General features: G+C 42.5%; 1 protein-coding gene across 2 annotated transcripts; it reads right to left on the reverse strand.

Annotated features, from left to right (window-relative positions):
• Positions 1 to 15,061: 15,061 nt before the first annotated feature.
• Positions 15,062 to 31,035, reverse strand: LOC147629996 (hydroxymethylglutaryl-CoA synthase-like). Of its 2 annotated transcripts, none has more exons than XM_086811573.1 (12): positions 30,756 to 31,035; positions 29,778 to 29,884; positions 19,326 to 19,458; positions 19,103 to 19,246; positions 18,834 to 18,992; positions 17,112 to 17,185; positions 16,898 to 16,973; positions 16,585 to 16,640; positions 16,279 to 16,366; positions 16,046 to 16,186; positions 15,816 to 15,965; positions 15,062 to 15,684 (listed from the first exon to the last, which is right to left on the reverse strand). In XM_086811573.1, exons 1-12 carry the CDS (start codon positions 30,825 to 30,827, stop codon positions 15,493 to 15,495), a joined length of 1,392 nt encoding a protein of 463 aa, XP_086667699.1. In that variant the 5' UTR covers positions 30,828 to 31,035; the 3' UTR covers positions 15,062 to 15,492. The 2 variants fall into 2 exon arrangements, with proteins under 2 accessions (XP_086667699.1, XP_086667698.1); XM_086811572.1 differs by having other exon boundaries at positions 15,220 to 15,684; positions 19,103 to 19,243; positions 30,756 to 30,943.
• Between the last annotated feature and the right edge of the window lie 41,054 nt (positions 31,036 to 72,089).

Below are 72,089 nucleotides of genomic sequence, written 5' to 3' on the forward strand. Positions count from 1 at the left end.
TAGCTGCTCTTTGCATGTCCATTGGCTCTTGGGTACCTCCTCTAGGATGAGGATAATGAGATGGAAGCACTGGCATGTGACGATGATAGAAGAATTAGGGACCTTGATGTATTATAAGTCATTAAAGTTTTTCATTTGGAGCCACATCTCTGTGGTGGTAAGTGTGGGGTCATCAATGTAGGGGAAGTTTTAAGCTGGCCCTTTTCCTTCCATGCATAGGAACTTGCACCAAGACCACCTCCTTTTGATTGGCATGAACTTGGTGTTAGTACAGATTTCTTTTGGAGAGGCCATGTATTCCTTCCACATTTGGTGATCATCATCGAGGAGGTAGGGTATATACCACTTAGGTTGAAGTCTTATGTGACGTGTGGGGCGACTAAGTAATCCCTAGGATCAACAAATTGTCAGTTTCCCTCTAATGTACCAAGTGGTCAATCTTCTACTAGACAAATAAGGAATCCATGTGTTGGTTCACCAAATGGATTTTGACCATGTCAAAGAATCTAGGTGACGATGAAATTTGCCTTGGTATTTGAGATCATGCATGATTGGCAGCGGGTATGCCTTAGAATGTGAGATCATTCATAGTTGGCAAGAATGTGTACACCCCTAGGTCCTTTCAGTCGTCTTCACTAGGTTCTTCTTAAGTAGTTTGTGGTGGTTCCTCATTGATATCCTACCCCTCATGGAATGATTCAAGGATGGGGGGGTCATGGATATGGTTAATGAGGGGTTTAGTTGCTTGAGAAGGTCAAGGATTTAGGGTTAAGTGATGGATGAGGCAAGGAAGATGTGGATAGCTTGATAGGAGCGTTATGGGTGGGGGGTTAGAGTTCGGCCTAATGGAGAGTTGGATGGGTTTTTCTTTAGGGGATTGGTTGTGTTGTCCAAACTATCCACACTGATGAGGGGCTTGATTGGCTTTTGGGGCTTCTTCTCTAGAAGACTGGCATGCTCGCCTTGGTTTCCATTTGAGAACTCCTTAAGGTTATCCTCCTCATCTTTAGGCTTATGCCTTTTAAAAATGTAAAGGCCTCATGTGCCTCATCCAGGGTGATGTCCTACTATGAGTAAGCCACATGGCTAGTCTAAATGGTGGCTTTGTCAGTGGTGAGGGCTTGTTCAAGGAGATAAGAGTAGACAATATGATATAGTCGAAGGATGCCTAATAGGTGATACATATTATTGGGCATGTTACAAAGCTGGTGGAATGTAGACTTCACTATTTGGCAAACACAAGTTTTTATGGTGATCATGGCCAAGTGAAGTGAGTATGCATGGATAGGGAAGTTGAGACCATGCTGCCGTGAGGTCAAGGAAATGATCTTCTTTGGTAAAGAATGTGGAATTCACGAATAGATGACACTAAGTGGCCAGGTTGGGACACAAGCACATGGGATTCAATGGAGTATAGTAATGTAGTGTCCATGAATGAGATGGCTTAGTCAAAGAAGAACAGGTTGGTGAGAGTGGGTTGCTAATCGGTGTTGGTGTAGGCAAGGATGGTGTGGAAGGTGGGGGTGGAAATATGGTTCGACAAAAGGATATTGAATTGAAGCAAATAAAGGGCCAGGGTGTGGTTGACGAGGGTAAGGGTATCCATGAGAGATATTGGCTCATGGTTCACAAAGTGTCAAGGTTGGTAGCCCATGAGAGAAACATGTCTAGCTTCCTTCAAGCTCACCCTTCTAATGGGGTATCATCCAAGGCAAGGGTCTCCATTTTATGAATTTCGGCATATGCCTTGATGAGTGATCAAGGTTTCTTTATGGAGGACGAGGTCTTGGCAGGAAATCATGTGTATCCACTTTGCTAACTACATGGTTGTAGTGAGAGCTTTGGTGCCTCATGTGTTATAGTGAGCGTAGTGTCACACTCCTTGGCAAATTGGTTAGCCCCATGATGGGCTGCTTGGGCCTCTTTGGCTTTAGCTTCATACATCTAGGAAGAGGTCCGGAAGCTTAGCCATTCCCAACAACCGCTTCAAGCCACCCATGAGAAGAATGTCAAAGCAAAGCTCAAGAGAGCCACGCATGAAATCCATCGGCTTTAAAATAGACTTGTGGTGGTAGCCTGAATCCATCGAGGAGGAGCTGGCATGCACACTCAAAAGTAGGATAGTCACTTGGTGACTCTCTTGATGGGCATCTTCAACTAAGGCTCCACGCACCTCTTCGGGTGCAAATAATTCCTCAGGCTCAAACATATCACTGGTGGAGCCAAGAGGAGCTTCTCCTAAAGTGGACTGGGGAATCTGGATGGTGGCGGTGGTGGCAAGAGGTTGAGGTCATGGTTGGGTTGAAGCTAACGGTGAGACTAGCTAGAAGGTTCCTCAATTGTGGGCCTTGGGGAAGAAACAATTGGATTACAAGATGACTCCCCGTTTGTGTTTCTTTGAAAGAGATTGGGTCTTGGGGTGTTGTTGGAAGAACAACACAGCACCACAAGGTGTGAACGGGTTTGGCGAGGCACAAGGGTGGGAAGCTCTTTATCAATGGCATGACAAATGATCTTTGTGAGAATGTGTATGTAATGTAACTTACTGCTTGGTTCTTATTGGCAAGAGCTTTGGGTCTCAGCGAGATAGCGGATGAAGGCTTTGGATGGTCAGGAACACATTGTGAGGCGATTTGGATGCATAGATCAGGAGATGTAGGGCTCTATGCACGAGATCCTTGGTGAGAGTGGGATCCAATGAAGCAAGAGATGTAGGGCTCCATGCACGAGATCCTTGGTGAGTGTGATCCAATGAAGTGACCCATTTGGCATCTCAACACCTCTTGAATTTTCCATATTGTGTGTAATGTAGGGTAAGAGGGAGATCCAAGCCCTATGGGGATTATGGGGATTGAGGTTGTGGGGTTGACCTTGTTGAGGAGGTAAGGGGCTACTTTGGGTAACCCAAACATGGCATGGCATTCTATTAACACATAAGTGACCCTAAAGAGGTTGGTGGAGAGATGGGGGTCTTGGGCATGGAGTAGGCAACCTCCAATGTTGCAAGAGCATTTCAGGGTTAAGGGAGAAGGATTCTTCTCAAATGGTGAGGGACATTTTGGCAAATGGAACTAAAAAATACAGAGGCTACTTTCTAGGCTTCCTACATAGGGGTGACGATGTGGATGTGGCATCGTCCAACTATGATGTATGTGTGAAGGTTCCTTGTGCAATAGTAGATTAAGATCTTAGTTTTTAGTAAGTGTACGATCATTATATGGGTAGTGCCAAGTCTGTGTAATATGGCATGGTGACTTGGCATGTTCGAAAAAGGTTTTAGACTATTTAAGTGGTGAGTTGGTGTGTTAGTGCCAAGTCTATGTGACATTGCATGGTGATTTGGCATGTTAGTGCCAAGTCTATGTGACTATTCAAGTGGTGAGCTGGCATGTTAGTGCTAGGTCTATGTGATTATTCAAGTGGTGAGTTGGCGTGTTAGTGCCAAGTCTACATGACATGGCATGGTGAGTTAGCATGTTAGTGCCAAGTCTATGTGACATGGCATGGTGAGTTGTGGCACGTTTAAAAAGCCTTGTCTTGTAGATTGTCTACCACACAGGTCTATTGCCTCGTGGGACACTCATCAAAGATGTCTCCCCTATCTCTTGGTTTGGTTTGACAACTTCTACATCCTTGTCTTGTAGCTTGTCCTTGCACTGCAGAACTCATCATCAAAGATGTAGAGCCTAGACTTTTAGAGATAATTGTGAAACCTCGTGCTCTTAAGATAGATCATGAATCGATCAATGAGCAATAATCATCCAATCGTTTGTTGTGGGGTGCTACATCTTCTATGGAGATTCTTGGTTCTAAAAATGTAATCCCTTGTCGTCTCTCCCTCCTCCTACTTAAGGTTATATATATGTTCAATGGGGATTTATCTAACTCTAATAGGAAAGAATCCCACAATGAAAGTGTGTCTCAAGACCTCATAGCTTGCCTTATCAGGCTGGTTTAGAGATCTAAACCTCAAGGCAAATTCTGAATAAATAGATCTTGGTGGGATCATCAGTTCATCCCATGGCCTCACAAATTTGACAAAGTTTTATAGGTACCAAATAGGATCTCTAGCTCCATTAAAGTTGGCCTCACAAATTTGATCAAAATTTTCTAGGTACTAAATAGGATCTCTAGCTCCATCAAATTTGGTTAGCATCCTTGAGATGTGGATTAGCATGGTTTTGCCCAACACCTCAAGGTTCTATGTTGGTTGCAACTCCTTTTCCCATTTCAAATGCCATCCTCAACATATCTGTGCATATTTACGTGGCAAGGGAATGTAAGGAGGTGGTTGCACGAAACCCTCTATTTCAAGGTATGGGACCTCTTAGCCTATAAGATTGGGTTGTGTTGTTTTTCCAATGGCATTTATTCTCCTCCACCAACCTTTGGCTTTGAGGTTGTAGGCTCATTATGGATGAGGATACGTTATGAGAATACTCATGTGGATCCCTTTGTGTTAAGGTAGTCCCTGACACTCTTTACCCTTCCCCATGTTTCATGTTCCCCCTTCCCTATGTTCTATGTTCTCATAGAGAAGAAGTGGAACTTGGTTCCGTGGTAAAGACACTTCTAACGAGCTTATGTGGATAGCAATACTCGGTGCATTATGTGTGCACTTGTTGTTTGGTGTATTGAGGGATATTTATCCCGATTACTGTGTAAAGTATTGTTGTTGAGCTACTTTTTGGTCATGATCAGCTTGGGATAAACCCATCTCATGATTGACACCAAATGTTTAAAATAGTGGCATGCTGACATGGTTTTTCCTGTGGGAGTGAACCTTGAGGTTCCTGGTCCTGCTCTCACTCTTTCACTAGACCTTTGCCCAAAGATAGGGTGATTAAATACCTTTTTCATAAAATTTAGGGCAATGTTTATAGAGCGACTTGGTGATTCCGGAGCTTGAAGGACCATGATGTCTCTTATTTCCAAGTGTTTCATTATTCCTCCACTCATGTTTGTGTCTTGTTGGCTCATTTCTTCCCAAAGCTACTCTCTAGTATTCTTAATAGAGGGGAGAATTCTGCTACGTGTGGGTCATTTGTTGCTAGGATCAAAGGCTTGGTGAATTCGAGGAAGTGTGGTTTTCCAACAACTATTCTAGATTGGGTTCGCATCAAAGGTCCCTGGTGCTTCTAGATTAGGTTTAAAAATGGTTTCAAACACGTTTTTTTATTATTACTAGGCTTACATCTATAAGTTTACGTCTATAGGTTTATGTTTATAGGCTCACATGTCCAAGTTTACGTCTATAGGTTTATGTTTATTGGCTCACATGTCCAACGTCATGCCTCTAGAATCACATCTGCTTGTTGGCTTATGTTTGTAGGCTCACATATCTAGGTTCATATCTATAGGTTCATGTGTCTAAGTTCACATCTCTAGACTCAAGTCTCTAGGCTCACGTTTGTAGGTTCATGTCTGCAAGCTCATGCCTTTTTAGTATAAACTCAGCTCACATACTTTGCTTTTATGGAATAATCCTACCTCGAGCATGGAAATCTAGGAACTAGGCCTATGACATGGTTATTATTGGGTAATAATTGTACTTTAATTTCCCACAATGGAAATCTAGGAATTGGGTGTTAGGTAATAATGGATAAGAATTTTCCTTAGAATTTATAGCTAGTATAGATTGTATGATAGGAAAATCTTTTAAGAACACGAGAAGGTATATCCGTACGAGTCTTTTATAACAATAATAATTGGTATGTATAATGTAAAGTATACCTACCTCTAGACTCACCTCTCGTAGATCATGTTTGTAGGCTCATATGTCCAAATTCAGGAGGGCTCAGGAATCCAGGCTCATGTCTATAGGCTCACGTATCGAGACTCTTATCTACTATACAAGGTTAAGTAGTATTGAGGCTCGCATTTTTACGCAGGATTATGGGCTCACATCCCCAACTCGAGAGCTAGTTTGGCCTAGTTTTTTATGGTTTTTAAGATTTTTTTAACTTAATGGGGTGTGATTAATGGTCCTAATCTTAGTGAATGGTTGTTATACAAGTAATTAAATGTTTTTTTGATGGATTCGCATGCTTCTAAGCTACCAATTCAACAATGCATGAAAAATATAAAAATTTATAAAATGTATGAATGAAAATTGACTATCCCCCTCTAATACACCTCAATGTTCATGTTTTTGGAGTGGATTCCACTCCTAATCACAATCCCAAGCATAAGTCGTTGGGTTTTTTTTTTGGTCCAAGAATTAGCACAACTAAAGGAGGTTAATGAGAGGATTAGAGGAAATACACGAGTTTGAAAAGAATATTTGCATTATGATAATTGGTCCTTAGGAGAGACCCCCCTTTACAAAGGTAAAGCATATGCTGCCACCACATATGTCATTTGCCAAACATAATGACAAGTGTCCCTAATAGGTATCACTATTAATATTTAATAGTCTCGCCTTAGAGGTAGAACTTAGAGCTGTAAACTGTAACTTACCTATGTGGATGTGCTAGCTCTTCCGTCTCACGTCCTCACTCCGTTATCACACTAGAATGCTCCTTTGCCAGATAGAGGCAAAAAGAGATAGCCTTTTTTGTGATGGTTCTCTTTCACAAATGATGGGGAATAAATGGGAAGCTAATATAAGAAGACAACCTATAATCAAACCTATCTAGCATGCATCCATTAAGCAAGCAAGATTCAATGTCATATACAAGTAAGCAAGAAAAGGGAAGATGAGAGCTCACAAGTAAACTATTGCAAGGGAGTGACTGTGTACTTCTTATTGCCAAAAATGACTTATGTACACATGACTAGTTTTCACACTAGGTCGGCCAAAGTAAAAAATGGCGCGGCCTCTATTACTAGTCGTATGCAACTATGTGAATGAAGTCCATATACTTTCCCTATTTGAAATTAAGCACAAGGTAAGGCCACTTTATATGTTCCAACACTGTCTTACAAAAATTGTGTGCCCATTCGAATGGGTGTGACGGCAAAGCACCTTACAACAATTGGTGTGTGGGTGAAACCATGTGAACCTATGGAGCATGTTAACAACCATGTGCATTTAGGATCAAATTACAATCCACTTAACCAAGCGCCACGGGCATTCAATAATCAAATAAAGATAGATGAGAACATAGACTCAAAGATATTGGAGGTGTGAATAATTTGGAAGGCTCTCATTAAGTTCATTAAGTTCTTCTTAGAATGGCATATAGCTAGTAATCTAGAAGAAAAAAGAGGAGGCTACAAAAATCCCTCATCTGCACACTGTAATACATGTGGATTTATCCAGCTTTCTTGCCCATTCAAAATCATTGGAGTTGGAAAGATTTTGAGAAACTTAGAGAGAAGGAGCTAAGTGTGGTCTTCAATTGGTTATAGATACTGAGGAAGAAGGGATGCTTGAGGGGATGGTGAAGGTCAATGCCGACCACCCACAGGCTTGTCCCAAATTCTTTAAGCTAATTTTGCATCCTTCTCAAGGTGGTATTGGATAACCTTGTCAAGGACCTATTACCAAATTGTCTCATGTGTTTGACCTCAACAAGGGCCCTCATATGGCACAAGTCTAGGCTTACAAGATTGGCCAGGCATCACCTCATTACGTACAAGCTTAGCCAGGCATCACCTCATTACCTTCGAGAGGATATCAAGACACATTTTTGCAAGCCCATAGTCTACTTTAAAAACAAACCATACAACCTTCTATGTCGGAGAACCCTTTGTTTTAACTTTTTCAAAAAAGGTTGCTAATCAATTCTGAGGACAGATTAAGGAAGGGGGGTATTTTAAGTGCTATGGGACACATGACCATGACTTTGGCATCATGGCATGCCATATTTTTTTAAGTGTAATAGCACATCATATTTATATAATCCTTTACTCTAAATGGTTAATGTCTAAGAGATAATGGAGACCATGCCAAATCTAGAATCCAAAAAACATTCTATATAAAGAGTTTTGAACCACGGGCACCCTAGACACGTAGCTTTGGGTGACAACGTGCAAAAAGGTAGTCATGTATATAAGATAATTTTGTTATTGAGAAAGAGTAAAATTCCATTATCTAAACTTGCGTGTACTCTCTTTCCCTCTTTTATGTGTGATTCTCTTATGTGCACTAGGTTTCGTGTGCATGCTAGAGAGAGGGATTGCTTGCTTAGTAATGTGGTGGTTTCGTGCATGCTAGAGAGAGGGATTGCTTGCTTAGTAATGTGGTGGACTCAATCTTTTTTATATTGTGAGAGTGTATGATGTTAGCATGTTGTAGAGTAAGACATGTCTACATAGCTCTCTATCTAACAACATTGTCCCATACTTGACAGATCAAGGACCACTAAACAAATTGACAACAATAGAGTGGAGTGCAAATCATGTGTAGCTTCTACCACTAGGAGATTAGGTGTTTGGCATAATGGAAAGTACCTTAATGACCCTAGCCATTTATATGGTATTGATGTGTGGATGTAGGATAATAATGGGATGGGGCATGTTTTCCCTCTTTAGGAGGTTTTTCCCTTGAGCGTAGTCATTTCTTCACTCATTCTCATCAATCTACTTTGAGTGTTATGCTTTTGTATATCTCTCTTTGCTTGCTACATCTATGTGTATGTTGCTACCTTTGTCTATACTCCAACCATTAGTATTAGAGCATGTTCTCTTTGCTCTCACCCCCTTGTCATCTTCTCCTTGAGGGCTTTTTTGATTGTCTTAAATTGAGCTATCCTCTTATGTGGGGAAGATATACCCTATAGTGTGTTGTTATCTATAAGGTATTCTCTTAGGTGGAGAAGGTATACCCTATAGTATATTGTTATCTATAAGGAATTTTAGGCATTTTGAGGCTTACTCACATGTAAGATTTTCACCCAACATCCCGAGGGAGTGTTAGTTCAATTTTTGGGTTTTCTGCATTGCAGCAACATTTGGTGTGCAAACAAGGCCATCACATTTTTGAGCTCATCAATAGATCATTAACATTATCATTGATTTTTGCATTCCTACTAACATTTCCACACTCTACACTATGTTATTTTTCATACACTTTGGAAGTTTCCTTTGTCATCAACGATTTACTAGCAACCATCTCGGTTCCTTTGTCATCACAACGATTTACTAGCAACCATCTCGGTTGCATTTAATAGTACCTGCAGGGTAGTTGGGATATCTATATTTTTTGTCACAGATTAGTTATTTATAGGTTATAGTGATAGGTAATGATAGGTTAAAGAGATTAGTTATTACTTTCCGCTAAGGATAAGCTTGATAGGACCAACTATCCATTTATGATGGGCCATATATTGGCTTGTCAAAGGCTTTGGAATGTTATCATTGACATTGAGGCATACCCTATCTCACTAGCACACAAGATAGTACGAGTACTTTAGATGGTGACACTAGTTTAAATGTAACTATGGCATCTGCCGCCTCCACACCTCCCACAATGAAATAAGCCAGATGGGATGACAAGGATGCACATGCACATGCATTGGTGGAACTCCCTATGAAGAGGAGAATTATTTCTCATATCCACTCATGTAAAACTTTCAAGCATTCTTGGGATGCTTACTGCACTTTACTAGGTGTGTAACGAGGCACAAGTGGCCTACTTACATAAGCAGTTAGAGTCCAAGCATATGAATGAGGGAGATTTAATGGATGAGTTCCTCATAAGAATTAAAGATCTCAGCAATGTACACCTTGCATATATTGAGAGGCCTATTCCGACAGTTCATTAGTGTCTACTATTAGTCTCATAGCTTTACCGGATTCATACTAGGGTTTTATATCCACACTTCGGCTCATGATGAAGTGTAACCCCAATGCCCTTACATTTGATGAGTTCCTTGCAAGAGGAGCAATGTCGACAAAACCGGCTAGTATATTTGTGGGAGACCATGAATTTATTTCCAGTTAAAAAGATAGGCAAAGATTTTTCTCAAGGTGGCTATAAGCCAATGGCAAAATCAACCCAGTCTTCTAGAGAGAATTCCGAGAAGGGGAGTGATAAGGCGAAGAAGAAACAAAAATGCAACTACTATCAGAAGCTAGGCCATTATATCAAAAGGCTAGAGAAGGAGAAGAAGAAATGGTTGTGGCACCAAGTGCTAAAAAAGAAGGAGTCATCAAACTATGCACAGGATGATTGGGCATTCATTATGCATTGTAGTTGTGATCCTTCTATCCCCATGACGTATGCATGTCACTGTAGATCATAGTCACATGTGCAAACAACTCCTCGTATCTAGTGAAAGGAGTTGATAAGGTTGTTCTCACTATTGATGGTGGGACAAACACTCTCTCAGAAGTATTGTTTGTGCCATGCATTAAAAAGTAAGCATTGGCAAGGCTTCCAAGCAAGTATTTATATGCTTATAGGGCACTTAGCCCCTTCACTAGAATAAACTTTTCTTCTTCCTTGTTCCACTGGTGATGCCACATGAATAATAGCTAATAAAGCTACTTAAAATAATATTCTTGACAACTGAGATAAAAATTTACAGTCATCACTCTATCACTGCGTCATTGGTAGGATGCTCAAAAGAAACTCGAATCGCTCATCCTTCCAAAGAGAAAGACAAGTTCTGGGCCATACTTCATTTTAATTTTACACAACATTACTCACAACAAGAGATAAGATTCAAACAGAAAACAAAGCTATATATATTCTATTCCAAAAACTTTTATTTTGAGTACATCAAAAAAAGGTCATCAATGACTAAGCCTAGCTTTCATGCACCGATGACACATGCAAATAGATATGACATAATGTACTCGATCAGAGGCTTACCTAGCAATCAAGATTCTGTGTCGAGGAATATAGTGCCTAAGAGTCCTATACATTAGTCTATGAACCCTAAGATCTCGACCTCGAAAAGTGAAAAAAGAACTATGCCTCTCACAACATCTAGTCGAATAAGGATCATTACAAGGGTAATGTTCTCTGACAATTGCTCATCCTAGTTATAGGTAGCCATGATTCACTGTCCTGAGAACCATGTGTACCTCCAATCAGTAGGGGTACGAAAGTAGGCAAGGGCAACTCGATCTATGCAATGAGCTAAAGAGAGGAGACGCTCGAATGTGAAAGCTATCATGTCATCCTCGAGGACTCTATATAGATAGGTCTAATCAATGTGACTCGATCTATGCAATCAGTAGGCGCCTCCAATCAGCAGGGGTCCAAAAGCAAAGGCTCTCAAAATGTTGGTATAGGGATACTCGATCTTCTACGCAATGAGCTAAAGACGAGATGCTCAAATGCAAAGGCTATCACGTCATTCTCTCGGTTGATAGCTCGAGGACACCATATAGATAGGGTTTGTCTATAAATTTATACTTGAATGAGGTACTCTCAATCTCTTGATTTAAGGATTAACCAAGCTTTCTCTCTCTAAAATATGCTTTCCCTTGGGAGGGATTGATTAACCATAATTGATATAACTTGGTTTTTTAGAGTCAATTCTAGGGTTTTGGCCTAAACTGATCTTTAATCCTACTTGCTTAGAAGGTCACTTCTCTCTCTCTCTCTCTCTCTCTCTCTCTCTCTAGGATTCTCCTACTTACTTACTTGGAAGGTCACTTATTTCTCTCTCTAGGATCTCTTATTATCTCTCTAGAATTCTCCTTCTAAAGCTTTCTCTCTTAAAAAATCCTACCCTAATTAGGTGTACACATATACATTTGTGTGCATACTTGATGTGTACATTTATGTACATATTTAACCCTAAATAATATCTAAAATTTTACTTATTCTACCTAAGGTTCAACCTCCTAAATTTAGATACACAAATATCAAAATATAATGGTTTATCTCTTAGTATAAATTTTATCGTAAGGTCATATTATTATGGTTTATCTCTTAGTATAAATTTTATCGTAAGGTCATATTATTAGATTAACCTTAGTAACCTAAGGTTAATCTAGTTACATTAATCTATGATTAGAGTAATAATATGAATTTACACAATAATTATCATCAAAAAAAATTTATATTCTAATTATAATTAAATTTACTAAACTATCCACAAGCATATTCTTATTAATTTTTCTTAGGCCAAGGTGATTTCTATAACCAATTAATTCTCTGTGCAGAGAATATTTCCTATTCACAAATTCATTCAATTCTTCAATCTAAATCAATTTTATGTCCTAATATTAATATAATGTTCAATTTAGATAATTTAATTAATTATATACATACAACCTTATGAAAATTAATTGCCTAAGGTGAAATTCACATATGCTAAGGTATTAAACCGTTTTATAAAAAATAATTTATTCATAATAATCAATTTCAAATCAATCAAAAGCAAGAGAATCCAAGAAAATATTCAAAATTGAGATATAAATGCAAACAATATCTCTTGGTCTAGCTTTAAAGCTTGGTGTAGATGTTGTTAGGGATAATGAATTCTTGCACAACTCCCTAGAATCCCACGAGTTTGTCTTACACCCTCTTAGGTAGCTACAGTACTCCAATTGGCAAGAACGAGGTTTGGAAGAGTTAAATATGCTAAAAAGTGATTGTACTTGGCTACGATATGTACGAGGCACTCAAAACTATGAAATGGACTCACCACTCTCAAAAAGAAAAATTCATGGATTTCATAAGGAGAGGAGGGGTATTTATAAATGAATAGGATTGTTGGGAGCCTCTACATACACATAATCTACTTGAGTTAATGTCAAGCCATACCTGCCATGCAAACCATATAATTTGTAGGCTAAACTAAATTTTAAAGTCACATGCATGCATTTTATCTAAAATGAACTAATGGGTGAATGCACTACTCTTGTTTTGCATATTAAACCACATACCACACACACCACTAATAAAATATCATGGCTAATCTAACTATCACCTATACCAACCCTAATCTACCTAGTTTTGATCAAACCATGGTTTTATGGGCCTTAGGTAAATTAACCTATTTTTCACTAAATTAAATTAATGTGCACACACACATAGTTGTACCTACGAATGAACTTTTCGATATAGGAACCCTCATAATTTGGCCTTAATATTTTTAATTAAATAATGGCACTTGAAATAATAATTTATATTTTTTTCCAAATAAATTTATCATTTTTTCTTTTTTAACCTATATTAAATGCAAGTGTGCATACTCATGTGTGCACATGTGCACACATGGATTTTCTCATTAATTTATGCACATGAACCTTGCTAATTTTACGTAAGAATGCTTTTTTTTAAAATGAGGCCTTGCACTTTTTTTTTAATGTTTGTCAATGTGAACACAATATTTTCACACTCAAATAAACTTACTACTTAGTAAGAAGGATCTTGCATGGAGGCAAATGGAAATGATCTTCCACGAGATGGTTCTCTCACAAAAGACGGGGGAAGAAGAGGAAGATATTCAAAAAACCCACAACCAATCCTATCTAGCAAGTATCAATCCAACATGCAAGATTGAATAGAGAGTAAGCAAGAAGAAGGGGGGCTCACAAGTATTCAATTGCATGGGAATAATTGTGTATTGCTTATTGTCAAAAATGACTTATATACAAGTGACTAGTTTTGGCCGACCAAACTTAAAAATGACTAGTTTTTGCCGACCAAACTTATATACAAGTGAATAGAGCACAAGCAAAAAGGGGAGCTCACAAGTATTGTGGATTGTTTATTGTCAAGAATGACGTATACACAAGTGACTAGTTTTGGCCGACCAAACTTAAAAATGGTATGATCTCTATTACTAATCTTAAGCATGTATGTACACGAAATCCTTTGACTTTTCTTATTTGACATTAAGCATAAGGTAAAGGCTACTTCATACATTCCAATGTTGTATTGCAAGAGAAGTGCATGTTCGAGCAAATAAGATGACAAAGCGCCTTACGATAGTCGGGCAAGTGAAACCGTGTTAACCTAGGTTGGAATAAATTTGATGGCGCCTCTTTATGGGTTCCATATCCAAGGATATAGAACAAGCTATGAATAGATTTCTGCATAACTTGCCACTTGGGCAAGTTACTTTCTTGTGAATTACACTTTTTATAAGTCTCCTAATAGACCACATATTTTGTAACAATTATATCTTTGTATCTAGTATTTTTTAAGTTTTTTAATGTGTTATCATTAAAAATCAATGGTTTTCTCACAACACTAATCAAAAGAGGCATGTGGAAATGCAACATCAATTATCTGTCGTTGAACCTTTCTTGTTCCTCACAGAGATGCCTAATATGTACTATACACTCTTAAATCATTCGCCCTTTTTTTACTTGATTGCATACAAAGTTGCATTGTTCGAATTTAACAATTTAACTATTTACAAATAATTCTCGAACAAATCATTTGGCCCTTCCACCTATTTTTCACCCAAATTTTATACCACAGCCTCTCCTCTCGTTGCAATTATTATCTTCCTTCTTGAAGCTCACCTCTTTCTAATCCTCCTCTTTAAAATTTTCCTATATTTCCTCTATAGTATCCAAATCAATTATTATAATTTTTGCATATATTATGTGGCAATTATATCTTCGATTTCTAGTGATTTTTAAAAGCTTTAATGTATAAATTATAATTGTAAAAATATTCAATCCTTCAAAGCTCTCAAATTTTCTCTCAAGGAAAGAAACAAGACCTCAAAATGTTAAAATTTTTCAAATCAAAGGGATGTCTCTGTAAGCTTCCCAACTTTAACCCAATGCAAAGATTTCACAGCACCCAAATTGCAAGTTTGAGACTAGTTATTTAATTAGTCTTCCTTTGTCAAGCATAATCTTGTACCCTTCCTTTGGTTTTGAGATGAAAATCTCATCTTACAATTGATGCAATCATCAAAATGATCAAAATTTAAATAGGTGTGCTTCAAGTAGAATAAGTTGGTGAAAGATCACACTAAGGGACAAAGTGAATGTCATTAACAAATTTTATTGATGTAATTAGCTAAGTGTGTACAGACTAGAGAGGACTAGAGATCAATGAAAGTTTTCATTCATTATAAAACACTGACCATGTCTTGATTTCCTCACCATTTAATATTGTGGAAAAGGCCAAAGCTACACATGAAGAGAGATGTTGCAACGATTTGGGGAGATTCATAGTAAACATGTTGGGTGAAGTAAATGAGCTCAATATCCATCTTTGTATCATGGCTGGAGCCTTGAAAATTGATATCCCACAGAGCACAACAAAAACATCATTGTACCATAGGTATTGTGTCAAGGATGGGTACACTAATGTCAAAGGTAACCTTGATATTCAGTTGATGATTATTGCAAAATGTGGCCCAATGCTCTGGGAATCAAATTAGACTCTAGCCATCAATCTCATATTAAGAATGAATATGGCTCTAGTGAAGTGGACATGCAATGTCCAAGAAAAAATATCAGACTCCAAATGAATTGGAGACCTTTAGCATCAACTATAAGCAAATTCAAGACTGACAAGTGACTGGACATGCCACCACTCCATCCCACAAGAATCACAAAATGGAAAAATACCTACCTCTACCAAATCATGAACAACTATAATGCCAGCCACTGGCATCAGTGAAGAACACCATTGCTGTCTACTTTTGATGGTTTCAGTTCATAATTGCGTCGGTATAGCGAGTCAACTTCAGTCAAGAAGTAAGTTCCCGGTCTCAAGTTACTCTCTTTTGAGATAGGTCTAAAACCACTCGCTCCATAGCGTGTTTCCATTAGCTGCATATTTTTGTCAAATTCTTCAGGTGAAACCTGCATCCAATAGCTATGTCAGTCTCTCAAGTCCTAACCATTCTCACACAAATACAGTCATGCATCGCCAAGGTAGAAGACTACCAATATACATGAATTAAGCTTGTAGGCCCCAAGGTAGAGAAGAGTACCAATATACACGAATTAAGCTTGTTTGTAACATCAAGGACGGACACGATGTTTGCTAGGGAGAACCACCCTTCACCCTCTCTGAACTTGAGGGAGAACAAGGTTGAAGCCAGCCCACTTCCATAAGAGAACATAAGGGCTCTTTTTCCTGCCTGCCAATATTCAAAAAATGATATCAGAGCCTACAATGGATCCGCTAAACTGGAACAAGATGTAACTCATCAAGACATACCAAGACAGCCGACTTCTCATGGACAAGAGATGCTAGTCCACCATAAAGGGATGCACAGTACATATTGCCCACTTGTTTTGGCAGCAATGTACCTGGCCGTACCTTGGATTCATAGAGAGGCTTTGCCACCTGCTGTGAGACCTGAGACATTGGAGTGCTAAGGTGATGACTACAGCTCAAATTATTTAATTTGTTACATGGCATGTAATATACTGCAGAACAGAGCTTCTTACCTTTTCTAAATCACGATTGCTATAGCTTTCCTCTTCAGATAATGTCCTAAAGGGTTCAAGGTTTTCTCTCATCTCTTTGCCTATAGAACTGAGGCAAACCAGCACAAGACGTGTTTATTTCTTGAAGCCAGTTGAAAACAATGAGATTGTTATATTGCAACATTCAAACTTGGTAAAAGTGTCAGATAAGACATGCATGCACCCATGTGCACAGGCCACACCTGCATCCATATGCATGCGCACTGCCCATGCCAGTACATGTGCATGCCCACGTCCACACGCGCGCGCACACATTTAAAAACTAACCTTGCTTGTCTTAGAAAGTCATTGTATACAAGACGCCCAAAGCTTTTCTGCACAAGCTGCATACATTGCATAGATATACAGTCACAGAAGGCAGAAAATTTGTATGTTGCTGAAAGAGAAAACAATGAATAGCCTCACACCATAAGCAGTAGAAAGATATAAGCACCCTCCCCAACCCTCAAATCAATAGGGCCCCATCTTAAGTGCCCACCATCAGGGTTGGATGGGGCAATCTTGTCTGTCTGACTGCCAGCCCATCCCATGGGCGGGTACTGTTCTGCACCCAGCCTAACAATGCCTTGCAAAAGAGTACCTTATTATAAGGGGAATGACAAACTATGAAGTCTGCATCCATCAAAGAAAAGGATCTGCCTTCTATCTTCTCAAACCTGAGCATCAAATAATTTCAAAATAAAAAATTTATCTTTAAAAAAACTACTTCCAAAAGATAAATATAAAACTTCAAGGGGTATTTTGATAACAGAGATGCGAGTAAGGGCGTGGCTGGTTTAAGAAATGGAACTTACTTTTCACATAGACGCCTGTAGCATAAATCCAATGCCATGAGGTAGCAAGTCTGTGATAATTTTCCATCCACAACCTGCAGAAATAACATGATTTTATTCACTGCATCGCAGTTTTATCACTCCATGGAAATCCTCCAAAAAGGACCTTTTCCAAGAAAACGAGAATGTTCACATGAACATCCAAGCACGTACAGAAGGTGCACATAGAGGGTGAGGGGATCAGGGAGGGGAGGGGAGGGGAGGGGCTGGCTTTTGTTACTTTGTCTTCCACTAGCATAACAATCAAATAAAAGGCTGCCATTCAACATGTACAGAATCACTCTTGTAGCATTTTGTTTTACTTTTGCAAAAAAAAAAAAAAAGAGGGTTTGGGATTTCAAAAAACACATTGAGAGGCCAGGAAACTGCTACCAATACAAAGAGAGAGAGAGAGAGAGAGAGAGAGAGAGAGAGAGAGAGAGTGTTAATAAAGGCTAAGAATATACCCCTGTGAGACACTGGCAGTCCATAAATACCCACCAAAATTGACAACTACATACTAGATAGGAGCTAGACAAAATTGTAAGGCAAACTATATGAATCGAATTTCTGGATGAAACGAATGAAAACATCGTTGCGTACGCCCATAGCACCACTAGAGACCTAGAGTGCGTAAATGACTGAGGGTTACTTCCTCTAATCATCAGAGGAAGTTGTTTCAGATCAAGAAGGATACAAAGTGGGACAGTAGCAAGTCATTTACCATGTCAACTCTCAATCACCACTCTGCCATTGCCTGATGGTAGGCCGGCACCTGGTTTTGAGCATGGAGCATCTCTCACCCGGCTGGCATCGTCTACCCTTACCCCAATAGATAGCCTTGGAGCTACTGACAAAACAACTCTCTAATGGGTGCAATGGGCAAGGAGTCCTACATCTGGACCCTGATTGTGACGTGCACAAACTCTGGGTTCTTCTTTCATCCCTAAGCACTGCATAGGAACACCTGATGCAAGAACAATCAGTGTAGACACACACACACACACACACAGAGAGAGAGAGATGGCTGTATTTTCAGTATATTCATTAAGTACCAAAAAGGTACAATGTGTGGCCTTTGGCCTTCCCAAAAAGAGTAACAAAAGCCTATTCTATGACCTACTCCATAGGTGAGTGAGATGATCAAATGATTGCTTGGCTTAGCCTTTTATAGGCCCTATCAAGCCCCATGACCTGGCCAACCAGCAGTCGGCCAGCAGAGGACAAGGCATAAATGCAATAAATGCTGCCGACTTCATCTGTGCACTGCAATAAAGCTGGCCGACTGGATCCTTGCCCACTTGGATGCCTTTCATGCCCTAACCTAGATGTTTATCTGCTGCCTATCAGGAATTAGCTTGGGATTAAGCATGTTCACGTGCATGCACATGACACTGATTTTTGTGTGTGTGTGTGTGTGTGTGTGTGTGTGTGTGTGTGAGAGAGAGAGAGAGAGAGAGAGGTTTATTAACATCTTCTGGGGACCAATAGGGCCATAAGACCAATGATGATACAATTTGGATGAGTCTTGCAGAGCGGCAGATAAACCCAACGAAAGCATAATGATATAGATGGAACTGTGCAGTATGCCAAGAAGACCTTAGAGGATGAAAGCATGACATGTGAAAGCCTGATAGACAGAGGAGAGAGAAAGAGAGAGATGCAAGTTGATGTAATGGCAGAAAGGTGTGATGAAGGACATACCGGATACTCACTGGCCAAGTTGGGCTTGTAGAAATCATAATAATGGGCCATGTGTGTTCCCGTATACTTCCGCTCCATCACAATTGGTGCATTAGGTCCAATCAGCATTGCAACTGCCCCGGCCCCACCAGTTGGGCGTGCAGGTCCTTCTGCATAAACCTGCATAAAAAGGATGTTGATGAATTCTATGTGAAGGCTAAAAGATGCTCTTGCAACTTGTTTTTGGCTAGTCTTTATGGTTCCAATCGAGGAGGTGAAAGAGTACTTACTGCACTGTCTGCAGCAACCACAAGACCAAAACGTCCATCCCAAGCACTGCTTTCGATCCAATTGACACAATTGAGCAATGCAGCTGTCCCCCCATAGCATGCGTTTGTGGAATCCACACCTTCGATGTCCGTGTTCCCAGACTTCTGCATCAAGAGACAGCAGGTCATGCCATGACCCTCCTCATACTCTCCTATTGTTCTTACGAGTTATTTTGAAATATACCTGGAAAAGCTGCATAATCCATGTCTTTATTGATTTACTTTTGTCCACTACAGTCTCACTCCCAACTTCGATTCTTCCAATTGCCTCAGGTGCAACTCCATAATTTTTGAGAAGAGAATCTACCACTGTCAAGCTGCAAAAAAGAACGCCAAAAAATGTAACTCTTCATAGGCAACAAGGAAGACTCCTCGAAAGTATATTCACTACTGGCAGGAATAGGGAAGACTCATCAACAGCACATTCACAACAGAGCCAGGAAACCAGAGTGGCAATTCGCAAACCATTCCAACAGTGCACAGAGAGAGAGAGAGAGAGAGAGAGAGTTATATTAACGTATACAAAAGAGCAAAGGTTCTACAAGACCAAAAGTTGTACGATGAATGCATGAAGTGAACTGTATCATGGAAAAAAAAGATAAACAAACTAGCTACCTAGATAAAACCATTGTATGAGAGACCATGATACATGGACATGGCTGAGACACTATGCTAAGCACAGTTTGGCAGCAGATGTAGGACCTAGATGTGTGAAAACAGATTTTTTCCCAGCCCTAGAAAGGGAAATTTCTGGACATTTATGGTTTTACTTAGTATTATTGTGTCTTTTCTATTGGCCGACAGCCTTTAGGCTGGCCGACCAGCAGTCCCACTGTCAGGACTATGGTCCTACGGAAGTCGAACCCTAGCATAAGTTAATAGCTTTCGGAGTCTCGAGAGTATTATTAGTGCTAGCGGGGTTCAGGGGTTAATGGGTGTTAGGGTTTGGTCGATGTGTGTACACATCTAAGTTAGCACGGCTCTTAAGTAAGATGGGCGGCCGGGCTAGGAGGTGTAGACACAGGCCAGGGTTTTGGTATAAAACCCAACGAGAAACCCTAACTCGTCATTATATGGTTGGGAGGTGAACCGACTTCCACCCATATAATGACGAGTTAGGGTTTCTCGTTGGGTTTTATACCAAAACCCTGGCCTGTGTCCACACCTCCTAGCCCGGCCGCCCATCTTACTTGAGAGCCGTGCTAACTTAGATGTGTACACACATCGACCAAACCCTAACGCCCATTAACCCCTGAACCCCGCTAGCACTAATAATACTCTCGAGACTCCGAAAGCTATTAACTTATGCTAGGGTTCGACTTCCGTAGGACCATAGTCCTGACATTGAAACCCTAACTCGTCATTAACCCCTGAACCCCGCTAGCACTAATAATACTCTCGAGACTCCGAAAGCTATTAACTTATGCTAGGGTTCGACTTCCGTAGGACCATAGTCCTGACACCCACACAGTATATATAGCTTTGCCTCTTCATTCACCAGAGTGTACCACATCATTGCACATATCCGGTACCATCTGCTGCTGCTGCTGCTGCTGCTTCTGCCAGGCTCTACACCACATTGCTTCATCATCATCGCCTGACAGGACAGCGCTTCAGCGTTTTATCATCTGGCCACATCTTGGGACAGCAGCCCACTCTCTGCTACAGGCCACACCGTGGGACAGTAGCCCTCTCTGCTACATTCAGTACATCAGCACTTACATCAGCATATCATCAACGCTTATATCAGCATATCATCAGCATTTACATCAGCACTTACATCAGCATTTTACCACAGCTTATGGGACAGCAGCCCTCTCTGCTACATAGAGCACTTCAGCGTTTTTCCTCAGCTCTCACCATCAGGACAGCAGCCCACTCTCTGCTACATCAGACCATCGGGATGGCAGCCCACTCTCTACTTATCGTCACCATCGACACCCTTCAGGTACGCACCACCCTTGTCACCAGAGCTTGCACCACTCAAGATAGCAGCCCTCTCTGCTCCTCAGCACCCTTGTCACCAGAGCCTGCACCCTTCAGGTCTTGCAACACCCTTGTCATCAGAGCTTGCACCACTACACCACTCAGGCCTTAGGTACCGCAGCACCCTTGTCACCAGAGCCTACATCACCTCATCTTCCACTGCCACTACCACCTCGGGGTGCTTCTGCATCCACCGACGCAAGCCTTTGACACAAAGGGCTCTTGTACATATGTTCACTCACCATTATATATAGACTCACTCACATATTTCATGCTGTGTTGTTTTGCTCTGATCTCTCGCACATTTGGTCCTTTCGTCCTTTTGCCCTCACACTAGAATAGCTCAGCAAGGCACAAGAGAGGATTGGACAAAAGTTGGCAGGCATCCAGGCGGCCACTTGTGTGAAAGCACCTGATTTATCAGTCCTGGTAATTGTTCAAACTGACCGACAAGATATTCAGCAGGCCGACCAGCATGTTTGGAGGCTATATAAGGCTGAGCAGTGTTGTGTGTTATTTATCTCACTCCTATTTGGGGGTTAGATCATGGATAACTTTCCTGATTTACAAGAACTCTCATCCACGAGGAGATGAATATTGGGGGAGGTTCATTTGAAAATTCACAAGATCTTGTACAGTTTGTGTACTAAATAATATACTGAAAATACAGCTCTCTCTCTCTCCTCTCTGTCTTTGATGATGATTTGTATCAAGGTTCCTATTCGGTTACATAGGGCTGAAAGAAGACACACAGAGCTTCAATGCATGTGACATTGCTATCAAAGCATCAGGCTCAGCAAGGCTAAGTGCTGAAGGTGTCCTTCGAAAGTGCACAGGTCCAAGGAGAGTAACACAACCAAGGTAGAGATCCCATGGGGCTGGTCAGTGTCAGCAAAACCCAAGGGAATGGCATCCCTGAGAATCAGATGCTATATGGGGCATTCCAAAGAAGGCTTTCGGGAAAACGGTTCCAAGGGGGTGGAGCAATCAACCTTGGGAAGGAGACCATTGAAGTGTTTAGGGATAGGGCATGAAGGCAAGGGGCCAAAGTGGAATAGAGGCACAGATCTACACAAGACTTTGGAGTGGAATCAGAGTATGGCAAGGTTTTCAGTGAGAAGGTTGCCATGAAGGAAGGATGACAGTGGGAGTCCATGAGGAGACAAAGGGATGATAACAGTCATCCAAGGTCAAAAGTTGGAAGCCCGTCATCAAGTTTACAAGAGGGGATGTCATGTGCATGCCACATGGACATGGCTGAGACACCAGGCTAAGCACAGTTTGGCAGCAGATGTAGGACCTAGAATAGCTCAGCAAGACACAAGAGAGGGCTGGACAGCAGTTGGTAGGCATCCATGCAGCCACATAGCCGACAGGATATTCAACAGGCCAACCAGCATGTTTGGAGGGTATATAAGGCTGAGTAGTGTTTTGTGTTATTTACCTCACTCCTATTTGGGGGTTAGGTTATAGATAGACTAGGTAGGTCAAGAGTGACCTTTTTGGTAGGAGGTCTTGTACAGTTTGTGTACTATAAAATACAGCTCTCTCTCTCTCTCTCTCTCTTTTTGTTGGTGATTAACATTGTCAAATCCCCAAGGATCTCCTCATAGAACGCTTCCGGTTCGAGACTCGAAACCTGCAAATAAACAAACAAACAAGAAGGGGGTGCAGGCCTGACTCACCTCCCAACCATGACAGCCGTGAGCAAGCCCACAGTCTTGGCTGTCCCCACTGAGCCACGAGCTGAGCTAACTAGGTTGACGTACCGACCAGCCTCTACCTTGTGTCGTCCCATACCGCCACGAAGCTACCCTCGCGGGCCTCAAGACTGCTGCCGGCCTCGGCTGCGTAAAGCAGATGCACGTCTGCACTAGATCCAGGCTCCAAACCATAGAGCTCTCACAAACTCGCAAGACTCTCTATATCACTAATGACTAACCTTGGCCACCCTTTTATAGGCTCTTGGCCGGTCATCGAGCGTCCACACTTGGGCGCCCGCCCGTGCATACTTGGGTGCCCGCCCGTTAGTCTATCCCTAACTTAGCTCGCCAATCAGCCTGCCTAGCTCCAAGCTTCCCCAAACCTCGAAGCTAGTCTTGCGTGCGTGTAGCACACGGTAGATACACACTGTGCACATGACATACTCCCCTTCCTCTAAGAGCTCACTCTTGAGCTCGCTAAAAAGCCAGGGTAATCTCTCTGAAGAGTAGTTAATGTCTCCCATGTAGCGTCCTCCTCAACACGATCCTTCCACTTGATCTTGTATTCCGTGATAAGCGTATTACGCAATCTTCTTTCACAAAATCCAAGAATCTTTTCAGGTTCGTGCAGAACAAATGTCATGTCCTCGACATCTATAATTTCTTGAGGAGTAACTAACTGATCTGTTCCACCCAGTACTTCCTTAAGTCTACTGACATGAAATACAAGATGAACTTTCACATGAGAAGGCAAATCCAATTCATATGCAACTGAACTAATCCTTCGTGTAATATGAAATGGTCCACAGTATCTAGGGGATAATTTCGGAGATCGACCTGTCCGTAAAGTCTCGGAATCTTTCGAAACTCGCAAATACACCATCGTTCCTTCAGAAAACTCTCGGGGTGAACGATGTCTATTAGAATAAAATCTGTCTCGGTCTTGAGCACTTCTAATAGATTCCTTCGCAACTTGTAACATTTCCTGCATATCTTGCAAAAAATTACGTGCTGCATCATGTTGAAGTCCTGAGAATCCTACTGTAACAGGTGATCTAGGTTGAAAACCATACATAAGCATGAAAGGACTAGAACCTGTACTCGTATGCTTAGTACCATTATATGCAAATTCTAACATAGGAAGATAATCCTCCCATGAACTCTGTCTTTTGGATACATATGCTAGAAGCATATCCTCTATGATTCACTCTTTCAGTCTGGCCATCAGATTGAGGATGATCAGAGAAACTCAAATTCAAAGTTGTTTCCAACTTCTCAAAAACAAGTTTCCAAAAATCACTCGTAAACTTAGTCCCTATCACTGACTATGTCTTGCGGTAACCCATACAGTCTAAACAATTGCTTGATAAACTGCCGTGCTAATTGCGTAGCTATAATAGTCTTCCGGGTCGATAAAAATCTAGCCATTTTTGTCAAGCGATCTACCACAACCCAAATAGAATCGTGGCCTTGATATGTTCTTGGCAATCCGGTAATAAAATCCATGGAAATACTTTCCCATTTATTATCTGGGATTTGCAAAGGATGCAACAAAGTGTTCAGCTTTATTTGCCTGACAAATTTGACACTTGAGAATATAATCTTCTACATACCCTTTCATCTTTGGCCAATAAAAAGTGTGTTTCACTAACGATAGTGTCCTGTGTACCCCAAGGTGTCCAACAGAAAGGGCGTCGTGACACTCCTTAAGAATCTTGGACCTAATGTTCGGGATCTGTGGTACACAAATTTTGTCATTACGGAATAGTAAACCATTCCAAATCATCCACTGGCCTCCTGCAGCATGAATGGTAGACTGCTCAATCATTGAGTCTTGGTCAATCAATGAGCTCCCGTCCTGGATCTTCTGCCAAAATGGACCAAAATAACTATCAATCCTGCAAAGCCCTCTCAATGACTGAAATAAGTCAGTAGAAATCTCAGTGAATGACAAAGTATTCACCTCTCTAATTCAACTAAGCGCATCTGCAACATTATTCATGGACCCTTTCCGATAACGAATCTCAAAATCAAAATCTTGCATTAACTCAGTCCAACGAGCTTTCCTTCCTCTCAAATCATCCGCATCACACACATACTTGATTGACTGATGATCAGTCAATACCACAAACTTGGAGCCATATAAATAATGTCTCCAAACCTTGAGAGCTTGAATCACAGCATAAAGCTCTTTCTCAAAACGAGATTGAGTGTCGTCTAGCTTTTTACTTTCAAAAGCAACCGGTCTACCATCTTGAAATAGAGCAGCCCCGATAGCATAGTCACTGGCATCAGTTTCAAGAACATAAGGCCGACTAGGAACAGGTAATGCTAAGATAGGTGCTTCCTTGACTTTATCTTTCAAAAGTCTGAAGGCCATATCCAAATCGTTATTCCAAGTGATAGGCTGATTTGACTTACGTCCACGACCTTTCAACAAGTCGGTCATCGGTAGTGTGAGCTGAGAGTACTCTCGTACAGATTTCCGAAGAAAAACAACAAAACCGAGAAAAGAACGAAGTTGTTTCACTGTACGCGGTATAGGCTAGTCCAGAATCTTCTGAACTCGATCATAGTCAATGCTCAATCCATCTCGAGTGATCTTGTGTCCCAAGTAAATGATGTCGGTCATAAAGAACTCACATTTACTTAATTTAGCATATAGTCGATTCTGTCTTAAAATAGATAAGACAATCGTGAGATGTCTAACATGATTCTCAAGAGTACGACTATATATCAAAATATCATCCAGGAACACCACCACAAATTTTCCCAAATGTTCACGAAAAAGATCGTTCATCATTTGATGGAAAGTGGCTATGTGCATGTGAACTTGCCACATGCAAGTTCTAGTTCTACTTCTATGTCTGGGCCAACAGAGTCAGAGAGTAGCACTTTACGTCCATGGTCAGGACGCTTGAGGCATGAGAGTGTGAGCACTGGGAGTAGTGCTGTGGATAAAGGAAAGAAGAAAGTTGAAGAAATTGGAATTACAGGCCATGAGTCGTCAAGTTCAGAGAGTTTGGATGAGGGGCTTGGCATACTTGTTTCACGCACACCTGGTGCTAGGCAGGATAGATATGTGCCACCACATGCTAGAGTGACAGGTGTTCAGAGTGATCCGCATGCATTGCGGAGATCCCAAAGGGTCAGATATCTAGTTGACAGGTTGACATATCGTGATTTTGCTATGCATTATGTATATATGACCTCTTTGGTGAAGCATGTGGAACCTACATGCTATACAGAAGCTATTGGAAAGCATGTATGGGAGAAGGCAATGGATGTTGAGATGGACGCATTGGTTCATAATGATACATGGGATTTGGTTGCATTACCAAAGGACAAAAATATTATTGGTTGTAAATGGGTGTACAAGGTGAAATGCAAGTCAGATGGTTCCATTGAGCGACATAAAGCAAGATTGGTAGCTAAGGATTATGCACAAACCCAAGGCTTGGACTATGATGAAACATTTAGTGACAAAGATGGGAACAGTGAGAGCAGTCATTGCTATGGCTGCAGCAAATGGTTGGGAAATGCAGCAAATGGATGTGAAAAATGCATTTCTAAATGGTGATCTACAAGAAGAAGTATATATGGCACAGGCAGAAGGGTATGTACACCCAAAGTATCCCACTCATATATGCAGATTGAAGAAAGCTTTATATGGTTTGAAGCAAGCACCTCGTGCTTGGAGTGATAAGATGAGCAGATATCTTATCTCCCTTGGATTCCAGGTTTCTACAGCAGATTCTTCACTCTATGTGAAGAAAACAGATCATGGGATTGTTTTACTTGTCATCTATGTGGATGACTTGATTATCACAGGTGATCATGGTACAGATGTGATGCATGTCAAGAAAGCATTGAGTGGGCAGTTTGACATGAAAGACTTGGGTGAACTGAGATACTTTCTTGGAATTGAAGTGATCAAAGACCATGCAGGTGCATGGTTAGTGCAACGCCAATATGCATTGGATATGTTGGCAAAATATGGGATGACAGGGTGTAAGCCAATGAGTACACCTTTGGAACAGAATGTGAAGTTGCGGACTGATTTTGGTGAGGTGTTGGATGATCCATCTATGTACAGAAAGATGGTTGGTAGTCTCATTACATGACTATCACACGCCCGGATTTGAGTTATGCTGTGGAGCTAGTAAGCCAATTTATGCAGAGCCCCAGAAAACCTCATTTGGATGCAGTGAGGCGCATCATGCGATATGTAAAGACCACTGCACATTATGGTCTTCTTCTTTATGAGAGTGATAAAGGCTTGGATATACATGACTACACAGATGCTGATTGGGCAGGTAGCTCATATGACAGGAGGTCTACTAGTGGTTATGCCTTTACACTTGGAAGTGCCGTGGTAAGTTGGAGTAGCAAGAAGCAATCTACTGTTGCTTTATCCAGTACAGAGGCTGAATACAGGGGTGCAGCCATTGCTACTTGTGAAGGAGTATGGTTAAAGAGTCTCTTGGCAGATTTGGGTGAGCCTATTGATGGCAAGGTTGTCATTCATTGTGACAACATGAGCAGTATACAGTTGTCCAAGAATCCAGTGTTTCATGCGCGGACCAAACATATAGAGGTCCATTATCACTTTGTCAAAGAGAAGGTGCTGGATGGTACAGTCGATCTACAGTATGTGAAGACTGAAGAGCAGATGGTTGACATCTTTACAAAGCCACTTAGCAGGGAGAAAATGAGTACTTCCGTACTATGTTGCGAGTACGTGGGATGAGCTTGAGGGGGAGTGTTGAGAGCTTTGATATCCCAAGCTCATCTACATCTTCATCTATGGCAGTACATCATGAGCTTGAGAGGGGCTGTTGAGATTCAAGCTCGATGTCAGTGTGTGCCAGCTATGCTATGTGCTGGCATGTTAGGTAGCAGCATGTGTGAGACATAAATGACCGCGTCCAGCTGGTCATAGTGTGTGGACATTAGCTAGGGTTAGATATGTGTGGACACAACTCATAGTGTGTCTTGTGTATTATGGATTATGGCTTTATGCATTGTGTGAGAAGGGAGATGGCTTCCCTCTATGGTTAGGGTTTGCAATATACATTAGGGTTTGCTCCTGTGTGTGTGTCTCCTCTCCCTCTATCTGTTTTTTCAACAAATTTCACATGGGTTTTGTAATAGTCCCATAGAAAGCACCCTCTATGTCAAAAAGACGAAAGAGAATTTGCTGGTCATCGTCTTGTACGTCGATGGCATGATAGTCACGATGACATGCTACTCGCAGGCTCAAATGTTGATCAGATTCCGAATTGTTGGCTTCTTTTCAAATGTTAGATTTAGGCCTATTGCATTATTAATTAGGGATTTGATTCTTACAACATGATGATGGAGATGCAATCAAAGTACATACAAAGATTGCTTGAAAGGTTTAATCTTGAGGATTATAAACCTGTGTCTACACCAATTGAGACAGGTGTACTCAGGATTCTGGAGAGCCTTTTGATCAAACACTATATCAGCAGGTTGTTGGATGCTTGATCTATCTATGCGATACAAGGCCACACATTCACTACGTGATCTCACAATTGAGTAGATTTATGCATTGCCTGGATATCAGGCATCGACAGGCTGTCAAGCAAGTTTTTTGCTACTTAGAATTCCTTGGATTGTTCTATCTCAAGGCTCTAAATCACAATTGCATGCCTTTAGTGATTCAAACTCGACAAGATGTTACGACACCAGAGTGTCCACTAGCGGATTTTGTTTCTTTCTAGTGGTTCATGCATATCATGGCTCAACAAGAAACAGTCCACAGTGGCCACATCTAGCTATGAGGCTGAGTACAAGGTAGAATTTACAGCTACCATTGGGTGTGTATGGCTCATACGCCTTTTGGCGGATCTTAGTGTTGGACAGCAGTCCTCCAGTCCTATCTACACTGACTCTCAGAGCGCATTGGCAGTTGCAAGGAACCCAGTGTTTCATGCTCACACGAAGCACATCTATCATTATGTTAGGGAAAGGTCCACGTCGGAGAGATCAACTTGGTTTATATCTCTATACATGACAATGTGGCAAATCTATTCATGACCGCAAAGCTCTAAGCTTATTGCCTTTTGGAAATTGATCTTCCAGAATGTACATGTTCACAACATCACTCTAGGGGGATTTGTAGACATTTATGTCATGGTCAATGGTGTGTGAACACTCTAGGACTAGCCAAGATACTTTTTTCCTCTTTAGGAGGTTTTTTCCCCGTGCATGCGAACACCCTCTAACACTTATCATTTGGGGTGTATTTATCCTTTGTACCTTGTACCACTCATCCTACTTGGTAATCATCATCAAGTTGTGTGCCTCTCACTCTCTCTGTTTGAGCTCTATCGTAAGTGCCTTGACTCTTGATGCTGCTAACCCTAACCTGCAAGTTCCACCATTTCATCTCACAGGTCCTTTGATCTACCACACATGCTTCTCTCTCTCTCTCTCTCTCTCTCTCTCTCTCTCTCTCTCATGAGGCTAGAGAATAATTGATTCTGGGAGCATGTGGTTCCCCATACCCTTTGAGGGCCTTACAATTGGATGTTCACCCAAGACACAAAAATTTACCAATGTCTATGGCTGGCCAAAATGTGTGTGTGTGTGTGTGTGTGTGTGTGTGAGAGAGAGAGAGAGAGAGAGAGAGATGAGATGAGATGAGATGAGATGAGTTTTTTGACAGCATAATTACGCCAGCAGAACACATATGATCCATATGATGGCTGCTGGCACCAATGTGCAGGGGATGGGACTTGAACCCTGGATCTTTTGGTTAGGAGCCCAACTTCACACCTTCCCCCCCACACACAGAAGCACCTTCATTTATGCACCTCAAAGATCATGTTTCTTTAACCTCATCGAAAGCACATCTTCAAGAACAAAGAGACTTCATTCAGACACAATTCAAAATCCATCTCTTGCTCTCTCTCTCTTACCTCATCGAGATGACATCTTCAAGATCTGTGCAGAATGCCATTCGATCTTGTCCTAGTCCAATTGTGTATTTCCCTTTGCTGGCCCCATCAAAAACTTCGAGTGCATCCTGTTTTTGGATACAAAACACTAAGTCAAATTCATGTGGCGAATACGGATCTTTTTTAAACACAAACACAAGTATCTTTTTTACAATATTATATGTCCTCTATTACCATCTGTTTGTGTTTTAGAGCGCACGGCATCCAACTCAGACATTGGAAAGGTGACCTAATGGCTCCTGATGGCTTTCTGTTAAGGTTTGGCGCACTGCCGATAGATGCCATTCAAATTTAAAGAGTGCTTTCTAGGACATATCAATCGGTGTATTCTCATCAAGAAATGGGAGGAAAGCTTCTTAAGACACATTGTCCTCGGGTTGTAGGACCCATTCCACGTTCCACAAGGGTCAAAATGGGGGACTTACATGACTTGGGTTTTTAGTCATAGATGGGGGTGTAGACCAGCTTAGGCTGGCTTCACAACCACCCCCCAATGAGCTCCTCCAGACAAATAGGGCACCTTTGAAGTGCAGAGGTTGTGTCCAGGTTGAGAGCGGCATCAATCACCCACCCGATGCAATGGTGGGCGATGCTCTTTGTGAAGCCACTCTCTAGCCAATCACATGAAGGTCTACCCCTTTGACCGCATCCATCATCAAATCATTCATCAATCTCCTCACTTTGGGAGAGCAGTATCCAACCTCTGTGAAATCTTTCAATTCACAGTGAATAAATTTTACTGATCTTAATCCTTGCAAACAAGAGGTCATATATATGTGCACGTGTTGAAATAATTTCAAGGAGATCAATGGTTAAAAGCCCTTAGCGCGATAAGGGTTTTCAATGACAGACCAAAAGTTTCTCTAAAAGAAGATCAAGATGCTGATTATCTGTGTTTTAATGGTCATGCGAGAAATCGTTGCAGATCTGAGAGCATACCTGCAAAACAGAAGTGGCAGGAAAATAGACTTCCATAGCCAGGATGCCAACATCTTGAGGCCAGCCAGCCATATCTCTCTCTCTCTCTCTCTCTCTCTCTCTCTCTCTCTCTCTGGTGTCTCTGTCTCTCTCTCTCTCGCTTCTTCCTGTTAAGACTCTTGCTTTGTTTCACAATTGAAGAGTGGCGCTCTCTATAGGTGCTCTCGGCATGCAAATTTGTAGCCGGCTTTTTAGAGTTGTTGTCCAAAGGCCAGAGGCTTTTGCTTGAAAGTCCAATATCGTGTTCGGGTAGAACTAGACAACCTCCCTTATTCTCCAAGAATCACGTGTGCACTTTCATCATACACGTGCCTCCTCTCCTCTTAGAGCTTGGAGAACATGGGTCGGTGTGTGCAAGCAATTGTATGGCATAGCTTGGACATCCAAGTCACATGGGTCGGTGTGCAAGCAATTGTATCGCAATGAATAAAATACGGGGGCAAGGCCATGGCCCGCACTTAGGGTTCAATAGAAATCCCAGTTAAGAGACTCTAAAGAAATAAATGTCCCAGTTAAGAGACTCTAAGGACATCGTCGTATGTAACCTTCAAGTCATCAATGCTAAAATGAGCATTGCCCTGATACATCACTCGTCATCCCATGTCACACAATTCTAAAGACATCGTTGTCTGACTAGAACTCTCACGGGCTAAATTTATATAAAAAAATTCTAAGGTTTAATAAACCTTACCTTTTGTACAAGGCTTTTCATATACGGGCAAATGAGTTCTACATCAACATGTGCTTTCAAATCCACACCAATGGGCATCGATGCCGTGTTTAACGGTTGGATCATCATTGACAGAACTCTTCAAAATCAGGATCGGTTGTAGAAGAGCAAGAGTGTCTAATAATCACACTACAAATAATGCAGTCACCCCATGTTCTCCTCTCTACATGTGTGGTTGCTGACACGTTGTGTGTGGGGAATCCTTAGCCCCTCCTAAACCTAGTGTATATATGGATGTAAGGTATATACGAAGGTGTGAAGTCAATCCAAGCTGGCAAATGCGACGTGGCATCCCGATATATAGGTGTAGGTGTGACGAATCAAAAAGACAAAAGTATTGCGAACCCAAAGAGACAGGTGACGCAGGTTTCTTGAACAAACAAAGGCAGTGAGACAGGCCTAAAGGGGGAAATTGAGTTCTTTTTGATACGAGGTGTGGTTGATAGCAGTGAGGCTAAAGAGACCACCAGTGAGAGACTGTAGTTGAGTGGGCTCCTATAGATTTCCTACATATATTTCCAAGTTTACAGAGAAGAGTCAGATGCAGTGTGGGAGAACTATTTGGGTCAGCGGGGGGCAGGGGAAGAGTTGAAGACCAGAATTAGCTAGGATGTGTGTTCCCTAGATTCTCTGTGTAGCGCCTCCGTTAGATACTTGACCCGATCTAGTTTTTGATCAACTATAGCTATAAAGTGTTAGTAGCTGAGTGCTGGTTTGTGGTGAAAGAACATGTTGCTGGTGAAGAGCTCTCGCTAAGGTCTATCACTGGAAGACCCTGAGTGTTTCTTGTGTTCTTTTCTTTTTCCTTGAAATCCCAAGTCTCAGGGGTGTTGAGACAGTGTGCTTTTGTTTTAGTGAAGAATAAAGTGTGTGGACCTTGAGATCTATGAGATTTGATGCGTTTTTGTGCCATGGTGCTTCATTTTTATTTTTTTGATTGAGTTTATGGAGGAGGAACCCTTGTGAGGAAAAATCTATTATCTACTATGTTAGAACTAATTTTGAGTCAAAGTCAAAAGAGAAAGTATTATATAGAGTCAATTCTGTGTTGTCAACTGAATGTCAGAGATGTCAACTGAAGTTGGAGAGGCTTGTAGATGAAAGATTAGAGCTTCTGGAGGTGAGGGCTTACCTGAGAGGACAACTGGAGGAGGCAGCTGGGCCAGACAGGGAGGTTGGGAGGGTTTTGAAGTGTCCCATTGAGTCAGCTGGAGGGCTAGGGACGGTTGCTGTGTTGGTTGGTACCCTTGGAACTAGGATTTTAGTGTTTGTCCCAATTGTGATCCTGGAGTGTTTTCTTCTTGTGTGCCTGTTGGTGGTGTATAGAGGCCATCACCCAGTTGTTTTGGTGCCCCCACTGAGGATCAGAAGGTTCTTGTTAAGAGCTTTAGTTAGCAATTTGGTGTCCATCTGTTGATTAGCTCAGGACCAATGGCTGTATGTGGATATGAAGTGTTTAGAGGTGAGAAGGGAGAGGATGTCTCTTTGTTTCTGAGGGGAATTGAGATGGTAGCTTTGAGGAGCAACAAAGAGGATGATGCTTTCAAACTGAAGTTGTTGGGTTTATTGTTGGAGGATGCAACCATGGATTGGTTTGAGTATGAGGAAACTAATGCTGATAAAGAAAGCTGGAGAAAATTGAGAGAAGTTCTTATGAGAAAGTATGGAAAAGCTGACAGTCCAGACGACATGTGGAGGAAGCTGATCAAGTTGAGTAAGGAAGAGGATAAAGAGGTGTCAGATTTTGCTGACAAGTTTAAAGCTGCATGGAGGAGGATACTAGAAACCTTGGGAGGGAATCAGACTCCTCTTGACTTTCTAAAGAAGGACATGTTTGTTGAAGGGTTGCTTCGAAGGATCAGAGAAAGGTGGAACTAAAGGATCCACATACTTTTGCAGAGGATGTGAAGATCGCTATGTATCAAGAAAGGAAGATCAGACGAAGAGCTGGAATGTGTGTGCTACCCACGAGGTCAAGTAGAATTGCTACACCTAATATGTGTGATGTGTGTCATGCTTGGCGCAGCATGCAAGATAAGGAATACTATGGGAGAGGTGTGTCTGACGATGCCAAGGCTATGGATCAGCTAATTTGTGAAGTTGCAGAGAGTGCAGGTTGTGGAGATTGTAGATGCTAGCAGAGTGATGAAGGATTGTGTAATGGATGGAGAGTCTATCATGGAGGGGCAGATGGTCCCAAGTGTGCTGGAAGTGTTACGGGAGCCTGAATTAAAAATTTCCTTATCAGTGAATTTCCAATGTGGAGTCCAAGGGTTTGTTTGATGAAATGATGGAGTGTGGAGAAGAGAATGTGTCAGAGTTGCCATTCTTTGGTGACACAAGTGATGAATATGCTAACATGGTTCAGCAGATATATGTGCCTAAGTAGTGTGAGGACAATAGTGTGGATAAGGATGATGATGCTTTGTCAGATGATGCCTTGGAGGGTGTCTATGCTATGTTTGAAGAATCCATGGATGTAAATGATGTTGAGCCAGTGAATGCTAGAGTGTGTGATAGGGATGATGAAGTTTTTGATATTGTGAGCACATTGTGCAATGAGGAAGCCGTGGATGATGACCAAAAAGTGCAACAGGTTATTTTTTTGGGCTCTTTGCTAGAGGGTGTTGAAAGTGATCCGGTTGAGGATCGTGGGTGAAGATGTATTGGGGGAATGCAATGGAGGCTTAGTAGAGGTACAGAGAGTTGTAAAATGTGCAAAGTTGGATGGAAAGCTCAGGGTTGTCAAGGATGAAGTCGGAGAAGAGGTTGGATGGAAAGAATATGTGGATGAGGAAACCATATGATAGGAGCAGGACTTTGATGGTGTTTGAAGATAGTGTGCACGTTTTTGACTCTAGTGGTTGGTTCAGTGCTGCGGGGGATGGTTGTGGAGAATGGTTTTGTATCCCTTTGATCCAGGCGGGGATATAAAAGCTGGATGGTGCTGTTGATACTGTAAATAGAACTCTATAGAGTGGTTTGAGGAAGAGAGGAGTTTAAAGTTCAAAGTATGTAGTGAAACACATTCATTTCACCTAGGGGGTGGGCTAAATGTGTGGGAAATCCCTAGCCCTTCCTAAACCTAGTGTATAGATGGATTTAAGGTACATATGAAGGTTTGAAGGCAATCCAAAGGTGGTAAAAGCAACATGACATCTAGATATATAGGCACATGTGTGAGATTTAAAAAAAAAGTATGGCAATCCCAAGGAGATGGGCGGCGCAGGTTTCTGGAACAAACAAAGGTGGTGATGACAGGCATAAAGGGGGGCAATTGAGTTCTTTTGATAGGAGGTGTGGTTGATAGCAGAGTGAGGCTGGAGAGACCACCAATGAGAGACTGTAGTTGAGTGGGCTCTTGCAGATCTATTTGTTGCAGGATAGAGTTCCTCCATATATTTCCAAGTTTACAGAGAAGAGTTAGGTGTAGTGTGGGAGAACTGTTTGGGTCAGATGAGCGGGAGAAGAGCTGAAGACCAAAATTAGCTAGGAAGTGTGTTCCCTAGATTCTCTATGCAACGCCTCCGTTAGATACTTGACTCAATCTAGTTTCTGCTCAACTGTAGCTATAAAGTATCACAGCTGAGTGCTGGTTTGTGGTGAAAGAAGATGTTCCTATAAAGAGCTCTCGCTAAGGTCTATCAGTGGAAGACCTTGAGTGTTTCCTATGTTCTTTTCTTTTTCCTTGAAATCCCAAGTCTCAGGGGTGTTGAGACATTGTGTTTTTGTTTTAGTGAAAGAATAAAGTGTCTGAAGCATGAGATATGTGAGATTTGATGAGTTTTTGTGCCATGGTGCTTCATTTTTGTTGTTTTGATTGAGTTTATGGAGGAGGAACCCCTGTGAGGGAAAATCTATTGTCTACTATGTTAGAACTGATTTTGAGTCAGAATCAGAAGAGAAAGTATTATACAGAGTCAGTTCTATGTCAATTAAATGTCAAAGATGTCAGCTGAAGGTGGAGAGGCTTGTAGATGAAAGATTAGTGCTTTTGGAGGTGAGGGTTGACCTGAGAGGACAGGTGGAGGAGGCAGCTGGGCCAGACATGGAGGTTGGGAGGGTTGAAGTGTCCCATTGAGTCAGCTGTGCTGGAGGGCTGGGGACAATTGTTGAGTTGGTTAGTGCCCTTGGAACTAGGATTCTAGTGTTCCCTAGTTCTAATCCTGCAGTGTTTTCTTCTTGTGTGCTTGTTGGTGGTGTATAGAGATTTGATGAGTTTTTGTGCCATGGTACTTTGTTTTTGTTGTTTTGATTTACTTTATCAAGGAGGAACCCTTGTGAGGGAAAATCTATTGTCTACTGTGTCAAAATTGATTTTGAGTCATAATCAGAAGAGAAAGTATACAGAGTCGGTTCAATGTCGACTAAACGTCAGATATGTCAATTGAAGGTGGAGAGGTTTGTAGATGAAAGATTAGAGCTTCTTGAGGTGAGGGCTGACCTGAGAGGACAGTTGGAGGAGGCAACTGGGCCAGACAGGGAGGTTGGGAGGGTTTTTAAGTTGTTATGGTTCACCCTAACCCTCTTTGAAACACATACAAAAAGAGATTACCTGGTGAACCGCAACTGTCGGTGAGGATCTTTCCAATGGCCGAGCTCGTAACCCTTGAGGTCTCCAAGCTTTACAACTCCTTAAGAAGCAATTCCACCGCGTCTCCCCCGCGAGCATTGTGTCACACCGTCGCTTTGCACTACGGGTCCTCGTCCCTCCTCTCACGTCACTTCACTCACACACACTCACTAGCATGCATTAGGGAGAGAGATTAGCAAGAGCAAGAATCAATTGCACAATGGGAGAGTATCTTGTATTATGAGAGAAATTCACTTATATACATGGCCATAAGTGTTCACACTCACTTAAAGTGTGGCCGGCTGGGCTCTTTAGGCTCATAAGAGGCCTAATGCTATTACAATGACTATTCTCATAATATATCCATGAAGTACATCACGTAGGACTCCTAACTTGCTACCACACGCTCTTGAAGCGGGAATCACCATAAATACTATGTCACACCATTACGGGCGCCCTTCCAAGTTGTAGCTTTGGACACTATTGCTTCATATCATGAATGTATGACCCTTTGGTGTATCTATCGTGACTCCTTGATGTAAGATAATGGCGGTATCTCTTGTTAATCCTAGAATTGGATTGACATTCCCCCCTTCTTGATGACGATTGCGTCCTCGTGATCGTGTTAAAGACCTTTGTGTGGGGAGAATGAACAAGCTTTATCGATGGCTTTGATGTTGAATGACGTTCAATGGTTATGCGCTCTTTTCGCACGTGTCGGAGCTAGGGACTTGCTAAGCATCGTGTGCGAGCCACGAATGGCACATAACCAGGAAACCAGCAAGCTCAAAACAGGGAGCAATGGTGTGTCACTCACCACTCAGACCGCCGTCATCGTCGTCGTGAAGGATTCTCACGTTGTGATGAAGAAGGAGCCGTTGCCGTCGCTCTACTGCCTTGTCGCCGACCGTGCCGCCACACGCAATGCTCGATCGCTACACACACACTCTCTCTCTCTCTCTCTCACACACACACGCTAGAGAAGGAGATGGAGAAGATGAAGCAAGAGCACTCCTTCTATTCAACACTCAGAGAATTAGAGGTTTTAGGTTACATTTGACTTTTATATGTGACCTGGCCATTCACACATGGCGCCCACACATGGCCGACCGATCTTAACCCTTATCGTGAGATGAAATTCGAGGTGCGTCTCTCATCGGCGATCACCTAATCCCCTTACCCTTTACATGTGGTGCCGACAAGCCCGGCCCATGACTCAGAATACGTAAAATAATTATATGACGTAAAAAGTAATACGTCTCAATGTCCGCCATAGTTTAACATGCCCCCTTCCTGATGTACATTCCGTCCTCGGAAGCTATGGTATGGTAAGCTCGACAGGGTTTGTTGTGGTAGACTGTATCTGCAAAACAGGGAAGTAGAGTGAAAGCATGCTTGGTCTTCAAAAGATATAGAGTGTATCAAAAATAAAATCAAGCATGTTAGACCACAATGGAAGTATGCCATGAGAACCTAGTTTAAGAGGTCACATTGAGGAGCTAGCGTAGCAAATTAAGAGGAGTTTAAGAGGTCACATTAAGGAGCTAGCGTAGCAAATTAAGAGGAGTTTAAAATTATTGAAAGTAATTCAAGAGTTAGCAAGGTGTCAAAGGTTAATCAAGGCCTAAGTCAAGGAAAATTACCAAGCTTAATAAATAAACAGATGACCACAATGTGTCTATTCTAAGAACAAGCTAATCCCAAGAGCCTAAGGACACAAGAATTATCAGAGTCATAGGAGTTTTTTTATTTTATTTCTTTATGCTATGACAATTTTTACAAACAATGGCGACCTCCCTAAAGCAAAACTAGCATCGACCCTCGTGCCATGTTTACCACAAGGCCTTCTCCAGGAATCTACTAGCTCACCTTAGGCAAGGCTACCCCCTACCAACCCATGGCATCGGTCTGGAGTGGAATACTCCTCTCCTACCAAGTGTCAATAGGGCGATAGGCCGACATGAAAGCACATAACAGACATACATTGCCATTTTTTGTAGGCCTTTCTTTTTATTTTTTATTTATCTCTTTGGATTTTTGCTCCCAAATTATCATGCATTCTTACATCCTTTCGACAAAGGGGTAGAAGCTATGTCTTAAAGGTGAACACACACGGCCAGGTTGTTAAAGCATTAAGATGGTTTTAACCCTAGACCTAAGACAACTATATTCCAAGGTTAACTAAAGACATCATGCATTCCCAAGAATTTCTAAAATAAGGTTAAACTCAATTAATGATTTACACTAACACCTTAGGCAACTTCAAAAACTAAGTAGTGCTTGACAAATTCCATGTGGTCATGCATTATAGTTTATGCAAATAATTGAACAGTAAAAATGAAAGAGAGTGGGCATGGAAGAATTACACCTGTACTTTGGAGATCTCCTTGATTCGATGAGAAATGCCCGCAATTTGATGTAGATATCCATGTATGAACATTGCGGCAATCCCAAGACTATGAAAGCGAACCCACCTCAAACTTTTCAACCTGTACAATTAACTAACAAGCACTATACCTCGAGAGGCACATCAGTGGGAAAAAAAAGGACTCGTTTAAGGACACAAAACTAGAAACAACTTGAAAACACTAACCTACCTACCAGTCACCACACTAATACTGAGGATCAAGGTAAGAGGATGTTGTAGAGTTCTAGCTGTAGCCCTAAGGCTAAGCCTCTATCCGCATCATCCAAATAAATAAAATCAGCCTCGATAGTGCCATGAGTCTCATCTGTCCATTCATCGTCAAATATATATTCTTCGTCCTCCCATCCACATAGACTCGTCAAGAATGTAACTATGCGAGAATAGTCATCCTGTGGAAAAGTAAAGACTTGGGCTATTGCGGATACGTCCTCTACAGAGTAGGGGTCAGCTGTGGTCAATAGGCGAATTAGCCATTCTAATTCCTCAACATTTCCCTCGCTGGCTAGTACATCTATATGACCCAATTCGGTTTTAAGTACAGGATAGCACGTGAAATATCTGAGAGAAAGGTACAGATGATACCTCTCACCAAAGGTGGGAGTGGATGAAGTGTGTGATGCTTGTGCATCTGCCATATCTGCAAACACAGATATAGCATTAGTAGGTTCATGAAGACAGGTCAATCTTGTTTCTAATTGTGTGCAGATAACTCTCCTCTTGATGTGCTCTTGCTCTTTTTCTTTTTCTTTTTCTTTTTTCTTTTTTTCTTTTCTTTTCTTTTTTGTGTATGAAGCTATATATATATACATTCCCTCGAATTTAGGAGTTACATGGTCAGGGATAAGGTTAGGGAGGAAGCAATAGAATGTTGAACGTGAGTACATGCTCCCCCCTTCCTTGGGTAGATCATTTTTTTTGCAATGATGTTGTAGCCCCTTGGAACCAATTTGTCTAGTGGGTTATAGGTGGTGATGTGGGCAGATAGCTTTTTATGACCCTTGTGGCCACATCAAGTTGCAGAGATGGTAGTGTACGCTCCCATGAACGAACAGAGGATATGGCTTCCGACGATACATTTATAAGGGGAGATGTAGACTCATTGGTTTCTTGGTGGGTATTGACAAGGGTAGGTGTAGAGCGTGCAGAAACTGCTATGTCAACGTGTGAATGGCATGAGGAGCTAGAAGCTTCCTGTGACTCCCCCCTTCCTGAGCTAGGTGGTATCGATCGATATCGTTTGGGAATCCAAACTAGCTCTGGAAGAAGTGGTGTGGAGTACTCCGTTACCTTTCCCTTACCACGGTCTTGAATTGTCGTTGGGGTGGTAACATTTGGCTTACAAGATTTTACAAGCGATGTAGACGAATTCAGCTTATGTTTAGGGACCCAAATCTGGTCATTCCCTTCGTAGTACCCTTGGGCTGCTAATAATATTTTAGGAATCCAACGTGATATTACCTTGCCTTTTCTAGGGCGGGTAGCTGCTTTCCTACTACGAGGCTTCTTGTCTGAACGACATTGAGCAGTAGAGGTAGCCGTTAACGAAGCTTTTGGGACCCATTTGTATGTACTCTTCGGTAAAGTAAGCGGAGACTTGGGGACCACACTGCCTCTCTCCACTCTTGGCGTTGAAGTGTTAGAGGGGTGGCAAACAATCAAAGATGGTGTAGCCACTTGACTTTGTGATTTTTCCTTATCTAGCGTTTTGTCCTCCAGAGTTGATGGCTTAGGTGCGGGACCCTGAGTGGTCAGGCTGAGAGCTGGTTCTTGCGTTGTAACTCGCCTGGTTGCCCAATCAATATTACACTTGGTGGCTAACATCCATTTGCGTCCTAAGTTTACAATTCCCTCCATGGTACCAGCAGGCATAACCAAAAAGCTTTGAACCACAGTCCCCTTGTCATAGACAACAGGAGTGTGCAAAATTCCCGAGAGTGGTTTTCTTCTTATTGATACCCTTAACTTGGATCTTAACTTGGATGGTACTCTTGGATAAGGGTGGTTTTCCAAGTTGACACCACACTCCATATGACAGCAAATTGTGTTGAGCTCCCATATCCAATAATGCATTATATAGCACCTTCCCGTAAGGACTCTGTAGCTCAATTGGGTATCATAGAGGCGGGTCAGATTCTAGTGAATCCTCCTCTGCCTCCTCGAAAAATGCTTGCGTAATCCCCAAGTTGGCCTCTCGTTGGTGCCTAACACGTTGCTGACGTTCTTTAGCTTCAACTCTCGCTTGTATCTTCTTAAGCTCAACCTGTTCTTTAGTTGCCTTCTTCTGATGGATTGCATGTAATTCCTCTTGGCTTAGGGGGTCATAGTATCTTTTGAATTTACTCCCATTGAGGAATCCAACGGTTTCAACTCCGTCGAGAGTCTCCACTCCTCGGATGGTACCTTACAGGGTAATTTCACATACTCTATACGGTCCCTTACCAGTATATTTTAGCTTTTTCTTTTCGTTACGCACTCCATACATTAGGACTTTATCCCCAACTTTGATGTCCTTGTTTTTCAGGTGGCGATCAAACCATTTCTTCCTTCTATCCTTCTCTACAAGGGCATTGTACACCGCCAATTGTCTTTCTTCGTCTAACTGCTCAAGGATATACAAACGCTCTACTAAGGGATTACCATCCCAGCCCTCTTGAGTAGCAACACGAAGACTAGGAATGACAAATTCCCACGGCATGACTACTTCTTGGCCATATACCATCCTGAATGGTGTGCAATTGATAGCCACTTTGTACACAGTACGATAGGCCCATAAAACTGACGTAAGCTTTAGATCCTAATCCGTGCGATGAGCCTCAATTGTCTTTGTCAGAATAGAGATTAAGGTCTTGTTGGTACTCTCGGCTTGGCCATTCACTTGTTGCGGATAATAAGGAGTAGATTTATAATGGGATATCATGAAATTTGTTGTGAGCTTCTTAATCACTTCATTTATAAAATGCGTACCATTGTCGCTCACAAGTTCAAAAGGACAACCGAAGCGTGTGATTATATTTTCAAAGAGGAACTTGGCTGTTGTCCTCGCATCTGCCTTACGTGTCGCTTTTGCTTCAGCCCATTTGGTCACATAGTCAGTGGCCACAATAATATAGCGAGATTGTGTGTTACGGGCTGCTGGGCTGATTGGACCTACAAAGTCTAAACCCCACTTTTCAAACGGCTAGTTTACTTTAATTGGATGTAGAAGCATCTGATCTTTCCACTGGGGTTTCTTGTAGAGTTGGCATTCATTACAACCCTTCACAAAAAGTGATACATCTTGGAACATAGTGGGCCACCAATACCCTGATTGCAATATCTTTCGCGCAGTTAAGTCTCCTGAAAAGTGACCACCGGCTACGCCCATATGTGCCTCTTGCAAAATATATAGATACTCATCCTCTCGGGCACAACGCCTAAGAACGTCATCCTTTCCTCTTTTATAAAGAGTCCCGGCCATTAGGCAATAGGGTTCGCATTCCTTGATCAGCTTTCGAGCTAGATCTTTACGAAGCTCTTTGGGTGGAAAACCATTAACCAAGAAGTTAACAATCTTCTCACTCCATTCAGGCATTGTCTCCACCATGAACAAGGAAGTGTCAGGTAAGTCATCATCAACTCCCGTAGGAGCTTCACCATTAGGTATGCGAGACAAATGATCACCCATGACATGTTTTTTGCCAAGTCTCACAACAACAGTGAAATCAAACTCAAGAAGAATCAACAACAACCATCGTGTGATTCTTCCTGTGGAGCATGGTTTGTTCACCAGATACAACAATGCTTGATGATCCACATACAAAACAAACTTGGTGGCAAGAAGGTAATAACAAAATTTCTTTACTGCATATATCATTGCCAACCCTTCTTACTCCGTAGTGGTGTAGTTCATTTTAGCATCGTTCAACTGGGGGCGACTGGCAAAGCTAATGGGGTAGTCTAGTTTATGTTCTCCAGGTTGAGTTAGTACACACCTAATAGCAAAGTTTGATGCATCAATATGCACATGGAAGATTAAATCCCAGTTAGGCATTCGCAAGATTGGAGCACTCTCCAGGGCCTTCTTTAATAACTCATATGCACGGTCACAATCTTCGGTCCAAATAAACTCGATGAGAAGCTTGTACAATGGTCGAGCTATCTCAGTGAAGAATAAAATAAACCTTCGATAATAACCAACATGGCCCATAAAGCACTGGACTCCCTTGTGGGTGGAGGCAATTCCAGAATGACCTTGATTTTACTTTTGTCAGTGGATATCCCATTTTTAGACACTATATGCCCTAGAATAACTCTGTGTTTAACCCTAAATTGGCATTTGAAGAAAGGATTCAATGAGATGCGATATAATCTACACCTTTCAAATACTTTTCGTAAACACATCAAGTGCTCGTTCCAAGAGGAATGAACACAAAGATCATCTAAGAAGGCTTCATAAAAGTCCCTTAGATATTTCTTAAAGGCTGTGTTTATCAATCGTTGGAATGTTGCAGGTGCATTGGTTAAGCCAAAGGCCATGACGTGAAAGGCAAACACTCCAAACTCCGTTATAAAGGTGGTATCCGATCGATTATCAATGATAACCTTGCTTCCTAAAGGATGCGCGCGACCATTCTCAACATCAACTCGAATGACAATGTCCTGGAATTGTAAGTAGACATGGTTTTTCGACCAGTCATGCACCATTTGTGCTTCCCTCATGAAAGGATGTCCTAAGATAATTTGATATGACATAGGATGCTCAGAGAAATCCATTACAATGAAGGTATGCCTTACCTTGTATCCCAAAACCTTGATCTTAAGGTCCCTTAGCATTCCAATAGTTTTAGCTATAGTTCCGTTTGCCATCTTAACCACTATGTTTGTGACTTCTAGGTGAGGTCTTCCCATAGATTCCCAGCAGTTTTTAGTCACAATGCTCACTCCAGCACCACCATCAAGTATTCCCTTTAGAGTTAATCCCTTGGTAGTAATGGGGAGGGTTGCATTAGATTCGTCACCTTCAAAGTACTGTCCCAACTTGTTAACAGGTATTTCAATGACCAAGTCTTCATCTAGGTTGGGATGTAGATCCAAATGTTCCTCCACATCTTGAAGCATGCCGGGTCTATTCATATTTGCAAATTGTGGTAACCCCACCTTCAGTTCTCCATTGAGAAATGCTCGAAGAGCTAAGAATAGCTCAGGATCTTCGTATAACTTGGATATGATCATGGTTCTGATTTCAGAGGACATGAAATTCATTAGTTTGGACACATTCAACGATACTTTTTGAGATATCGGCCCTTGACTAGGGACTGGTGAGAAGATGGAATCACTTCCTCTTCGATGGGGTCAGGCATTCCCTCACTAAACATTCTTTCAAGTAAGAAGGGTGTCCCCCACAACCAAGTCAGCTAATGCCCTCTCGGCTACCCAGACTGACTGAGACTCTCAAAGACAAGCCACGTGGGCCAAAAACCCTCAAGAAAAAGATTGGGACTTACCCAAACCCAGTGGAGGGTATTGCGAGTGCAACACTTAAGGGGTTTGGTGGAAGAAACACAAAGAGAATTGGAGCCAGAACCTAGAAAAATCAAGATCCCAGACAGTGTTTCCTACACAAGTTCAGCCTCACAGGAGCCATAAACCATTAGCTATACCTAGTATCATTCGGGAAGAAAGTGAGGATAGGACATCAGGAAGTGGGCAGGGCAGGAGGAGTTTCCTTTTGTTTCCCCCGATTTATGTCTTTGCTTGATTCTCCTTCGTTACGCTCCCGAGTGGGTTCCTCCCTTAAAGTAGTGGCTTTGGTCTCCATCGTGTCTATTGAATCAGAATCATCTTCAGGATCATTCATATACACAGGGTCGTCTCCTCTCCCTATATTAGTCTTTGAACTAGGTTTGGAGCTTGTGGCATTAAGCGATCTCTTCCGTCACGTTTTCTTTTTCTTTGCTCGAGCAATTGATGCAGTATCCCTCTCTTCAAGAATGTAGTTTTGATTTTGAAGCATTGACCATGTGACTACATTTGCGGGTACAATAGGTGTGGTTCCTAGTGCCTCATTGGTGACCTCAACCAAATTCAATGGCGTAATCTTGGGTGCACTTGGATTATGTGGACATTGAGCAATCAAATGATCTATGCCACAATGATTACATGTAAGACCGGCATTCCTGACGTGCTCCCTTGATTTGGTTACATTTGAGTAGCGATCTTCTGTAGCCTATTAGGGCACTCCGCTACACGATGCGGTCCACCACAATCATAGCATTGAAGAGGTGGTCTCCTGGGGTAAAGGTATTAAGGTTTTGCCCTCGCTTGATATACATGCTTGACTTGCCCGAAATAATCCTCCATGTAATACTGGGGAGTCATTTCAAACGTATCAATCCCATATGGAACAGTGGGGTCTATATCCTCTTCATAATCCCCACACGCACTATGTGACACAACCCATCTGGTTTATAGGGGTAACCCTTGTATGCGGAGGTTGTGGTCCTAGCACTGGCAGTGGTAATAGCACAGGACTGGACTAAATTTGGGTTCCTTGGAACTATGTGTTGTGACGGTTGCTCGACAGGTGGTGCAGGCATTAGTGCGGGTACTTGAGGTGTGTTTGACCAGGCTAGTGGTGCCTGATTTGCTAACATACGCTTAAGTACTAGGAAATCCTTAGATTGATGGCCATACTTACCACATGTATTGCAAGTCCCATTGAATTTAACTCTGAATGTGGGACATTCACTCGTGCAAACCGAACACCATTGTTGTTCTCTTTTGGGTACATATGGCTATTTTAAGGAGCTTGATTACCCCTATAGACATTTCGGATATCTTGGACTCCTTGGCAATAGGTTTTACAGTCATTGGCTCATGCCCAAATACTTGCGAACTAACATACTTTGTCTCCGAAGACACCTTTTTACCTGCAATCATCAAGTTGTCTTCTAACTGGATTGCATTGGCAGTGATGACTGCTTCCCACGTCGTAAGACCTCTAATGACTAGGCCATTGTATATGTCCTCGTGGCAGTGTTGACTTCTTCCCACGTCATAAGACCTCTAATGACTAGGCCATTGTATATGTCCTCGTGGCACAATCCTCGAATGAATCTATTAAGAAGTTGGTTGTTATTGAAGCGCTCATCGGGAGTACAACGAGAATTTAGATGCTTTAGTCGACTAATAAAGTCTCTCACTCACTCTCCTTCCTCACGTTCAGCTTTTTGGAGTTGAGATGCTACACCCCAAAGCACACCCTCATGTATGTATTCTTTCAAGAACAATCTCTTGAGAGTGGGATAGTGAGTACGCTCTTCAACCCTTAAAGTTCGATACCAATCTCTGGCTTTTCCACTCAAGGTTAAGCCTAAGGCTTTACAGTTATGTAGCTCATTGTGCTCTTCCAAGGAATCACAATCACACGTGTTCAAAAACTTCAATGTGCTTCTTCCTAACATCTTCATTACCACTGAAGTTCTGAGTGAGCTTGGCAACTTGTACCGCCTTGCTTCTAAGCTCTCTCTCTCAGGTATGCCATGCATGTTTTCTGCAATAGATCATCCTATCGTTTGAGCAAACACTGCTAGATCACCTAAGTGAGCAGGCATATGGGGTGGAGGCACTTCTGGGATGGCCTGGTTGACAGGAGTTGGCATTGGTCTTGGTATGTATGCAGCTGACGCAGGATATGATATGTGACTAGGCATAGCTCCTCTTGGATAAGTGTTCTGATAAGGCATTCGTGGAGCATACGCCATTGGCATAACAGGAGGCGTAGGAGCTACATGAGCATGAGTAGCGATAGGTACATATGGTCGATATGCACTAGTTCGATATGCACTGGTACGCACTGTTGTAGGTAGTGTACCACTAGATAGCGGTGTTGTACTAACTACAGTGATAACGGGTGCACTTTTCGTCATGCTCATCATCGGAGTAGGCATTGTGGATTCCCTAATGGAAAGTTGAGCCAAAGTTGGAAAGCTAAAGTTACTGCTCGTGGGCTCAACCTGCATTGAGACTCCAGGCGAAACAACAAATGAAGGATCTATGGGACTCACCGAGGGAGTCTCCAATTGCGACAGGGTTGGTTGTTTAGCCTTGCCCGCATCCAAAAATCTTGCCTGCATCCAAAAATCTCATAGGGCCTTGCCCGCATCCAAAAATCTCATAGGGCCAGTTGAAAGTATGTGTAACCCGTGTATAGGTTAGTTAGAGTCTCCGTGTGTAGGTCATATTCCCAATTTTCATTGAGAAATATCCCATCTAAACTTGGCATGCCAAAAGGTCCTCTCGAAGTGGACGCAATGTCACTTCTTGTGGTTTGACTTCTAGGGGCCTCTACTTTAGAAAGAGCGTCAGAAGGTGGTAGCTCAGTAGGGCCTTCATTACATGAAGTGGGTAGTGTTGCGTGACGAGTGGAGATCAATGCAAGGATGCAACAAAAAGATGCAAGCAGGAAAACAAGTGATATTCTTATATAGGGCTCTTGTAAAGAGTTCCAAGTTGTAGATGAGTGTGGGAGTGGGCTTAAGAATAATCCCACATGGGAAGTTTTGGGAGTTTTAGAGTTTTTGTATAAAAAGTGGCTCATTTGAGAGCTTATGTACACTTTGGGCTAAGTTCATGCAAGAGCTCCTTTGAGAGAGCTACTCTCCCTCTTCTCCATAGAGGTGAAGACTCTTCTCTCACCCCATCTATATCTTTGTATGAGATAAATCTCTTTATTGAATCAATAGCAATGTCATGAGTCTTTCTCATCCTCTTCTCTAATCATTTTACTCTTATGCATGCTTTTAGTATTTCATTTTTATGTATGTGGGCTGATTTGAAGCTTTCATGGACGCTTGATGCTTGAGTGTGTGCATGCTTGTAGGAAGATAGGAGTGGAGTGAGGTCTTTCTCTTTGCTTGTGTGCATAGTGATTGTGTTCCTCTTGCTTGTATTTGTGAATGAATGGGTGTGTAGGAATGAGGACAAGTTGAGCTTGTGTGTGTGCTTAGTCTAGTGTCATGTGATGGTAGCCATAGCATTCTCCATTTGTGGATAAGCTTTTGTGCACCGGTACGGGTTGAATCCCTAGCTCCGAAAGGGATGCAAATCCCATTGGATTGAGCTACACGTGGATCATGCTACTCTTGCTACAAGTGAGAGAGTTTTCCGTCTCTCCATTGGATTGAGCTACACGTGGATCATGCTACTCTTGCTACAAGTGAGAGAGTTTTCCGTCTCTCCATTGGCGCCGGTGCTGCCGTGGAGAAGACTCAAAACCGGTTGAGAAGCTTGCATTACTACCACTATTTCTTTTTGTTTTTAGGTTTAGGGTTAGCACGAGTGTGGAATCTCGGAGCTAGTGATTAGAAAAGAAAAAAAAATAGATTAATACTTACTTGTGCGGTTGAGATCAACTCCCGCTAATGTTTTCTCATTCATGTATATGCTTTCCATGGTTGTTTTCATCTTTGTGTTCATTTTTTGTTCATAGATTAGAAACAAAAATCTGAATAATACATTAAGCTCAATGCATTATGTGTGAGCTTATGTATTATGCATTAAACTTGTGCTTAATGTATTAATGCGTTATGGCTTAAGCTTAATGCATTATGCAATAAAGCAATAGATTAATGCTTAATGCAATATTAGCCGGCTGCATCTAAGGCCGTGTGGGCGGCTGGCTGTAAAAAGAAGGCCGTTGAAGGCTGCATCAAAAGAAGGCCGTTGAAGGCTGTGAAAGTGGCCGAAGAAGGTAGTGGCCGGCGTGGAGGGCACCTGGGTGTGAAGTGGCCAAAGGAGGCGAAGCAAGCGTCGAGACGGGCAGAAGGAAGAGAGGACTGCAGCTAAGGGCAGGTAGGCGGCCGAGTGGAGGCGAACGCGAAGGCGAAGAGGCCCTCAGGCCGGACAAAGGTTGTGGAGGAGAAGTGCAGCTGAGGCGCCTGCATAGCTGGCGAAGGAGCAGGCGGCGCAGAGAAGGAGGAAAAGGAAAAGAGAGGCGCCAAATTAAAAAAAAAAGAAGCAGAAGGCGAGCCGTGTGGCTGTCGGCTGCTGGCTAGTGAAGAGCGCAAGCAGACGGGCGAAGGCGGCTAAGAGGAAGGAAGGCGAGGGCGTTGCTGCAGTGGCCAACGTAGGCCGCAAGAGGGGCTGTGTCACCGTCAGCAGCACCGGCGAGTTGACAGTCGTCAAGGCGGTTGCGAAGCCAGCATTTGAGAGGCAGCAGTGAAGGTGCTGAAGTGGCCAAGGCCGTTGAAAGCCGTTGAAGACCGGGTAAAGAGGTGCTGAAGGAAGGAGACGAAGAAGTAGTGGGCGGCTGCAGCTGCGAAGGCAAAAGGCCACCTGGCCGCTGAAGGGTGACTGTGGAAGGCAAGCGGAGAAGGTGTTGAAGGTGGACGAAGCGGCGGCTGTGCTGCTGTAGAGCGGCCGCAAGAAGGCAGGGCGGGGAGGTCCAGGCGTTGTTGACGGCGGCGGCTGGCTGAAGCAAACGAAGGCGGCAGCTAAATGCAGCTGAGCACAGGGAGCGAAGGGAGCGAAGAGGTGGCTGAGTAAAGCGAAAGGTCGCGACAGCAAAAGCTTTTCCGCCAGCAAAGGATATGTTGCTGAAGGGGTTGAGAAGGTGATTAAGCAGCTGATTGGGTAATTAATCAGCGTGGATACAGTCACAGCAAAACGTGAAGGGAAGCGAAGGTCGAAGCTGGCAGCTGGAGGCCGGCACAAAAGGCGACGTGGCTGTATCTGAGGCGGCATCTGAAAGAGCATTGAAGGCGAGCAGAGAAAGAAGGAGAAGCTGACGGACTGCAGCTGTGGCTGAGGATAAGGCGCGCCGCGAGGAGGCACGTGAAGGAAATCCGGAGGCGGCAGAAAGATAAGGTTAGTACCTTTTTTTATTTTTTATTTTTTATTTTTTATTTTTGTTAATTTTCATGTTTTTGCATATTTTTTTAAAAAAATAATAAAAAGAAAAAGAAAAAAACAGTAAAACAATAAAAATATTAAAAAAAAGAAAAAAAAAAGAAAAAAGAAAAGAAAGAAAGGATAATAATAATAATAATTAATAAATAAATAATAAATAAAAAAATTTATAAATTATGTGTTTTATTTTGAGTCCATATTTCTTGCATATTCTGCATTTTTTTTAAAACTTTTGTAAATTTTTTGCATAATTAGTGTAACTTGCATTTTTTTAAAATTTTTATAATTTTGTGCATAATTACTATTTTGTGTAATTAGTAAAAAATAAAAAATAAAAATAAAAAAATAGGATAGGTATTTACACATTTATTCCTGATAGTTGCATTCAGCGGTTAGGTAGGGTTTAAAAATATATATATATATATATACATCAATATATATATATATATATATATATATATATAAGAAAAAAGAAAAAAAAACCTTAAAATTTGACCTTATGCACTTGCGGTCGGGACGTCTTATAGACTCTACCATAGGGCCTAGGGCACCTTCTAGAGTACCTACGCAGGAAAGTGGGACCCAATCGGTAGGAAATTTGGCAGATATTGTTGAAACCTTTTTCGAATCCCAATCTGATACCCTTTCCAGAACAACTAGCTCATTGTCCATGGACAATCTAGGGCCGTCAAATAGTCATCCCTTAGCCCCAAATAGGACACCCACAAGATCTTTTAATCCATTTGAAGCCGACACCATGGGGTTACCACTCAATGTGAGACTTCAATATGTCTACACGAATGCTCAAGGAGCTGAGATCTTTAGGGATCCACAACGACGGTATCTTGTTAAGATCGCAGACTTTTTCTCAGAGCTTGATAAAGCACATCTAGTCAATGACCAGGGTAACATGTACATGGGTGGAGATGGTGTTCGCTACGAAGTCACCTATCATCCAGAGAATGTAGACAAATTAGGGGAGCTCTCTAAAAGCGAGTTCTTAGACTTATCAAAGCTTTCCAGAGCAAGGGAGTCTAGAGATGATTGGCTCATTGAGCCGGACATGCTTGGACCATCCAATGCCCAATCCTCAAAGCCATCCATAGATGATTTACTTCTTGTAGGTCTAAATTTGGAAAGGGATAGGAAAGGCAAGAGCAAAATGGATCAGGGGGCTGAGAACCAATGGGAGTTTGTACGACAAATTCCACTGACAAAGGTCTTACAGGATGGCCCACTTCAAGAGGTCTATAAGGACTCTTTAGAAGGATATTATGCCACAACTAGATTGCCAGAGCTAGATCTTCCTCTAGCACTTGTGGTGGTAGTTGAGAAGCTTGCAGAATACAAGAACCGAATCGTTGATAAATGGGCCAATGAATACCGAACCTTAGATTGGAAGGAGATTTGGGAGCTCACGTGGAAAGGACAACCATTATTCATGGAAGTGTTCTCAACAAATACAGCTAAACCAGGAGAGACAGCCTTTCTTGGAGAAACTGTTGCTCCTCCCCTACGAGAGTTCATTAGAGAGGGACCCTCAACATCAAAGTGGACCACTGCAAGTAGCCCAACTCTAGCACCAAGATATTATCCAACACCAAAAGTGCGACCACAGATCACACCACAACAACGTTTCTCTCACTATGACAATCGGAGGGTAGGGGAGCCAACTCGGCCTCCCATAAATGCACCTCCTGAAATGCGGGTAACAAGATCTTTGGAGGGGGTTGGTGAGGCAGGTAATAGGGAACCCACACCAATTTGGGATGCATGTGGACCATCTCACCAAAGAGAGGAACAATTCCGACTGAGAGTGAGAGGCCGTAGGCCCTATGATGTATTCAAGACAAGTAAGGCCATCAACTCTTCAGAAACTGGTAAAGAAGTACGAAGGGTCGGGAGATCCATATGACCATGTAGCAGCATTTAGGCAAGCAGTTTGAGCTGAGCAAGTGACTGACAAGCATACACAAATTGAAGGATTTGGGCTCACTCTTGAGGGAAAGGCCCTTGCTTGCTTGGTTTCAGGCACTAGAGGCTTCAGACAAATCTTCTTTACGAGTTCTGGAAGAGAGATTCATTGCTGCTTTTTCCTTGATGGGGATTCAACATGACACGGTAGCAAACATCTACTCTTTCAAACAAGGCGAGACTGAGAGTGTTAGAGACTGTGTAAATAGAATGAAGCAGTACATTAACCGTTGCCCAGAAGATGAGAAGCCCACCCAGAGTCGACTAATTTCTCTCTTCTTAAAAGGACTCAAAAATTCAACACTGCATACACATCTCTATGCAAAAAAGCATACAAATTTCAATGAGTGTTGCCATGATGTTATGGATTTCACAGATAACTTCAAATTCCAAGATGGTACTAGCCCTGAGGTGAAACCTAGAGATCAATGGGGTGATGACCAAAGTTCAGGGTCTAGTGCACTAGTAAATCCAGACCAGATAGCTAACCTAGTACTAAGGAGATTGGGACAGACCTATCGCCCACCCATGCAACCACAACAACAGTAGCAGCGAATGAGGAGTGTACTACCTACAGGTCCTCATCTTTGTGGAGCATGTGGCGGTAACCATAAAACCGAAGAATGTAATACCTTTTCTCCTCTAGTCACAAACCAACCCACAAAGAAGTGGTGCCAGGCCTGTGCTTGGAACTTTACCCACACCACACAGGAATGTACTCGCATTGCAAGAATGAGACAGGAGCGTGAGCAGCAAAGGGGTGGAGTGACTCCACAAATGCATCAACAGTATACTAATTTTGAACGTAAGCCACCGATGGCACAAGAGCAAGCACGACCTGTTCTTGGAGCTCAACCTTCTGCTCCTGGGACTGCTCTTGTGAGGGTTGTTGACTATGATAATTCAAATATGTGTAGAGACTTGGTAAACCCAGGCTATGTGGAGGAGGAATATGCATCATATTCATCCAAGGAAAATCTCTTTGAAAGTCCCGCATATCCAAGCCAAGCACTGGCTCAACCAGGGGAACAAAATTCTTTGATGTTGCTAGGTGGCTACCAACCTAGGACTTTAGGCCCCTCAGGTCAATGGCAGCAAAGGAAAGTAGAAGCCAAACTAATGGGCCCCTGTTATGAGTGCGGAGAACCCCATTGGGCTCGTGATTGTCCACATCGCTCAAGGCAATACAACAGTACCACAGTTTCCACCAATTGAAAGATATTGTCTAGGGTGTTGTGTAGAACACTTCCCAAAGGATTGTTTGGCTGAAACCACATGAGGAAGGCACCTCTCAACCAAAGGTCTCACTCAACTTTGTAGGGGCAGTTCCATCGCCACCTTCATCAGAGAATGAGGATGTCGTGCCACTTAGAGTCATGACTAGATCACAGACACGAAATGCCGAAATGCAGACTGATGAGACACCTCGAACTAGGGATGCAAAGGCAAATCTAGTGGACAAAACCCTACATTCCAATAGAAAAAGGACCACTAGGAGAAAAAAGAACCGTAACAAGCGAGCTAAAAGTGCATCCACTAGTTCTCAAGAAGTCTCTAAACAAAACATGAAGGATCAAGCTTTTACATCCCAAGAAGTGCATGAGGAGCATCAACCTCAACCTGGGCCTAGTGCTAAACAAGATGAGGCTAGTACGACCGAGGATAGTTCTGGGGGTTCTGTTTTTGTGGATAAGGTGAACGAGACTCTAGATGCCATCATTGATGCTCATAGAAGTCGCATTGCAGCTTTATCTGAGCTACCCAAGAAGCTTCAAGAATACCCAAACCCTCGTGAGTGAGGAGAAGATCAATCTAGCTGTACATCAGCAACTCATTAGGGAAGCTCAATCAATACTTGAGGACGCACCTCCACCTATCCCTCGGGGCCCAACCTCCCTTAATCCAACATTAGAAACCATACCAAAAGTGTCATCAAGTTGGGAAATGAAAAGTGAGCTCATCTCACAATCTCATAGCGAGAAGTCTGCACCAATTGCCACCCCATTGAAAGAAGGTATTCTGCCACCACCTAGCCTTGCCTTCCCATGCAATGATGAAGTTATTGATGCTAACGAGGACATGGCAAATGAGATGTGGGCAGCAGTTCATGAGAAAGTTAATGAGAATATATCCTCTATTATTTCACCTCTATTCTTTGAGGTGGATTTTACCAGGAGCACAGAAAACAACTTTAGGTGCCCAAGCATCCAGGAGGAAGTTCAAACAATTGTTTCTCCTAGAAGTAAGCATACAATGAAAACCTTACCATCATATTTGGGAGAATATGAGAACTGTTCTCAAACCTTAAGGATACCCTCCATGCATAAAAGGTTGACAAAGGAGATGGATATGGGTATCGTGCAAGCTATTTTGTCAGCACCAGTGGCTTGTACCTTACCTTTGCTTGATTTGATAAAGCTTCGACCTGAGTTGTGGAATGATATTGCCACATGTTTGTCACAGCAGGTATTGCTACAAAAGGGTCACCATCATTGTACTATACACCCTAAGACAAAGCATGTTATGCCAGTTCCTATCAACAAAGTAGGAAAATTTTGTGAGGACGATCAGGGAAATGCTACCCTCCCATTAGAAGTGCGAAAAGTAGCTTCAACTGCAATTCTTGATAGTGGTGCAGGAGTGGGCATTGTGACAAGTCCATTTGGGAAAAGTGGGGCAAACCAGCTATTAGGACTACCAGGATGCGCTTGCAGCTAGCAGATGGAAGCTTAGAACATCCCCTTGGGCTGCTTGAGAACATATTGGTCACCACATGTGGGATTGAATATGATCACACCTTTGCAGTAGTGGATTTTGGAAAACATCCAAACTATGAAGTGATATTGGGTAGACCATTCATGCGACAATTTCAAATGATTCAAGATTGGGGATACAATTATTTGTACCTCCGACATGATTCTGTCATCACAAGGGTCAACCAAAAGAATCACTCATATCGTGATGTAACAAGGTCTCCAATAGATGAGTTTGATTCTGCTTCATCTGAGGGCTCAAGAGTTACATTGTCAGATGGGCGAGAAGATCTGTGGATGTGTGGAGCCTCATGTAGGGATTTCAACACTGAGAGACTTAAGGGTAATCGAGTGTATCAGATGAGGCATACATTCCACAACCCTTCCCTGAGCACTTAATTGATCCACTAGAATGGAGTCATGTCCTTGCAACATTATCGACATGTGCTTTACCTAAGCCAATTCAATTTTGTGACTCAGATGGATATGACATTATTCCTATACGAATGGTATAACCACGTGACCTTCTAGATGTTTTGTACTATGGGGATGCATCCACAACAGCACTGCTATAGAGGAAGTCTCAGTGGAGGATTTAACACTCGAATCTGCTAATGATGCTGATAAGGAAGATGGATGGGACTCTGATTTTAATAATGATGTGATAATCCCTGAGGAAGAGTTAGGAAAGGCACGCCTACTCTTGAGAGGAAGGGAGGTTCAAGTAGAGATCCCTCGAAGCCGACCTAAACGTAAATGTTGTAAGAGCCATAAGAGAATCCGTAAACAAGATGAGAGGGAACGACGTGAGAGACTACAAAAAGAAAAGGAGGAGTTTAAGAATGAACACTCTCGACCACCACCTCACTTCTCAGGAAAGAACGGATATCTATACTACGTCCAAGCACAAGATAGTATCAAAGACCAAGTAAAACGATCAGATGGATTCCAACCAGGAGAAAAGCTAAAAACTTGGAGTTATAAAGACCTCAAAGGAGTTGATCCAAGCATATGTCAGCATACAATTCCATTGCGAGAGGATGCAAAGCCTTCCAAGCAACGTCCTTATACTTACAATGAGAATTTTGCATGAAAGATAAAAGAAGAAATAGACAAGCTCTTAGAGGCAGAATTTATCTATAAGATTGAACACACCGAATGGGTCTCCCCTATTGTAGTGGTGCCGAAGAAAAATGGAAAACCTCGAGTATGTGTAAACCTCAAGAAGGTAAATGCAGCTACTGTACGTGATCATTACCCACTTCCAATCACGGATCATGTTCTGGAACGAGTTGCAGGGAAAAAGGCATATAGTTTCTTGGATGGATTCTCCGGTTATAATCAAGTGTCAATTGATCCAAAGGATCAACACAAGACAGCCTTTGCTACTCAAGATGGCATCTTTGCCTATCGTGTTATGCCATTTGGTCTAACAAATGCACCAGCAAACTTTCAGCGGTTAATGAGTCATGTATTCAAGGAGTACCTTAGGCAAATTCTTGAGATCTTCATGGATGATTTATGTGTTCACTCACAAGAGCGTGATGATCATATAGAACACCTCAAACTTGTGTTTCAAAAGTGTCAAGTTTATCGTATATGCTTGAATCCTGACAAGTGCAAATTCATGGTAAGACAAGGGAAAATTTTGGGCCATATTGTTTCTCGCAATGGGATTTCAACAGATATGGATAAAATTGATGTCATTGTCTCATTACCTTGGCCTATCAACCCTAAAGGGGTACAAACATTCATGGGACATTGTGGCTATTATCGTCGATTCATCTACATGTAGGCTATCCTAGCCAGACCATTATATGCTCTTCTTGTAAAGTTTAATTGGACTGATAAGTGTGAGGAATCCTTTGAAAAGTTGAAGCAAGCATTAGTGACTGCACCCATCTTACAGACACCAGATTGGAACCAAATCTTTCATGTCCATATTGATGCTTCAAACTTTGCAATTGGATGTATTTTGGCTCAATCGGGAGAACATAATAAGGATTTCCCAATCTCATATGCTAGTCGACAGTTGAACAATGCTGAGAAGAATTATACCACAACAGAAAGAGAAGGTTTGTCCATGATATATGCAGTGAAAAAGTTTCGCCATTACCTTTTGGCAACAAATTCATATTTTTTGTGGACCATCAAGCATTGCTATATTTGGTGAATAAGCCTTGTGTAACTGGAAGGATTGTGAGGTGGTTTATCATCCTTCTTGAGTTTGATTTTGAAGTGGCAGTCCGAAAAGGAACAACTCATCTTAGGGCAGATCATTTGTCTCGAATCACCTCTGGCGAAGCTCCTATGGGTGTGGATGATGATATGTTAGATTCAACACTTTTCCTTCTTGTAGAGACAGCTCCTAAATGGTCTGAATCCATCTTAGAAATTTTGACAAGTGGGCAGATACAACTAGCAGGTCCTAAACCATTCAAGTTAATCTCAGGGAGATTATATTGTCAGGGTAATGATGGAGTGTTGCGGCTTATACCTAACCCTGACCAATATGAGGAGATCTTGGAATGGGCACATGCGGGTATCGGTGGAATCCATGCATCAGCTACTACTTGTGTGCGACGTATATCTCAGGATGGGCAATGGTGGCCTACCATGCATGCGGATGCTGAAAAATTTGTTTGTAACTGTGCTTCATGTCAAATTCAACAGCCAATTCACAATGTCACATTATTCCAAATTTCAACTACACCAAGTTGGAGTAAGTATATTGTGGACTATCTTCAGCATGGTCATACTGATCAAAAAATTCCTAAATATCGAAAGCATGCTATTGAAGTTGAAGTGGCAAACTATATGCTGATAGAGGGCCAACTCTACAAGAGGGACAAGGATGGCAACTTACGCATGTGTGTATGTGAAGCTGACTACTTGAAAATCTTGACTCATGCACATGCAAGTGTTGGGGGTGGACACTTTTCGGGCAATACCACAGCTAAGTTGATTAGGTGGTCTGGGCTTTGGTGGCCAACCTTACAAATGGATGCCGAAGAATATGTAAAACGTTGTGACGATTGTCAAAGGACCAAACCTCCCATCACAAAGGACAATATGCCATTATGGCCTATGTTAAGCACACGTGCTTTTGCAAAATGGGGTATTGATTTTGTCGGTCCCATTAAACCTCCAGCTCGTCACACGCATGCCGAATATATTATAGTCGCAACTGACTATTTGACCAAATGGGTAGAGGCAAAGGCTATAGTTAAAAATGATGCCAGAACCACAGCCAAGTTCTTGTATGAGTACGTGTTTACACGCTATCGCTTACCTATTGAAATCGTTAGTGATCAAGGTGTGCACTTTGTGAATGAAGTCATAGAGTTTTTGCTTCAAGAATTTATGGTAATTCACAAGCGTTCTGCACCCTATCATCCCCAGACCAATGGACAAGCTGAGAGTACTAACAAGATTCTCTGCACAGCACTCACAAAGATTGTTGAGGGACATAGGACTGATTGGGAGCAAAAGTTGCACTCACTTCTTTGGGCATATAGGACAGCCTATAAATCATCTGTGGGCGCAACCCCATTTGAGGTTGCTTTTGGGCTAGATGCAATTCTTCCCATTGAATTTCTTGTACCTACCCTACGGGTTGCTAAACAATTGGACTGGACTGGTCATGAGCTTTCACAACGCATTGATGAATTGGAAAAGCTTGATGAGACCTGCTTATTGGCGGTAATGGGGATGTATGCTGAGAAGAGGAGACAAAAGCAATGGTATGATAGAAATGTAACAACTGGCCGATTCAAAAAAGGGGACCTTGTGCTCTTGTACACACTTAAGAAGCATAAGAGAAAGCTCAAGAAATGTGGCCTAGGACCGTTTGTGATTAATGAGCTTGCTCCAAGTGGTGCATTGCGTTTAGAGACACTAGAAGGTGAGGACTAACTTCATTAATGGAAGTCGTCTCAAGAAATACAATGAACCATTAACTGAAGCCATGCTTCAACAAATGCATGCTGCACACACACGGAAAGAAGCACATGACCTACTTAAACATCAGGCTCAAGAAGAGGCTAAAGCTAGAGTTGCAAAAGCCAAGGAGCGTCGCAAGGCTTCTATGTTGGCCTTACAGTTGGCTACTGATGAACAATATGTCGATCCTTTCAATATTCAAGTGTGTCTTCATCTTTATGAGACTACCTACTTTGTCTCTGCCTTAATTGACTCTGGTGCAGATTATAATGTTCTCTCGTTTGACACATGGATAGCCTTGGGACGACCAACACTTGTGCACATTCCTATTGACTTACGAAGCTTCTCAAGTGAAGATAACCCTATAGAGGGAAAATGTGTCATTATGATGTCCATTCAGGATCACCAGATGTCAGTTCCCTTTTATGTGGTAAGTCCAAGGCAGTGGTAGAGGCTGTTCTCGGTCGATCAAGGCAGTGGTAGAGGCTGTTCTCGGTCGATCATGGTTAAGTGCTACCAATTGTTCATTAGATTGGAAGAATAGACAATACAAATTGCAAATTGATTCTAATTGCGTATTGGGATCTGCTACTCCACGAGCTTTATCATGTCAAAAGGGTGATGTTTCTACCTTACACAACCCACTTTCAAAATCTGCTCTTGAAGCTCCAACACAAATGAGGTGGATAATCGATGAGTCCTCAAGTGAGGGCCATGGCTGGCATGTTCCAACTACTTTAGTCACTGCTCAAAGAAGGCCAGGCAAGATGGAATTATCAATTTGGCTACCCAAAGATGCGTACAAACTTGTACCATCTAGCCTAGTTGCTAAGCCTCCTAAAAAGCACATCTTTTCCAAGCCTAAACCTCAGATTGTTACTCATTGGGTCCCAAAGCATGTTCTTAAAGCACAAGGCTATTATGAGGGTGCAACAGCACTTTGGCTTCCCAAATGCCATGGTTTACTAGAGGTAAAAGAGTGTATCACAATAAGATTCCAAAAGCCACCCTTGGTTTTCCATATCAGTGGGGTGCAAAGGAAATCAACACAACCTCTTCAAGATAGGATAGGTGGTTGTGATAGCACCTACAAATCTCCTTGTGTTGACCTTCCCAAAACATATATTGAATCACCAGTTGTCCCAATTTCTCCTTGTTACACAATTCCACCATCAACTTGTGTATCTAAGACAAATCCAACTTTACATGAGTCTCCTTTGAGCATAGATTCTAGCACTTCAATGCCTAAATCCTCTTATCTTGCTCAAATTCCTCGACAATTGCTAAAATTCCCTTCTCTTAAGGACATACCCAAAACCAAAGATAAGGCATTAACACTACAATTGAAGCTCTTTGGTAGATCAGTGTTTGAATAGTCTCACATTTACTAATGTGGTTCCTTATGCCTTTAGAGGATTGTGTTCTTTTTGAGATGATCTTATCTACAATGTTTTTGATTGGGATTGTAATGATGGATATGAGTGTTTCTAAATTTCATTGTTCTACGACCAGATACCTCCTGATGGATACTTGGCGAGATACATGTCCACCATGCATTGACCCTGATAGTACTCAACCTAAACATCGCGGGGGTTATAGTGCTCCTCCTTTTCAAACTCATTCTAGATACTTTTATGCTCCCTTAGGTGAAAATTGCTGTGGGCATCACTTTGTCACATTATTCTATCAACAGCATCACCCATTTTCACATTGTCAAGAGTGTGCATGACTCGTATTAGGAGAAGCTTCACACATTTGTTGGATATGCCGCTCTTACTTTCGACGATATGGCACGGGCTTAATGAAACAAATTGTGGGAATTACACCCCAACACCATAACCTTCTTAATGTGAGAATACCAGAGAGAGAACCAAATCAACGTAGATTACCTGAGGAGGTTCAAGCACAACAATGGAGGGATACATGCATAAATGACTTGCAACCACCTATCTTGCAAGCCCTCCTTCCCCAAGCCTCAACATGTCAATTTTGGATCACTATGAGTACCTGCATTGAGCAGTTCCAAAATCAAAATTGTTTGCTTAATCTTCCCATAGAACCAATGCCATATTTTAGCGAGGAAGCACTCCTTCCTCTACCACCTTCTCCAGAGGCCGGTTTTTGTACATGGTTGTCCTTGCATCCTGAAGTGATTGATACCATCTTTCCAGCAGAAGTGGACACGAATCCACCACCAGTGCAAGGGTAAGCTCAACGACTCCACAATAAGATCAACAAGCCAGGGCACTTTTCTTCCACTGGGTTTTTCCCCTCGGCTATATTCGGTGATTGGCACCAATAACAAATTTTATTCCTTTCTTTTCTTTTCTTGTTTGTTAATAAACATTTTGCAGAGATCTCAACTAAACAAGAGCATACAAACACGCCCCAATAGTCCACCTACCGTGCACACAAATTAGGAAGGGGGGAGACATGCAACGCCTACAAAGAGCAAAGAGAAGCAATCTGCACAACATCAGCAATGCATCAATGCAAACGCACAACATCAACGAGCTCTACAACAGGTGTATTCAAATCATAATATTTTGTTCTTTATGTGCTTTTAAATTTTGGATATATTGTTTGCATGTTCACACACAGTTGGCTGGTTTAAGTTTTAGATTAGTTGTTAAAATGTGGTGAGTAATTTCTAGATTCTTAGAGGACTTAGTAGAAGGTATTTCTAATTGAAGACAGTGTAGGATATATACCAACGGAGTATGCCAAGTTCTTATGCTCTCAAAGTATATTAGTTATCCCTAGTGGTAGCTACGTCTTAAGTATGGGCTAGGTGCTAGGATTAATAAAAAATTTACAAAATCATGCCCTAAAAAATATATACAAGTGAATCGAGACATGACATGTCTACAGCCATGTGGAATGCTTGGTAGGACCTTGGATTGTCTTAGCACCTGAGGGCCGATGCCTTGGTTTCCATGAGGGCCGATGCCTTGGTTTCCATGGGGTGAACACTGACGTCTAAAAGATTCAGAAAAAGACCTTCAAGGACTCTATCGCCTTGATAGATGCTGGTAGGACTCTGGGGTACATTATGGGCCCTCGAGACCGATGCCCTCATCTTCATGGGATACTCCTTATGTCAAAAAGAAAGAAAAGGGTCTGTCGCCCTTGAGATACTTAGCGGCCTTTAGATTCTCTTGGCGGAGGTCTCTTGGCCATTGCTTGGGTCTCATTGGGATGGAACCTTCCTCTTTATCATCTTTTACATACACACACACACACACAAAAAAGAAGAAGAAGAAGAAGAAGAAGAGGTCCAATCACCATTGCTCATATTTAGGAGTAGGTTTGCCACTTAGGAATAACTTAAATACTTGTAGGACATTGAGACTGCGGTCATAACCTGTGATGTGCAAGCACACTTGCCTTTGCATAGCACTATCTACTTAGTCTCACTTTGACTAGTCTTTACTCACCTCTTTTAGCACTCTTTAAAACTCTAATCAGCTTGCTTCTACCGCGCTCGAGGATGTGCGCAAAATAGGAAGGGGGGAGTGTTGCGTGACGAGTGGAGATCAATGCAAGGATGCAACAAAAAGATGCAAGCAGGAAAACAAGTGACATTCTTGTTTAGGGCTCTTGTAAAGAGTTCCAAGTTGTAGATCAGTGTGGAAGTGGGCTTAAGAATAATCCCACATGGGAAGTTTTGGGAGTTTTAGAGTTTTTGTATAAAAAGTGGCTCATTTGAGAGCTTATGTACACTTTGGGCTAAGTTCATGCAAGAGCTCCTTTGAGAGAGCTACTCTCCCTCTTCTCCATAGAGGTGAAGACTCTTCTCTCACCCCATCTACATCTTTGTATGAGATAAATCTCTTCATTGAATCAATAGCAATGTCATGAGTCTTTCTCATCCTCTTCTCTAATCATTTTACTCTTATGCATGCTTTTAGTATTTCATTTTTATGTATGTGGGCTGATTTGAAGCTTTCATGGAAGCTTGATGCTTGAGTGTGTGCATGCTTGTAGGAAGATAGGAGTGGAGTGAGGTCTTTCTCTTTGCTTGTGTGCATAGTGATTGTGTTCCTCTTGCTTGTATTTGTGAATGAATGGGTGTGTAGGAAAGAAGACAAGTTGAGCTTGTGTGTGTGCTTAGTCTAGTGTCATGTGATGGTAGCCATAAGCATTCTCTCCATTTGTGGATAAGCTTTTGTGCACCGGTACGGGTTGAATCCCTAGCTCCGAAAGGGATGCAAATCCCATTGGATTGAGCTACACGTGGATCATGCTACTCTTGCTACAAGTGAGAGAGTTTTCCGTCTCTCCATTGGATTGAGCTACACGTGGATCATGCTACTCTTGCTACAAGTGAGAGAGTTTTTCGTCTCTCCATTGGCGCCGCTGCTGCCAGGGAGAAGACTCAAAACCGGTTGAGAAGCTTGCATTACTACCACTATTTCTTTTTGTTTTTACGTTTAGGGTTAGCACGAGTGTGGAATCTCGGAGCTAGTGATTAGAAGAGAAAAAAAAAATAGATTAATATTTACTTGTGCGGTTGAGATCAACTCCCGCTAATGTTTTCTCATTCATGTATATGCTTTCCATGGTTGTTTTCATCTTTGTGTTTATTTTTTGTTCATAGATTAGAAACGAAAATCTGAATAATACATTAAGCTCAATGCATTATGTGTGAGCTTATGTATTATGCATTAAACTTGTGCTTAATGTATTAATGCGTTATGGCTTAAGCTTAATGCATTATGCAATAAAGAAATAGATTAATGCTTAATGCAATATTAGCTGACTGCATCTAAGGCCGTGTGGGCGGCTGGCTGTAAAAAGAAGGCCGTTGAAGGCTGCATCAAAAGAAGGCCGTTGAAGGCTGAGAAAGTGGCCGAAGAAGGTAGTGGCCGGCGTGGAGGGCACCTGGGTGTGAAGTGGCCAAAGGAGGCGAAGCAAGCGTCGACGGCAGAAGGAAGAGAGGACTACAGCTAAGGGCAGGTAGGCGGCCGAGTGGAGGCGAACGCGAAGGCGAAGAGGCCCTCAGGCCGGACAAAGGTTGTGAAGGAGAAGTGCAGCTGAGGCGCCTGCATAGCTGGCGAAGGAGCAGGCGCAGAGAAGGAGGAAAAGGAAAAGAGAGGCGCCAAATTAAAAAAAAAAGAAGCAGAAGGCGAGCCGTGTGGCTGTCGGCTGCTGGCTAGCGAAGAGCGCAAGCAGACGGGCGAAGGCGGCTAAGAGGAAGGGAGGCAAGGGCGTTGCTGTAGTGGCCAACGTAGGCCGCAAGAGGGGCTATGTTGCCGTCAGCAGCACCGGCGAGTTGACAGTCGTCAAGGCGGTTGCGAAGCCAGCATTTGAGAGGCAGCAGTGAAGGTGCTGAAGTGGCCAAGGCCGTTGAAAGTCATTGAAGGCCGGGTAAAGAGGTGCTGAAGGAAGGAGACGAAGAAGTAGTGGGCGGTTGCAGAGCTGCGAAGGCAAAAGGCCACCTGGCCGCTGAAGGGTGACTGTGGAAGGCGAGCAGAGAAGGTGTTGAAGGTGGACGAAGCGGCGACTGCTGCTGTAGAGCAGCCGCAAGAAGGCAGGGCGGGGAGGTCCAGGCGTTGTTGATGGCGGCTAGCTGAAGCAAACGAAGGCGGCGGCTGAATGCAGCTGAGCGAAGGGAGCGAAGGGAGCGAAGGGGTGGCTGAGTAAAGCGAAAGGTCGCGACAGCAAAAGCTTTTCCGCCAGCAAAGGATATGTTGCTGAAGGGGTTGAGAAGGTGATTAAGCAGCTGATTGGGTAATTAATCAGCGTGGATACAGTCACAGCAAAACGTGAAGGGAAGCGAAGGCCGAAGCTGGCAGCTGGAGGCCGGCACAAAAGGCGACGTGGCTGTATCTGAGGCGGCATCTGAAAGAGCATTGAAGGCGAGCAGAGAAAGAAGGAGAAGCTGACGGACTGCAGCTGTAGCTGAGGATAAGGCGCGCCGCGAGGAGGCATGTGAAGGAAATCCGGAGGCGGCAAAAAGATAAGGTTAGTACCTTTTTTTATTTTTTATTTTTTATGTTTTATTTTTTTGTTAATTTTCATGTTTTTGTATTTTTTTAAAAAAATAATAAAAATAAAAAGAAAAAAACAATAAAAAAATAAAAATATTAAAAAAAAAGAGGAAAAAAAAAGAGAAAAAAAAGAAAGAAAGGAAAAAAAATAATATTTAAAAAAATAAAAAAAAATTATAAATTATGCGTTTTATTTTGAGTCCATATTTCCTGCATATTCTGCATTTTTTTTAAAACTTTTGTATTTTTCTTGCATAATTAGTATAACTTGCATTTTTTTAAATTTTTGTAATTTTGTGCATAATTACTATTTTTGTGTAATTAGTAAAAAATAAAAAATAAAAAATAAAAAAATAAGATAGGTATTTACACACCTATTCCTGATAGTTGCATTTAGCGGTTAGGTAGGGTTTAAAAATATATATATATATATATACATCAATATATATATATATATATATATATATATATTAAAAAAAGAAAAAAGAAAAAAGAAAAACCTTAAAATTTGACCTTATGCACTTACAATCGGGACGTCATATAGACACTGCCATAGGGCCTAGGGCACCTTCTAGAGTACCTACGCAGGAAAGTGGGACCCAATCGGTAGGAAATTTGGCAGATATTGCTGAAACCTTTTTCGAATCCCAATCTGATACCCTTTCCAGAACAACTAGCTCATTGTCCATGGACAATCTAGGGCCGTCAAATGGTCATCCCTTAGCCCCAAATAGGACACCCACAAGATCTTTTAATCCATTTGAAGCCGACACCATGGGGTTACCACTCAATGTGAGACTTCAATATGTCTACACGAATGCTCAAGGAGCTGAGATCTTTAGGGATCCACAACAACGGTATCTTGTTAAGATCGCAGACTTTTGCTCAGAGCTTGATAAAGCACCTCTCGTCAATGACCAGGGTAACATGTACATGGGTGGAGATGGTGTTCGCTACGAAGTCACCTATCATCCAGAGAATGTAGACAAATTAGGGGAGCTCTCTAAAAGCGAGTTCTTAGACTTATCAAAGCTTTCCAGAGTAAGGGAGTCTAGAGATGATTGGCTCATTGAGCCGGACATGCTTGGACCATCCAATGCCCAGTCCTCAAAGCCATCCATAGATGATTTACTTCTTGTAGGTCTAAATTTGGAAAGGGATAGGAAAGGCAAGAGCAAAATGGATCAGGGGGCTGAGAACCAATGGGAGTTTGTACGACAAATTTGTTGGAATTAGGGTTGCAGGAATGCACACACAACTTCAAGAAGATGAGGAAGCTTGAGCACAACACTGTAGTGTATTATGAGTGCCAAAAATGAAAGATAACAAGCCCTAGAAGATAATGGGCGTATATACAATGCACGGGGGGAAAAACCTCCTAGTGAGGGAAAAAGTGCCCCGGCGGTCCTAAGTGTGTTCACACACATCACTACTATAATATGGTAACAAATCCCCCCTGGAGTGATGCGGTGAACAAGAGCTAGCACTCATGTATAGGGAAGTGTCTAGCTATGTGGACGAATCCACAAAAGGGAGTAAGCCCAAAGCTTTGCGAAAAGCTTCGAACTTCTCACGAGGCAGAGCCTTTGTGAAAAGGTCTGCAAGGTTATCCTGTGTTGGCACATAAGCCAAACTGATCTCTCCTGCAGAGAGTCTCTCCCTGACATAATGGTAGTGCACCTCAATGTGCTTCGTACGAGCATGGAACACTGGGTTCCGCGCAACTGCCAATGCGCTCTCACTGTCAGTGAAGAGGGTGGTGGCAGATGGCTGCCCAACACCCAAATCAGCCATAAGGCGTCTGAGCCACACACACTCAACCGTAGCTGTGAAAGCTGCCCTGTACTCAGCTTCACAACTAGAAGTGGCCACAGTAGGCTGCTTCTTGCTCAACCATGATATGCATGAGCTTCCAAGCATGAAGCAAAAACCACTCGTGGACACGCGTGTGTCATAACAACCAGCCCAGTCAGAATCTGAAAAAGCATGTAAATCTGGCGGCAATGATCCCCCCTTGGGATAAAACAACCCAAGATGCCGAGTACCACTCAAATAGCAAAAGATACGCTTCACTGCCTGCCAATGCTTAATGCCTGGGCTATGCATAAATCTGCTCACCTGTGAGACTGCAAACTGAATGTCTGGCCTTGTAATGCATACATAAATGAGGCAACCAACAGCTGTCTGATAGAGTGTGACATCAAAGTGATCTCCAGCATCATGAAGACTCAACTTCAAACCTGTCTCCATTGGAGTAGCAATAGGCTTGCAGTCTTCAAGGCCAAATCTCCGCAACAATGTTTCAATATACTTTGTCTGACACAAAGCAATACCTCCATCACACTGCTTAAATTGTATCCCCAAATAATGATGCAAATGCCCCAAATCTGACATCTCAAAAGAGGCATTCAAATCAGCCTTAAAATTAGCAATATGACTCTCATTTGGTCCTGTGAGCAGCATGTCATCGACATAGAGAGCAATGATTAGATGTACACCATCCACACGTTTAACATACAAAGTGCTTTCTGTTGGACTATTCTGAAACCCATGTGCAGTCAAATATGCATGTATTTTTTCATACCAAGCTCGTGGAGCTTGCTTTAAACCATATAAAGCCTTTTTTAACCTGCACACTTTGTTTTCCTGCCCTCTTTGAACAAAACCACGAGGCTGCGATACATACACCTCCTCATGCAAATCTCCATTTAAGAACGCAGTCTTTATGTCCAGCTGATGTACATTCCAACCATTATGAGCTGCTAATGCACAGATGCTACGAACAGTGGTCATACGACATGTGGGAGCAAAAGTCTCATCAAAATCAATGCCCTTCTCTTGAGCATAACCTTTTGCAACAAGCCTAGCCTTATGGCGATCCACTGTGCCATCAGGCTTACGCTTCAATTTGTATACCCACTTAGTGCCAATGGCCTTCTTGCCAGGGGGCAAGTCACATAAAGACCATGTACCATTCTTCATAATAGCATCGTATTCTGCTTGCATAGCAGCCATCCAATTTTCTGAACTTTGTGCCTCATCAAATGAAACAGGCTCACTTTCATCGCACATACTAGAAACAGCCAATGCATAACAATCTGACGCATAAGAGGCACCATGAGAGCCAGAACGAGTGCGACTAGACAAAGGGGCATCCAACTTGCTGTCACGCAAAGTCTGCACCAGCCATCTAGGCATATTCCTAGAGCCCTCAATCTCTTGTCTCTCATCCTCAAGTGCATCATGCACATCTGCATCAGATATAGGCTGATCTGTGCCATCATTTAAAACCTGCATAGGCTGAAAAACTGCCTCATGAGGTATTGCACTTGACTGTGCACCACTGAAAAGAGGCAACAATGTATCATAGACATCACGTGAGCTGATATCTGTCTCCTTAGTACATGAAACCAAGGGCTGAACTGCATCTTCCACAAATACAACATCACGGCTAACCAAAATGCGCTTTGTCTGTGGATGATACAAACGATAGCCTTTGCTCTCAGCACTATATCCAACAAAAATACATTTGACAGCTTTGTCATCCAATTTTCTGCGATGTTGCACAGGCACTAATGCATATGCCAGGCAACCAAAAACACGTAAATGGCCAACAGATGGCTTGCGGCTATGCCAAGCCTCATATGGAGTGACAACCTGTAATGCTTTGGTGGGACACCTGTTTAGTACATAAGTGGCACACATGACAGCCTCAAGCCAAAAACTATGTGGTAGACTTTGACTCTTAACCATACATCTTGCCATTTCCATGAGAGACCTGTTTTTTCTCTCAGCCACACCATTTTGCTGTGGTGTATACGGCACTGTACATTGGTGTTTTATCCCACGCTCAGCCAGAAATGCATTAAATTCTGAAGACATATACTCCCCCCCTCGATCTGAACGGAGGGTGCCCATCTTACTTTCTGACACATTTTCAGCCATAACCAAAAACTGTTTGAAGCACAAAAACACTTCGGACTTTGCCTTCAAAGGATATACCCATGCATGCCTGGTAAAATCATCAATGAAAGTCACGAAGTAAAGGTAGTTTCCAAATGATGGAGTTTGCATGGGACCACAAACATCACTGTGAACAAGCTGCAATCTGCGTTCAGCTCTCACTGATCCATCTTTGGGAAAGGAAGCACGCTGCATTTTACCCAATATGCAGCCCTCACAAACATGCTTGACAGGTGCCTCAAGCTTAGGCAAAGAAGACACCATTTCAGATTTCTGCAGGCGCAGCAAACTTGCAAAATTCAGATGACCAAAACGTGCATGCCACAGTTTTGCATTTGAAATAGCCTGCGTATCCATAATAGCACATGCTGAATCCTCTACACATTTGCCATCCATATTGAGCTTATACAGCCCTCGACATAGTGAACCAGATGCTACAATGATGTCACCACAAGAGAGATCATGAACAGTACATCTGTCATCCACAAATTTTACAACCAAACCTGTTTTGGCAAATGCGGAGACTGACAGCAGATTCTTTTTGATCCCTGGCACATACAATGCATCAAAAAGTGTAAAGGTGTTGCCATTTGCAACATTCAGCACAATCTGTCCAACTCCTTTAACGGGATAAGAGGAGTTATTGGCACAAGTGACAGTATTCCCTGTGGGAGCAGACTCAAGGAAAGTGAATAAACTGCGCTGCGAGGTGATATGCTTAGTGGCACCACTGTCAAAGTACCATACATCTGAATCTACTGCAGACATACATGTGTCATGCAAAGATGGGTCATAACTGCACTGCGCATTGAATGCCCATTCTGTATCTAGCACAACATTAGCAGATTCATTGTTAGAAGGAGAGGCATCTGCAACAGCCATTCCAGCCTCTTTCTTCTTAGCCTCTTTCGCAGCCAGCTTAGGACACGCTTTGATGACATGATCATTTCCCTTACAGTACTTGCAAAATGTCTTCTGTTTGTCACCCTTCTTCTCATCTTTGTCTTCCTTCTTTGGTTGCGCAGCATTTGCAGATTTCTGCTTACTAGAAGAAAAGCCAGCTTTACCTTTCCCGCTTCTCTGACTAGCAACGAAAGCTTGATCTGCGACACGCATAATATTCATGTTTTGCCTTGACTGGTCTTCTTGCAGCAAAACAGAAACTAACTCCTCAAATGATAAGGCATTGGGATTGCCTTTCATCATCAAGCGAAGAGTGGAAGCAAAACCCTGATAAGAATCTGGTAGACCATTCAAAACAGTCTGCACAAGTGAACTGTCTGACAGGATTTCATCTGCAGAAATGAGCTGCTCTTTGAAATCCTTGATCTTTGTCAAAAAGCTATCCATAGAATCACCTTCGTTCATATGCTCATTCTCCAACTGTTTTCGGAGATAAGCAACACGAGCCTCATTTCTTGCCTGATACAATGTGGCAAGTACATCCCAAGCATCCTTAGAAGTCCTGCAGGAGCGAATATGTGGGATAATGGTACGTTTGACAGACAGCGCAATCAAGGCATGAGCCTGCGCATCTCTACCATCCCAACGAATCTGCTCTGCTGAAAGTGGTGGTTCTCGAACAGCTGCTACAGCACTTGTGCCTGCACCATCATCAACAGTACCTGTTTCTGATGTGTTTGCAGCATTCCCAGCCACTATAGGACGTGCATCAATACCCTGCACAATGTTCCATAACCCCTTTGCTACCAATACATGTCGCATCATATATGCCCACAATGGATAGTTGGTGCCATCCAACTTATCCTCAGCAGCCAACATGCGGAATACATCATTGTTGTCAGCCATGGCCAATGACTGTACTACTAGATGTAAATGCTGTCTGTAAGAGGTAAACCTGTATAAAATCGACCTGTGCTATGTAGCACAGCCCAAAACAGACGAATGGGCACCTGTCCTGCAGATTTTAATCTTGACAGAAAATCTGCACAGTAGGACGATTTTGCCTGCGCAGTACTTGGAATGCAAAAACGGAGGGCGAAATGACTTCAGATCAAAATTCTGAAACGACCATGCCCTACGGGCTCTCCCACGGCATATACTAACCTGCAGATGCTCGTGAAACCTCGTTGCAATCGGAGGAGATGAAGCGGCAGGTGCCGGTGATGCTGCCCGGGAGGAGGAAGCCTGCTCTGATACCAATTGTTGGAATTAGGGTTGCAGGAATGCACACACAACTTCAAGAAGATGAGGAAGCTTGAGCACAACACTGTAGTGTATTATGAGTGCCAAAAATGAAAGATAACAAGCCCTAGAAGATAATGGGCGTATATACAATGCACGGGGGAAAAAACCTCCTAGTGAGGGAAAAAGTGCCCCGGCGGTCCTAAGTGTGTTCACACACATCACTACTATAATATGGTAACAAAATTCCAGTGACAAAGGTCTTACAGGATGACCCACTTCAAGAGGTCTATAAGGACTCTTTAGAAGGATATTATGCCACAACTAGATTGCCAGAGCTAGATCTTCCTCTAGCACTTGTGGTGGTAGTTGAGAAGCTTACAGAATACAAGAACCGAATCGTTGATAAATGGGCCAATGAATACCGAACCTTAGATTGGAAGGAGATTCGGGAGCTCACGTGGAAAGGACAACCATTATTCATGGAAGTGTTCTCAACAAATACAGCTAAACCAGGAGAGACAGCCTTTCTTGGAGAAACTGTTGCTCCTCCCCTACGAGAGTTCATTAGAGAGGGACCCTCAACATCAAAGTGGACCACTGCAAGTAGCCCAACTCTAGCACCAAGATATTATCCAACACCAAAAGTGCGACCACAGATCACACCACAACAACGTTTCTCTCACTATGACAATCGGAGGGTAGGGGAGCCAACTCGGCCTCCCATAAATGCACCTCCTAAAATGCGGGTAACAAGATCTTTGGAGGGGGTTCGTGAGGTAGGTAATAGGGAACCCACACCAATTTGGGATGCATGTGGACCATCTCACCAAAGAGAGGAACAATTCCCACTGAGAGTGAGAGGCCATAGGCCCTATGATGAGTATTCAAGACAAGTAAGGCCATCAACTCTTCACAAACTGGTAAAGAAGTACGAAGGGTCAGGAGATCCATATGACCATGTAGCAGCATTTAGGCAAGCAGTTCGAGCTGACTCACAAGCATACGCAAATTGAAGGATTTGGGATCACTCTTGAGGGAAAGGCCCTTGCTTGGTTTCAAGCACTAGAGGCTTCAGACAAATCTTCTTTACGAGTTCTGGAAGAGAGATTCGTTGTTGCTTTTTCCTTGATGGGGATTCAACATGACACGGTAGCAAACATCTACTCTTTCAAGCAAGGCGAGACTGAGAGTGTTGGAGACTGTGTAAATAGAATGAAGCAGTACATTAATCGTTGCCCAGAAGATGAGAAGCCCACCCAGAGTCGATTAATTTCTCTCTTCTTAAAAGGACTCAAAAATGCAAACTGCATACACATCTCTATGCAAAAAAGCATACAAATTTCAATGAGTGTTGCCATGGGGCTATGGATTTCATAGATAACTTCAAATTCCAAGATGGTACTGGCCCTGAGGTGAAACCTAGAGATCAGTGGGGTGATGACCAAAGTTCAGGGTCTAGTGCGCTAGTAAATCCAGACCAGATAGCTAACCTAGTACTAAGGAGATTGAGACAGACCTATCGCCCACCCATGCAGCCACAACAACAGTAGCAGCGAATGAGGAGTGTACTACCTACAGGTCCTCATCTTTGTGGAGCATGTGGCGGTAACCATAAAACCGAAGAATGTAATACCTTTTCTCCTCTAGTCACAAACCAACCCACAAAGAAGTGGTGCCAGGCCTGTGCTTGGAACTTTACCCACACCACACAGGAATGTACTCGCATTGCAAGAATGAGACAAGAGCGTGAGCAGCAAAGGGGTGGAGTGACTCCACAAATGCATCAACAGTATACTAATTTTGAACGTAAGCCACCGATGGCACAAGAGCAAGCACGACTTGTTCTTGGAGCTAAACCTCCTGCTCTCCTGGGACTGCTCCTGTGAGGGTTGTTGACTACGACA

Source organism: Cibotium barometz, chromosome 17 (genome assembly GCF_041138505.1).
Source record: "Cibotium barometz isolate CiBa-2024 chromosome 17, ASM4113850v1, whole genome shotgun sequence".
NCBI lineage: Eukaryota > Viridiplantae > Streptophyta > Polypodiopsida > Cyatheales > Cibotiaceae > Cibotium > Cibotium barometz.

Bases quoted from the DNA above. Each gene is read 5' to 3' on its own strand.
- LOC147629996 (XM_086811573.1), bottom strand. From the start codon at position 30,827: ATGGCTGGCTGGCCTCAAGATGTTGGCATCCTGGCTATGGAAGTCTAT. The intron at 18,993-19,102 runs GTAAGTACTCTT...CTTTTTATGCAG, and splicing joins TGGTTGCTGCAGACAGTGCA to GTTTATGCAGAAGGACCTGC. The intron at 17,186-18,833 runs GTATGTCCTTCA...TTATTTCTGCAG, and splicing joins ACTTGGCCAGTGAGTATCCG to GTTGTGGATGGAAAATTATC.